The sequence below is a fragment of the Strongylocentrotus purpuratus genome, unplaced genomic scaffold (assembly GCF_000002235.5).
Source record: "Strongylocentrotus purpuratus isolate Spur 01 unplaced genomic scaffold, Spur_5.0 spur5_scaffold_16, whole genome shotgun sequence".
Classification (NCBI taxonomy): Eukaryota; Metazoa; Echinodermata; class Echinoidea; order Camarodonta; family Strongylocentrotidae; genus Strongylocentrotus; species Strongylocentrotus purpuratus.
This window is the reverse complement of record NW_022145601.1, coordinates 19,295,589-19,363,883: the sequence shown is the minus strand read 5'-3', so window position 1 is coordinate 19,363,883 and position 68,295 is coordinate 19,295,589. Positions and strand designations below refer to the sequence as shown.

The 68,295-nt window shown below is 38.7% G+C and overlaps 2 protein-coding genes and 1 pseudogene across 3 annotated transcripts in view; 2 read left to right on the top strand and 1 right to left on the bottom strand.

Annotated features, from left to right (window-relative positions):
- LOC580178 overlaps positions 1 to 6,686 on the top strand; it is an 8,210-nt gene extending 1,524 nt beyond the window's left edge. Inside the window, exons 4-10 of the mRNA XM_011663071.2 lie at positions 326 to 455; positions 967 to 1,005; positions 2,185 to 2,366; positions 3,057 to 3,119; positions 3,945 to 4,014; positions 4,767 to 5,036; positions 5,941 to 6,686. Coding sequence (XP_011661373.2) covers positions 326 to 455; positions 967 to 1,005; positions 2,185 to 2,366; positions 3,057 to 3,119; positions 3,945 to 4,014; positions 4,767 to 5,036; positions 5,941 to 6,332 — 1,146 coding nt within the window. The 3' untranslated portion in view covers positions 6,333 to 6,686. The remainder of the gene's footprint in view (positions 1 to 325; positions 456 to 966; positions 1,006 to 2,184; positions 2,367 to 3,056; positions 3,120 to 3,944; positions 4,015 to 4,766; positions 5,037 to 5,940) is intronic.
- Positions 6,687 to 10,238: 3,552 nt separating this feature from the next.
- LOC585369 (integrin-linked kinase-associated serine/threonine phosphatase 2C) lies at positions 10,239 to 18,631 on the top strand. 2 transcript variants are annotated; one of them, XM_030986986.1, is made up of 8 exons: positions 10,239 to 10,361; positions 11,760 to 11,969; positions 12,759 to 12,876; positions 13,394 to 13,594; positions 14,489 to 14,576; positions 15,589 to 15,710; positions 16,220 to 16,421; positions 17,089 to 18,631. In XM_030986986.1, exons 1-8 carry the CDS (start codon positions 10,331 to 10,333, stop codon positions 17,230 to 17,232), a joined length of 1,116 nt encoding a protein of 371 aa, XP_030842846.1. In that variant the 5' UTR covers positions 10,239 to 10,330; the 3' UTR covers positions 17,233 to 18,631. The 2 variants fall into 2 exon arrangements, with proteins under 2 accessions (XP_030842846.1, XP_011665467.1); XM_011667165.2 differs by lacking the exon at positions 10,239 to 10,361 and having other exon boundaries at positions 11,805 to 11,969; positions 13,417 to 13,594.
- Positions 18,632 to 23,778: 5,147 nt separating this feature from the next.
- On the bottom strand, positions 23,779 to 36,069 carry LOC115924696 (annotated as a pseudogene).
- Positions 36,070 to 68,295: the final 32,226 nt, after the last annotated feature.

The window sequence follows — 68,295 nt, the reverse complement described above, 5'->3', positions numbered from 1 at the left end:
TTTAAGAGATTAACATATACATGTACAAACAAAACTAAAAAAGAAACATACATGACAAAACATGCCAGGAACATCGTTCATGGCAGGTAATACAAATGGAAAAATACATTAAAACATACATATTTGAACTATTAAAAACTAGCACAGTTGGAAGTAAACTATTTTGGTCTTGATCGAACTAAATATGTTGTTAGATTATGCCATTTGTAGCACATGGGCACATTTAAGATTTAGATATCACTGTTCATTGAAATTATGAAACAAGATACGAGGGAATGTTTCAATATACACGTAATCTATGTGTATTTTTTTTTTCTTCTTGCAGTCTAATTTTACGGTGAGTTGTCAGTATGGGAATTTTTCCCAGCCTAGCATGGACTACGTCATCATTATCCGGAGCCTTCCAAGAAGTAATGATGATTCGAACAGAGGGAGTCAGATTGCAGCACTTCCAAGTATGTACTTCACTATTATGGTGTAAATTTGTGATTGCACCCTGACATAGCAAATTGATCCATTTCATTGCAAGGAATACAATAAATGTCTTTTTTTTTAAATCTGAAACAAAACAAGGGTAATTAGTTTTTTTAAACAATATTTTAGCCCCCCCCCCCCCATAGGCTATTTTATTGAGTCAAACAAAACATTTTACAAATCAATAAACTGAAGTCTTTCTTTATATCAAACAAAACAATTAGTTTTAAAAATGGAAAGCACCCCAAAGCACATTCATTTTTGTTCAATTTACTCAAAGTTAGGATCATTATTTTGCGTGCTATGTAATTAATGTTTTCACATATTCGTGCGTTTCGTGCATATGTTTAGATCCATTGGTTGCAATAATTGTTTGAATTTGTATATTTTGAAAGTTGTTTTGCATTTTACGATACGTAAATCTTTTCCAGGTTTTGATTGAACATCAAGAAAATTTGATACTCATATTCAGAGTTGTATTTCTGTTCTCAGGTTGTAAACAAGAACCACAAGTTGCTCTTTGCAATATTGGTAAGTTTGTTTGCTTTTATTTGAGGAATTCATCTATCGTTACTAACTTTGGTGGCAGCGGTAGGATAGTTACGCGTAGGTTTGCTAAAAGTTTTGGTTTCATCTGGTGGCAGGGTTGATAATTTATTACACATACACACAAATCTTTTTCGTACTGAAGTTGTGCGTAGCCTTGGCAGTGGTGGGCTGAGAGACACAAACATGTATTAAAAAAAATGAAATTGGTAATACCGGTTGGATAAATACATTATGTATGTTTCTTAATTCATTTGTAATGGTTTTGAACTCTGCAGCAGCGGGATAAATTCACAAAGCATTGGGTTTCTAAGAAAAATATTTAAATTGGTGACAGCGGTGAATACATAATTATGCATAGGCTAATATATCTTTCCAAAAATAGCAGTTGGATAAATACATGTAGATTTGTTTTATAAAGATGTTAACCTGACAGCGAGTGGGTGAATACATAGATATTTGATTACATCTTTTATTTGAAGAGATTAATAAAAATTAAAAAAAATAATAAATATTAAAAAAAAAAAAAAGTTTTTTTTTATTTTTATTGTTTGAAAACATGGTTTTAAAAATGTATTAAGTTTGTTAACCCCGATTACTTTGAAGAATCTGAAAGATATCGTTATTTCTATAATTTATTTGTTCTACTGTTTAATTTATATATTTCATTTAAATTTATGGATATTTGAGTGGAAAAATAAATAAATTCAAATCTTATCAAATCAAATCAAGGATCTTTAAAAATTGTATTTATTTGTTATTTCACAAGCAGTTTATCAATAAATACATTTATTTTTCATTCTGTTTCACATTCATCTGAAATGGTCGTTTTGCTTTAAAAAAAAAGAAGCTAATAGCATACACTTTAAGGGCTATATTGAAGGGGTCTACTCTCTATTTATAAGGACAGCTATTTATAAAAGACCGCTATTCATTGCGTCCCGAGTTTTGGATAGCGGTCCTTATGAATGGCGGTCCTTATGAATAGCGAAGTAAATTGTCTATGGTTTGCTCGCTATTTATAAGGGCCGCTATTTATTTTGTCACGCGTTATGGTTAGCGGTTCTTATGAAAAATGGTCCTCATGAATTGCAATCATTATGGATAGCGAGCTTGACCCGTATTGAAAGTGAACTCGTTTGTTCATACGTAATTATTTTACAGACTCTCCCGAGGACTGGGTGCCAGATTACAAACCCTTCATTACTCAGATCAGCAATGGTTCTGTATTTGTTTCATTTTGGCCCGGTACCAGTACGAAATATCCCCGGTACCATGTTTTTCTTGATGAAGTTGATGTTAAAAAAGGTAGAATTCCACACCGCTCTGCAGCATACTTTGATTCAGTAAGTATATCAAATTTAATTTAATTTAATTCAATTTATTTTCTTCTGCAACATACAAATCAAATTTTGTATGCAATATGATAATAATAAATGATGACATCGAAACAAAATTGAACTGATGGCACAATACCAAGAATTATTCATAAAGAAAGTTGCAGAAGAAGAAGGGATAAGCGATTGCTTACTTGAGGAAGTAAATATGAAAGAGTAAGGTAGAATTCGAAAATAGAAAATGATGCCATTTCTCTCACTTCCTAACTTCTTTACAAAAAGCTATATGAAGACATAAATTTCCAAAAAAAGGAATGACATTATTTGGAATGTTTGAAATTTCTTTTGAGTTAATCTTATTATTTTATTTTCTACAAGAAAATGGTTTATTTCATTAAGGATTTTGTTAAAACATGGCTCATATAATTCTGAACATATTAATATATAGTTCAAACTTAACCAACCTCTGTCAGTGGTAAATTGAATTAAAATAGTGGCAAAATGCACTTAGTACGCCGATGGCAAAAGATGTAATGAAGAAGACAAATGAAACCTAGTTCATTTAGAAACAACTTAGAACTATAGATGTCTTTGAATATCTATCAATGACGTCTTTTATTTTCACGTTCCTTCAGTTTACGTTATTACTTGCCGGAAGTTGGTCTATTCTTCATGACCTTTTTACGATTACTTTTACAGCAAAGAGATGGTATCCCTTCTGTGTATTTTAACAACGTTCCCGAGGGAATTTATATAGCATCGGTAAGTCAATGGAAAGATATATATATATATATACATATTTTTGTCTCTATCTGTACAATTTCTTCTTCGGGTTGAAAGATTTTTATTGTGGTTTAAGTTTCTTTAATTTCCTTTTTACAGAATTAGAACTTCGTCATATCAATTTAAAGGTAAGGACCAGTATTGGAAACGCCCCAATTTCAAAAAATGAATGGAAGCTCTTATTACCAATCATGTGAAAGAATATGTTTTGACTAATGCATGATGATGATAACAATTTTGCCGGGAAACCGCCTACTAATTAATATGTTTGGTAAATTAGTTTATCTATTGGTATGTGAGAGATAAACGCACGTGTCGCGCACGTGTGCGTAGTCCCATATACATCTTTCTGTGTACAGTGCTTGTAACTTAACGAAGACTGGGCCAAATTTCTTATCATTTTGATGATTCCAGAACCTTGCAGTACACACCAATACTTATATGCTAGATGATCAATCTTTTCTGATCGATTCCACAACGTTTTTGTTCACAATGCAATCGCATGACCATAACTGGTCTTTATCTTTAAATATTTCAAATAGTATATTGATTTAATGTTAACACTTTAATGTAAAAACTTTTTCATTTGATGATTGTTAACCACAATGTTTTATATGTGTTATATTGGGGCTCCTATCTCTGTTATTATCATTATATCTTTTGTTTCCTTGCTTCCAAACATATTGGTTAAATAAAAATGAGTTTTTTTAATAGAGATACAGATCACATTATGCATCATCTTTCTCTTTGAAAGGGAAATTTAGTATTTTAAATGAGATCTTTAAATTTGTTGTCATTTCCTAGGTAGGTATTGATGAAACCGTTTGTCCGGATTGTGCGTATTTCAGATCGAGAAATAACATCACTGTTCGTGGTAAGTTTTCTCTTTGAGTTATCATTATTTTTCACTTGTTTGTTTATTGTATTAAGAGTTTGAGTACCCCTGGCATTTATTTGCAACTTTAAAAGTTGTGTCATGGTCTAATGGATATTTCACTAAACCGTGGATTACTTCTAAATGTGCCACTCTCCATCCATGTGCAGTAAATGGATAACCTACTAAGAAGTCATTTACTGAATGTTCTGAGCATAGGGCAGAGGGGCTAAGTCCAGGGTAATAATAGTACTTTGTAGGCATCTTGATCATCCCATGTGATGTGTACGTGGTCATATAATTTAATTCAATTCAAATTAATTCAATTCAAATTAACATTTATTTTCTTCCATTTAATTTGACAACATATTTGACATAATGTTCAAACAATACAATTTAAACGTTGGAACATAAATATAATCTAAGAACTGTCTTGTATTACAAGGAAGAAGGCGCAAATCCCTGTAAGCATAGCTTGTATTGGGTACGCCCGAATACACAAATACAAAATATACATTATAAATAAAAGAAAGGAAGAAAGGGGTAGGCAATGAGCAGAAGATGATAGAGATCTTGGAGGAAGAGAAAGGAAGAGGCCTACAACATAGTAGCAAGGGAGAGTATGGCATTCATAAACAACATAATGGCAAGATATAGGTGAAGATGTGGAGATATTTGATTGTACCTCATCATTATTGTCATTGTTATCATTATCATAAGTTTTTTTTAAAAAATTATTCTCGTGTATGCAGCTATGCCCACTCCCGCCCCCTCAACAGCACATAGTACCCGTCCTAGAGACCCTGAGGAGACCTCAAATACATCAGGATCCCCACTCCCTTTGGCAGCGCTGACAGGAACTCTGGCTGGAATCCTTGGGGTTATTCTCATCACGGTCCTCATAACCCGCACGCGTAGAAGGAGCTCTTTACCTCCTTCCGAACAAAGTGGTGATGAGAAAGAGACTGGAGGAGATAATTTGGAAAGATCACCCATGCTTCATCGAGATAACATGCCATACGGTTAGTATACAAATAATACACAGCAGTGAGGGCATTAGTAAGAACTACTCACATAAGGCATACCTTTGGAACAGTACACGCCCGAGGCGATAGCCGAGGGTGTTTGGACTGTTTTGAAGGTACCGAGTGCATGGGGGTGATTTTACTGATGCCCGAACGAAATGATGTGTATTATTTGTTTTATAAGATTATATTTCATTTGTTTTATAAAATGATGTTTTATAACATGATTTTACTAATGACCGGTCGTTATCAAAATTTTGTGTTAGGCCAAATAATGCCTGGTCACGTGTTCGCTCTCAACCAATCATTTGATTTAGGATCCACGTCATCACCTTATAAATGGCATTATTCTACCCCGTGTTAGAACTTATGTCTGTACTGATCCCGATTTTCTATAAAGACTGAAAAAAAACACAATTCTCATTCGTAGTCTCCATACAATAAGTGTCATGATAAGCACGTGAGTCGGGAAATTATCAATTACTTCTCTGATGTTATTCAATTAATCTTTGCGATAACTCTTGATACTTTTTCATTGCAAAGTTTGAACCTGAAGATATTTACGAAATACAACCTTGTCTAGGTAGCATACCCCTTCAATTGATTTACCATGGCTTCTTTAAAGCTTATCGATATTTATAAAAAAAATCATTGAGATATTTTTAAAGCACATCAATGTTTACTCCAATATTTGTTATCGTTATTTATATCTTTCTCACGCTAAATATGATTTTGTCACTTAAGGTTGAAATATGAGCTACTCTTTGCTCACTTCTGATTTGATTCCTTAATAAGTTTATTATGTTTAATATCTTCTTCAAACTAGCTAGGCAATTCGTATGGCAAAAGGACAACGTAATTGTCCTGTTGATATGAGCTTACTAAATTCCTATTTTTGCAGATGACTGTGATTCAATAACCGGGACAGGCTACATCAACCAGTGGCCGCCACCGTTGTCTAGCAACAGCGACTACGACAACAATCTCTTTGGCATCTCGAACCCCTCCATGATCCCTCCCATCATCCATAATGAATGGGAAAAGAGCGATGGGAGACTCGCACAGGAGAGTGAGCTCTACGCCGATAAAATTGGATACCAGAGAGGGGATAGCATCAGTAAGGTAGCAGTCGATGTACATTCTTCGATGGACCCCCAAACATCATTTAAAACTGGCCTTCCTTCGATTGAGTCACCGGACTCTGGAGTAGACTCCATCTATTTTGAAGGCACCATGGAAGATGGACAAACGTTGTTCTCGTTAGCTTTGACTAATCTTGGTGAGGAGGTATAATTACGGTCGTAATTCCACAGTGATTGGAAATTATAGACACACGGGAGACTCGCGCAGGAAAGTGAGTTCTACGCCAACACCATTGGATACCAGAGAGGGGATAGCATTAGTAAGGTAGCAGTCGATGTACATTCTTCAATGGGCCCTCAAACATCATTTAAAAGTGGCCTTCCGGCTTCGATGGAGCCACCGGACTCTGGAGTAGACTCCATCTATTCTGCAGGCACCAGGGAAGATGGACCAACATTGTTTTCATTAGCTTTAATTGCTTTTTACTAATTTCGGTGAAGAAGTATATAAGAATTGTTATATTGTGCGCCTTACAACTATTGATGTACGTGGGAAATGACGGGGAGGGGGGGGGGGGGGGGAAGACCCATTTCGCGAGGTGCCTTTCAATTTTGTCTGTTTCAACCACAGTTAATCCGTCTTCTTCTAAATGCTTTTAAGTTCTCATAAGTTTAGCGCAGGTACCTGTCAGTTCCCATAGACAATAGATTTTCCCCATTCAATGAAGGATGGCTTGAGAAACAATTAACATTCAAGACAGATTGACGGTATTTAATTGTTAATATTATTGAATTGGAATATCATACTGAACATCAATTTGCTCGATTGTCTCATTGTTTTCTTTTATTGTTCAGATTGTGTTGTGGAGTACGTGCCTTCAGGGAGAGATATGTAAATATTTCAATCATAGATGACCTTTAATTACCGTTTGTTTATGAGAGGGTTAAAAATGAGTATTTTCGCAGCAATGACCACTTTTCATGCAGGGTTATTTTAGTGTAAGATTTTAAAGGACAACATCAGACTCATATTATTGTAGATCAGTAAAATCGATGTAATATTGGACGAGTTTTCCCAAAGAGCATTATTTTCTTTTTTTTTGTAAAGAAAAATTTTCGTGAACATAGCTGAAGCTTGTTGGAAATTATTTAATACTAGTTAAAGTGACGACTAATAACAACATTAGCGGTAGAGAAATTGGCAAATGTCTTCCTTCATCTTTGTAGATATAGGCTTACCTATTGAATATCTTGCAAGCTGTACTTCTAAATTTCTCGCACTATCTTCAAAACGTTTGATCGCTTCAAATATCATCACAGTAATGGGATATAGCAACGATATAATTTCCCTCGTTAATATGATACATATTGATCATGAGTCATAAAATGCACTATAATTGACAGTGAAACGAAACAGAAAGTATTTTTATTAGTAGATAAGCTTATGACTTGCATGTGTAATTAAAAAAATAAATGAAGTTGTATTGATATTACTCAGGAATAAGTGCAGGAGAGTGATAAATGTGTAATATAATAATCAATTTGTGTATTTCAAATGGAAATGTCTGTATATCATTATGTCTAAATGTTTTGTGTTGTCTGGTAAGATTGCATTTAGTTTATAGGCTATGTGTATTATAGTACAAAATAAACGTTCCCCTGTCTGTGGTTCATTGTGCGGCTCATGTTGCTAAGTAGTAACCAGTCGTGGCGATATAGTGTTTCTAAAAATAATTCACGTTGAATTCATAAACACAAAATTGAATTTGACTCTGTACATTGTATAGCTTAATCAATATTATTTATGTAGGTAACAGGTAAAATCACACGTTATAAGGGACAGCATTAACAACAAAAAATCTTACTATATGAAGCTGAAGTTGACACAAAAAGTCATTAAAAAATAACAATTATGTCATATAATTTCATGATTACTTGTGAATCTAATCATATTTTCATAGTTCTTAATCTCCTCTTCATATAGTTTAAAACTAGATGCTGCATTTAAAGTGAAAGCTAGAGATATTAAATTTGGAAACGGGTATCCATTTAATTTATTTAGTCATTTCATTTGATTTCCTTTTTTGCTACTACAAACGAAAGTTCCATGCAACATGCTTGCAGTTAGAGTGATTAAAGGATCTCCATCATTTCTTACTTTTTGTATGTATGTTTGGCAAACAAAGGGGAGAGACTTTGAGGTAATTACAAGATTAATAATTTGTTAACGATTTGCTAATATCCTAGCAAGCATAATGAATTATTGAAAGAATTATTTTTGCTCTTACTCCGTGTTCTGTTCCATTTGGTACTTGTTGAATGAAATTTCCAGTCTGTTATCTTTATATTTTTGATCTTCTTGCCAATTATCATGATCGCAAATTGTATCAAGACATCGAATTTAATCAGTATTAATTGACTAGGAATCGCAATGGAGATATAGAATGAAATGTTTAACGTAAATATACAATGTACATAATAATGTGGTAGTTATGGTTATGCATTTCCCCACTCTGCTTTTATGTGAATGATTTTATGTAAACTGAAACAATACCCTTGTAAAATGACAAAACGGAACTATTTTATACTTTTTGTCTTGCATGTCTGGCAGTCGGTGTTACAGCTATGTATTTCTATATCTCATGTAAAGTTTTCAACATTTTCATGCAGTGCATGTAAACTATGTTCTGAAATTTAAAAAAAAATTATAATTTCTGTTATACAAAAATGCTCTTGCCAATGTTTCTAATGTTACAGTTTTCATCTTTCTTTATTAATATTCATAAAAGTATATAAAATAACAACACTAACCACCTATCATGCAATAAACAATAACCAAGAAAGAAGGGATCTCTTCTCTGAATGAGTTTAGCATAATTTTACTTCCTTATACGTAGTGGATATTTCCGTCTATATCCTCTGCTATCAAGTCCGAAAAGGATTACAATAGCTATCAATAATGAAACTCATAAAGTACATTAATATTATTCTGTTGAACCAATTAATTTATTGTTTCCTTCTTCCCTTTCCTGCAATCGTGTCAATGGTTTCTGTTTGTTTTGCTCTCACTCTTGTTGATAATATTTTACAGTTGAAAACCCCCACCTAAAATCTATGTATAAATACTGCGTTCTTAATACACACAACATAATTATAGGCCTTGTTTTAATTTCTGCCTCTTCAACTAACACTCAACACATTACTACCTATTATCATATTCAACCTTCTACACAACCTCGTGATTTATTAATCTAAAAAGATCAGATCATTTAAAAAATAATTTGTGTTGGAATAACTTGATGGGAAGGAAATATGATTAGGTTTATAATAGTGAAGAAGAGCTGATTGCATACCATAAGAACTGAACAATGTTAAGACTTAAGAGAGTTGGTTGGGAAAGGAATGTGGTTACGCACGTTAAAAGGATGTTCATTTCCAAATTACAGAAAGATAGACTGACAGGTTGTATTCTGGCATGAATATTGTTCGAATAAACTTCAACAAGGACCACAGCATCAATGGACAGAAGGCCTACTGATATGTATACATGTAGGCCTACAACGTGTGTAGGCGTAATCTTTCAAACAGAAGAAAAAAAACAGGTACTCAAAGTAGTCCTTGCAGGTAAATAAATGCATCATCATTTTGAATACACAACGGAGAACATCAGAGGCGACGGGTCCTGTGGGAATTAGGGGAGACAATGGGGAGGGGCACAGTGCCCCCACACTTTTTCAAGTATCCCTGAAGTACCCCTTTTTACATAGGAAAGGGGCCCCCTTTTACTTCAGATAAGTACACCTATATAGGTGCCCGTTCCTATAAGTGCCTCTTAACCTCTGATAATTAAGTGCCCCCTTCACCTAGGATAATTGCCCCCTATTCAAATATGAGAGGTGCCCATTTAGCTTTAACAAGTGCCCTTTTCACATACAAATAAAAAATTAAAAAGTGCCCTTTTCATTTGTAACAGCTAGTGCGCTTTCCCCTTCTGATAAGTGCCTCTCTTCGTCATTGTTGAGTGCTTCTATATTTCCTGTTGACGTGACCAGCCGTCCTGCCCGCTCGCGAGCTCTAGCTCTGTTCCGAGTTCGCAGTCTGCCTGCCAAAAAAGTAAAACCCATCCATGTCTGCGCGCTGCGGCAAGACTACATTTGTTGTGGTGTCAAAGATCTTATTTCGATTGGGAAGGTCTCCTTCCGAGATAAAATGGATATCTTTGCCGATCTCCCAACACATGGTAAGCATTTCTGGCCATTTTGTATCAATATTTTCTTTTTATGTGTGTAAATCATCTGTAATATGTCTACTTATTTGAACCTGAAGTGAAGGCTGAACATTTTTGCATTTCAGTCCCACACGTTATTTTTAGCGTAGGCCTACTCATGGTTAGCCTGCTGATGTGTTTTTAAATTAATAATAATAGGCCCTATAGACTACATGATGTGTCTTATTGTGAGTATTTGTGGGGTGATATATGTGGAGTTTGTAGACCCAAATAGCTTTTGGAACCTTGACCACAGGGGCATAGCCAGGGGGGGGGATGAGTTGCCCCCCCCCCCCAAAAAAAAAAAAAAAAACGTCGGCCAAAAACTTAAAAGAAGAAAAAAAAGTAAGACTAAGACAGTAAGAGGAGGACGTCTAGAGTCTAGATCTATCTAAGTTCTATGTGGGGGGAAACTGAATTCAGAAAAAGATTATAAGAGTCGAGAACGATACAACGAATTGTCTTCTTTCTCTAATAATTTAATGAAACGTCAAAGCTTCGCGCGGGGGGGGGGGGGGGGGGGGGAACAACTGAATTCAGAATCAGACAAGGATTAAGAGTCGAGAAGGGTACAACGAATCATCTTCTTTCTCTTATAATTTAATGAAACGTCAAAGCTTTGCGTGGGAGGGGGAGGGGGTAATAGAATTCAGACAAGGATTAAGAGTCAAGAACGGTACAATGAATCGTCTTCTTTCTCTAATAATTTAATGAAACATCAGCCTTCCGAGCGGGAGGGGGGAAACTGAATTCAGACGAGAATTAAGAGTCGAGAATGGTACAACGAATTGTCTTCTTTCTCTAATAATTTAATATAACGTGCCCCCTCCCTGCACCCATCCACGCTTCGCTCACTACCGCGCCCACCCTAAAATTGAATCCTAGCTACACGCTTGCTTGACCATGGTCCACTATCACACATTCCCACACCCTGTGAACCATGGAAACTATCTTCACTGACACTGTTCAAACTTCAATTTCATTTTCACTGACGGAATCTTTTTCGATTCATGTAAACAAACAACACATTCTGAAAATGGAATTAGTGGTCAAAATTATGAAAGCTTTGCACATGTATGTATGAATGTATACATGTATGTATGTTGATGTTGAACGGACATGCGATCTACATTACAAAAGGGTTGACCTCTCTGATATAGATGAGGTTAGCAGGGTTAGTGATATTTCGGGGTAGGAAAACGGCAGATTTCGCATTGCTAGTTTGATGTTGACTGTATGAAACTAGTGATGAGTTTCTATACAAATCTGCGGGTATTGTGGAGTGTTGGTGCATCCAAAGTTTAGAAACTGTGTCTGCTGAATTAATGACTTTAAATAATAAAGGTCATTCATTTTCCTTTTCAATTTCAGGTCATAAGGATGAAGCTAATCTAAGTAAACCCAATGTGACAGATGTTAAGGTATCTGCAAATACCCAAGTGGACAAGAAAAAAGAAGATGCTAATTCATTATACCAAGATGAAGTAAGACAAGAAGGAGGAGAAGAAGAGACTGGAAATCTAAAGAGAAAATCTGTCGATGAGCAAGGAGACGAAGTACCTGCAAAACGATTGGCTACAGGTAAACCTTTTCTTTTTATTGTTTTTGTTTTAGTCTAGTAAAAGTGATTCCGGGGGGGGGGGGGGGGGCATTCAGAAACTATCCTGTGATCTGTGTGCTGGTCTGTGCTGGTAAAAAGTTTTGGTACACCTTGGATTCTGAGATCTGAGCTCTTACTTTAATTTTTATTTCCCACAAAATAAGCTTTCCATGGCTATCAAATTCATAGCAACACAATTAGATTTAAAGATAATCTATACAGCTACAGTACAATGTATTTCTTGTCATGCTGTATTCAAATATGAGACCATTTTATTATTATTATTATGATTTATTTGACCAATCGGATAAGTATAACAATATGATAATACATAAAAAATTTCATAATATTAGGAAAGGTAGAGGGGATAGAGAGAAGAGAAGAGAAGAGCAGTCCTTTTCAGGGGCCATGTTTTCTATAAATGTTATTCTTCCAAACCGACACATAAGTATGAGATAATGAGAGAGGTCACAAATTATTTATCTTTATACCTCACTTATACCAATGAGACTGACCCCAGCCTAGATTGTGAGATACAAAATGATGCTAATAATAGTAATGATGATGATGATACTACTACTTCTACTACTTCTACCTCAATTATACCAACCAGACTGATCCCAGCCTGACTATGGACTGAACAGAAAAATACATTATCCATAATTGCGTTTAAAAAATCGGTCGTTGAGGAGTCTGTTTGGTGGTGTGACGGAATTATTACCCGAACTAAACCTTCTATGTAATGTGGTGTCATGTTTAATCGTTTGCAGGAATGTACAGTTTACATGGCTACTATGCAGAAAGAAAAGGAGAGAGGAATGAAATGCAGGATAAGCATGTCATCCTCAATGACTTCACACCACAATTCTCGAACCTTCCTTCTACTGTGTAAGTTGACTACAGAATTCTAGTTCTGGGCCCAATTCACAAAACTTGTCATCAGTGACAATTTATAGTTTTCGTTATGAGCTAGTAAAATCCTTGGTTCTGATTGGTTATTAGCAGATTTGTCACCGATTTTTGTCATTTGTCATTGAAAAAAGACTTGAAGAAAAGTTCTTGGATGACCATGAAATCAGGATATTTTGCTTTCCTAAATACGTCATCTAAAAAGTACTATTGTGCAAATAATTAGATGGTGCATATGTAAATTTATGTCCTTCTACTCTGCATTGATAAGGAAAAATCAATGTTAATTTGATATGAAAGTAATAGAGATTATGGTTGAATGGCTTTTGTTCCCTTGGAAGTCGTGCTGAATCAGCCCGTGGAATATATCCTAGTAATCCACTCAAAGCCGTTCAATATCATATAACCATTGACTGCCAAACATTTTGTTATCCGTGTTAATATCTTTCAGATTCTAATGACAAAGTTTTTGTCCTCAAACAAAATTTCTCAACAGTTCTCGCTTGTCTTTTTACGCAGTCTACGATGGACACAGTGGGGACAAGGCTTCAAAACACGCAGCAAAGATGCTCCACAAGCACATCCTTGACAGATTCCCAAAGACGGAGACCACGAACCGTGACAAAGAGATAAAGAAGTGCCTCATCGAGACGTTCAGGGTCACCGATGAAGAGTTTCTCAAACAAGCTTCAGCCAGGTGAGAGGAGAAGCAACAATATATATATATGAGAGAAGATTTGAGGTTATGCATCAGAGATAATAATTGAAATTGATACTAGACAAAGTAAATAATGCCAAATATATATTTCCTTACTACATAGCCGATTTTAGTCTTTTAGTCATTGGTTATTTTCGACCAGTATAGCCTAATCATGCCCACAAGATTGTGTCCAAAATGAAAATACACAGAATGATCATTTTTAATCTTGAGCCAGTTTAGAGTTGGTTTGGCGTATCAGGTGTGGAACTTGTAACCTAGGAAAAATTATTTTTACAAAACGACTGCTCATACTAGAAAAAAATTGACTTCTTATATGATTTTACAGTTTTTCATACAGCTTAACAATGAATTTTGACAGACTGAATGGGGCGAAAGGCAGTTCATTTGCTTTTGGTATGGATTTAAAGCCACACTGTACTAAAAGCATCCCCTGTAGTGCTATCTCAGGTCAGCTGTAACAGTATGGTACGTAATTTGATGCACTGTTGGGTTTCGCATTGAGTCCTCTGTCTTCAAAGCAGCATGCAGGACATCAGTTATTGGGTTGTGCACTTGTGGCGAGTTGACCTCGAGATGGCGCTGTGCAATAAATAGTATGCTAAGGCAGAGAGTTCATTAGTTCACTATTGCTTTATAGGCACACTGTCCTACTTGTAGCTACTTGCTCCCTCTATATAGAAAACTTCCCCAATCGGTGCCTGTTGGTCCCCCATGATCCTCTTTTTCTTATGTTAAATGAGAGCTGAGTTAATGAGATAGCCACCTGTCACAGTGACATCGCTGGCTCGCTTGGTAGTCTAATCCCTTCTGGCTGAAGTAGTAAAGCCTGCCTTTAAAAAAAAAAATTATATCTTTTTTGGTTTTCCTCAGCAAGCCTGTATGGAAGGATGGATCTACAGCAGTCTGTGTTCTGGTGGTGGATAACACTCTCTACATAGCCAACCTTGGTGATAGTAAGGTTCTCTGACAGATTATATCTGATTATATTCCACATTAAGAATCTTGCTCTACATTTGTTAAAAGTAAATCACGTGCTGAAAGATAGTTCGCCCATCATTGATGGGAGAAGAAAAGTTTTTTACACTGTGTACTATCTTCAGTGAAAGTGCGTTGCACTGTGAAGATAGTTTGTAGATACTATGTAGATACTATCTACACAGTGCAACGCACTTTCACTGAACATTGTATACGTTGCGTATACATAAGTACTGCATGCACTGTACATATCGTACACCGTTTGCTAGCTGTTAATTGATGACTTGTTTCTCTTTAAAATGATGGAAGAAGTGAAATGTTTCCAATGTGGAATATAAAGCAAATAATCACCTTTTGGTTTCAGGCAATGGCAAACTATCACTTCCTCGTCGATCAGAATGTATACGCTATCTTTCCTCAGCTTTGTTTTGTAAAAGATAGCTACATCCAGATTGCCTCGGAAGTGATAGTTTATCCCATCACCTTCACCAACGGTAAATATTTGCTTAATAACACTTGCCATGTAGCCACCTAAGGGATGGTAAGATTCACTGCAAGTTAAAATATGACTAGTCAAATTTAGATGACACTGTGCATAGCAAATTTTATGGATACCGGTAGTATGATCCACTGCAAAATGATTGTGACTACAGGTAGTCAAATATTGATAACGTCTGTACATAGCCAATCTTAGGGATAGTAATATACTCTGCAGCATATTGCAGCTATATGACTAGTGAGATATTGATAACACTCTATACATAACCAAATTTAGGCATAGAAAGATTTACCTCACCATAGTATAGGACTAGTCAAATATTGATAATATACTCTGTACATAGCCAAACTTCAGGACAGGAAAATTCTCTGCAATATGACTAGTCAATATCGACAACACTAACTGGATAGAAGAAACTTAGGGAAAGTAAGATTCACAACATTCCTGTCCATCTTCTTATTCTTCTATTTCAACTTCTTCTTCTCCTTCCGTGTAGGCGTTCCTTTGTCGCTACAACCCTGAGACTCAAAAGCATCAGTTCCTACCACTTTCGAAGGACCACACCCCGACCGATTACGATGAGAGAATGAGGATTCAGAAGGCTGGTAGCAATGTGAGGTACAGTACTTTTATAAGGTGTGGTCAAGATATGAATAGGTGGTGAAGATGCTACTAGGCTGTGGTCATTTACTCAGGATGTAGTCATCACTTTTTTGTTACTCCAAAAATCTTGAACATGCAAATTTATTACCTTTTGGGCCTAATATTTTAAGGGGGTATATCTTGGGGTTACGTATGTTGGTTAGAAGTTAAAAGGATGGGCTCCAACCCATGACCTATGCATCTCCAGTTGAGGGTTAAAGCCTGTCTGTACTAGTTTGGCCAGGAGGGATTATACCTCACTGCATGGTCACTGACGGGTGGTTATCTCATCAAATCAGCTCTCAATTAACATAATAAAAAGGGAACCATGGGGGACCAATGGTCACTGATTAGGCATTGTTTGCTATATAGAGGGCACAAGTAGATAGTAGTGCGGTGGGGCTTTAAAAGGATGTGCATCTCCAGTCAAGGGTATTAAACCATTCAACTATTACACTTCTGTATTTATTTTTATATACTTGCAGGAATGGAAGGGTTATGGGCATCTTGGAGGTCTCACGGTCAATCGGTGATGGACGCTTCAAGCGCTCGGGGGTCATCTGCACGCCGGACATCAAGAAATGCCAACTGGGAGACAACGACCGCTACATCCTCCTCTCCTGTGATGGATTATGGGAAGGCTTCGAAGCCGACGCTGTTATGCAGTTCACAAATGATATTCTAGATGTGAGTTAGAGAATTCATTAGGTTTTCTTGAGTATCATTTTCTTTGACCATGGTATCCAAAGAAGGTAGAGGTATTGGACTGTATCCGTAAAAAATAGCATTTGCTTAGAAGTTTAAGCTCCCTAGCAAAAGCTTATGCCCACCTTAATGCTGAAGCATGCAGTTCACCAACGATATTCTAGATGTGAGTTAGAGAGCTCAATAGTTATTCTCCAATATAATTTCTTTTGATAAATATATCCATAGAAGGCAGAGGTATAGGACTATATCTGTACAAATTGGCATTTGCTTAGAAGCTTAAGCTACCTAACAAAAGCTTATGCCCACCCTTTTGTTCTTAAATTTAAACAGTGTGCATCTTTAAACAATTTTAACCATAATCTAAAACTTCACCTGATGCAATAAATTTGAAATTTGTATGTGTAATTACCATTGTATTATTGTATTTTCTTTGTCCCTCTTTTGTTTTTTGTGTGTACATTTTTAGGATCATCTACCTTTAAGTTTTTGTAATTTTTGTTTAATCCAACCACTTCGTAATTTCGATTTTATTGGTTTATCTGTGTTTGCAATAAATATTTTATTGTATTCTTTGCCTTTGTATGTTTTTATGAAAGTGGTGAATACATTAAATTCAATTCATTCAATTCTTTTCGTTTTTGTGCAGGGAGAAAAGGTCAAGCAGTCAGAAGGAAAGTCTAAGGATGATGTGTTGTTTGAGACAGCATGTAACAGACTGGCTTCGGAGGCTATACGAAGAGGGAGTTCAGACAATATAACAGTCATCTTGGTGAACATTAAGAAAAGCTAGGGGCAAATACAGGAGTTTTATTGACAATGATTTCATTTCCTTATTAAGACGACTAGTGGGAGACTGGCTCCGGAGGCTGTTCAAAGAGCTATAACAGTCATCATGGTGAACATCAAGAAAAGCTAGGGGCAAGCACAGGAGTGTTATTGGCAATTGTTTCATTGCCTCATTAAAACACCTTTGAAGAGACTGGTTCTGAAGGCTATAAGGAGAAGAAGTTCAGAGGACACAACAGTCACCATGGTTAACATTATGAAAAGCAAGGGGCAAGTACAGGAGTATTATCAACAATATTTCATTGCCTTATTAAAGCAACTTTTAAGAGACTGGCTTCGCAGGCTATTAGGAGAGGAAGTTCAGTCAACATAATGGTTATCCATGGGCGGTATTCTGATTACGGTACCATTTTATCTCTAAACTATTTGTATCTTGATAAAATGATTAGTATTCTGAGACCACTTTTTATCTCAGGCTTTAAAATCTTTCATTTTAACTCAATCTCTTGTGTGCCTATTACATTGATATGCGTAATCCGTGCAGTTTATTTTACATGAAAGATGAAAGAAAAGTCAAAATAGGGTAGGAGCTATTTTATCTCTCGGATGGACTTTCGGTGAAACATTTGTTTTAAAGTATGCTGCTTGTCGTGTGATCAAAATGTTTAAAAAACACTGAGTACAGACTATATTTCTCAAGCAACATTCTCATTTCTTGTCATGGGACAAGTCAGATGTCACTACATGTGAGATTTGGAGCCGATTTAACCTTTCCTCTGGCTAGATGGCTTGAAATAAGCCATTTAAAAAATAATAATAACACTACTTAAAGACATGAATATGTTGTATTTGTGAATGTTCAAGTCACATGCTGTTTCCAAATTTTCTCTGATTCCAAGTGGATTGTATAATGTGTGGTGGCCTTTAACTTCATCAGAAAACATGGTCTGAACATCAGACTACAGATATCTGGCACATGTGTCTTTTGATACATGTGGAACAACATGATGATGACATATTTAAAAATTTTCTTCTCTGTTTTACTACCAGCACTTAATAACATCTTTCAATTTTGCCTTTAAAAAGTTCAAGACTTTGCTGTCTTGTTTGATGCAAATTCTTTATGTCATTTCTTTCATGGAATTCTTGTGAAAACATAATTTGGATTTTGAAGCACCCTCTAAAGTCAGTGCCAGTCATTCAAGCCTACCACCTGTGCTTTTTAATCAAAATGGATTATAAATATTAGAAAATAGCATTTTGATTGACAGCCACAGACCCCCCTGTTCTGGATGGAAGAGTCAAAATTTGTTTCATTTGTAAAGAATTCAACCTTACATGACCTGAGATATATGTATATTTGTTTCCCAAGAAAATGTGAATAAACAACAGTTGTTTCTTAAGCTTCGTATATGCCCTTTTTCTATTTGACATACCTTGTTGTATAGATGGGGGTGAAACTGTGTTTGAAGTGAAGAGGGAAACAGAAGTTGCTGGAAAAAACAAAATCATTTGTAAGCTATAAGGATATTTGATTTGAGTTTTTCTCTCTATACCTGAGATATACTCGCAAGTGCAAGACTGAAAGCGTAAGTATGCCTTTATTCCGGGGGGGGGGGGGGGGGGGGGGGGGGATGCTCAGATTTGGTTTGGACTTGCATTGAACAATCAACCCATTATTAGGGGTAATTTGGGGTGATTTTTCTCGAAATAAGACCCATTTTTCACAATTTTCAGGTGTTAATTTTGGAAATTTAGAAAAAAACGGACCCAACTTAATGGTATTTTTGTGGGACCCATGTTTAGGGATTTTTGTGTGAAAAAGTGACCTATTAGAGCGGCACACCCCAATTTGCCGTAATATTTGAGTACCCCCCCCCCCCCCCCCCCCCCATCATTTTTTTTTCTCCCTATGAGGATTTTTAGAAAGATAATCGGGATGGAGTCGTACATTTATTTATGAGCAAGTTTTAGGTATTTGGTTGTTCTGTGTCCACTACATTACAAAAAGTTCTGCAATTTAATTTTGAGCATTAATATCTCTCTTGTTACTAAATTATCATATTTGACAAAGCCTGTTTATTCCACTTTACAAGATTTATCCATTTGTAATGATTATGTAATTGCACAATGCATAGTTATTGTTTCAAAACACCATCCTCCAAACAAATGAAGAATTCACTATTGACAATATATTATATAACACGCTTGGGGCCCATATTTAGGCTTACTGCACATTCCATGATCAAATAGGGTCATCCATTGAAAAAGGAAAAACGGGCTTTTCAACGATACCAACGTAATTATGGTAATATCCTATCAAAAGAGTTATGAACGGTTTAACTTGATTTGCAGAACTTTTTCTGTGGTGTTTATCTTGGAATAGTAAGCATCAAGTAACATTGAAAGTCTCAATTTTTGGTCATTTCTTTTGTCTAATCCAAACTCTGCTAGAGCTGTCTACTTAATTCATCCATCAGGTCTACTAAATTTATTGGTTTTGTCCGTGATGGATGGGACAAAATACCTTCGACTTGCCCTAATAGTGCATGCTAGGTTTGTTTTAATAAGTGGTTGTTTGCTCATGCGTGTGTGCGTGCTTGGGGTGGATGAGTGGGTGGGTACCAAAGACAATCTAAAGAACTTTACCTTCATTTTGTCGACTACATGCAAAACGAGGATCCTGTAAAATTGTCTGAAATTTCCACTCCCTTACTCAAAATTCATGATCACACAATCATTACAAATGGGGGATCATTGTAAATAGGAATAAACGGGCTTTTCAATACCAACACCAAGTACTATGATATACTTACAAGAGAGACATCAACTTTAGAGCCTAGCTGAATTGCAGAACTTTTTCTGAGGATTATATATCTTGGAATACTTAGCAGAAGTAATGTGGAAATTGTATATTTTGTGTTATGTTTGTCTGATCCCAACTCTGCCTAAGCTGTCGACTTCATTCATCTACTACCGGTTAATTTACTGGTGTTGTGGTGGTTGCGACGAAATACCATTGACTTGATTTTATAGTGCATGCATAACTAAGTTTGTCTTTAAAAATGTGGGTGTATGAGTGTTTGTGTGTCGACTACATGTACTTGCAAAACGAGGATCCTGCAAAAATGTTTGAAATTTGAGGCCCTTTCATATAAGGGTACGTTTAGTTAGGCGCCCTATTTACACAGAAAATGAAGGTCCTCGGTTAGGCGGTAAATTTCCAGATCGTCCTCGGGATGTTATATTAAGACTACAATTTAAAAATGTGTCTCTTCGAACTTGTAATAACAAAATGAAGTGTACATATGAGTCCCTTGGTTTACATCGGAAATCCATTAATGTCTGTTTATGAACGTGATTGATTGTTATATTCATTAGAAATGTAATTCATACACATCTGGGCAGCGTTTCACAAAACTGTCGTAAGTACAAAATCACAGACTTCCCGTTGAAAAGTGTGTATTACAATTTACATGTGTTTCAATGGAATGTTTTGGAATTTGTCTTCAGGACGTTTTCGTGAAACGATGCCTTGTTAACAAAGTGAATCCACAGAATCAAGCCGACACCTGATTTGTTTTTTATCATTGTAAAATTTTATTATAACATTTGTACACAATATAAAATTACATCAAAAGAAACACAATGTCATGTGAGCAAAATTAAGATGAAAACTGAACCTTGCCAACTTACTGTCTTGAAAAATCGGCAAGTGTCTTCAAATAATGCAAGTCGGTTGAATTAGTTCACTGATTAATGGAGTGTTAAGTGGCAATGTCTTTATCTTCAACAAATCACTTATTTCTGAAACTAAATATTAAACCTAAATCAGGCCTAAAATAAACAGGTTGAGTTCTGGTCGAGATCAAAAATAATTTGTAAGCTTTCGCATTTTATAATGTCAGTTTGGAAGAACATCATAGAAACATACCTCCTGAAAAAGTATGCATCCATGAAATCGCTTTACCTGGTTTTACCAGATACTCAACTTGATTTGTTATTGTATTTCATAACTATTTTCATTTCAGTTATTCATCTAGCTAAAGTAATTTGTGAAGAATGGATACATTGAAAACTTTGAACTACATGTAGTCTTAATTATCTTGATACAAGATCTTGATCTAGTCGTTCAAGCAATAGGCTTACTGTTATAAATTAAATGTAGAAATGAGAGAGAGAGATTTTGTTTGTCTGCCTTTGAATGAACTATGTATAACCTGAAGTTTTTTTGTTGGAAGATTCCATGATCATCATTATTATGGGGGTAATAACACAATATAAATATGGTTAGTTTCAAATGAATTGCTAACATCTGGAATGATTTCTTATGTCCAATACACATACAAAGGAAGACTAAAGACTCGATTGCTATAATTGTTGTATACACACTTGTACATCCAGTTTACACATCAACCCTTTACCAGCTTTCTGTAACTGATGTAGCAAATAAGGATTACCATAGTCAACTGTTGACACACATACAGTGTATTATGTTTCTAAACATGGCATTCTAGGGTTTTGATCCATAGTGATTAAAGACATGATTTTAAGAAAGGAAGAGTGTTACTTCCTTCTTTCTTTCATACTGGCCAATTCATAGGAAAAAGGTAATCCCATTTTGAAAGCAACATGACATGTGAGTGACTCTTATCCACCATGGTTTCTACTCCTACACTCAAAATTAACCTTGAAAATATATCTCTCTCGGCCATAAATAATATCACACTTTACTATCGCCACACTTAAAAAGTCTAGAATCAAGGAAATCAAAGAGACACTATTCTCTCGGACTTATGTATGCATATAAAAATGTAGACAAGGATTTAAATGACTATAATATCGAAGGCATTGTGGAGATATTTTCAGAGGTATATGACATGTCCAGTATAAATGCGCGTCCTAAAATAGTAAATTACTTACAACTAAGTTCTAAAAATATCCATGAAAATATGTACATACAATATCACTTTAATAACTACATACATGTATACAACAGTAGTACAGCCATATAAAGTCCAACAAGTACTTTGTTCACATAAAAAAAACTATATTATACCCTGCATTGTCTCTGCGTCAATTTTGCAGAGATTTATGTCTGTCGCACCCGAGACGTCGTTCCAATTGTGCTCCATGTATTACCTACATCGAGCTTGTGAGGGCAGTTTGCCCATACACCAGAAGTGTAAAGCAGTACATACGGTGGACTGTTCATTTTTACAGAACACTCTTTGGATAAAAGTGCTCTCGTAAGGAGCGTCAAAGACCACAGCGGTCGCTGACGGAGTCCTACGATAGCACAAGAACGCCTCGTGTGCAACAGGCTTTTAAAACATGGAACCATTTGTAAATTAAAGCTGTTATTATCGCACATTAATTTATTTAAAAAAAAACTATAAACTGCCTCAGTGAAGACGGAGAAGAGATAGAATGAACAGGAATCAAGTCTTAAGGGCCTATAGCTAGCCCCCTCCTACGAGACGCCCACTTCTATAAACAGCTTTTTGAGAAAGAGCGGCATGTTTGGATGGTGATTTTGATTTAACCAAAGAGGCTTGTGGCGAACTCGCCCGGTATCCCTTTGATTTAATGTGAATCCTCACATTCATGTTATTTAGGATCTAGGTCTATTAGAAATTTCATTAGCATTCTCTCTCTGCAGATATGACGCAGCGTATAAATTATCACTAAATTCAACATCTCATCAATTTACTACCTATGTTTAATCCTGGTTTCATGATACCTGTACATTAATAACACAACTAATAGAAATAGATTTTTAAAAATAAAAAACTATCAACATTTCCCAACATGAGTCAATCAGAACTCCTCCAGCAGTGTTCTCACATTAGCCAATCAAAGTTCTCATTAGATTAACCGACAGGTTTTAATTAAAGATAATAGCATGAACCTGATCGGCTAAAACTGGGGACATAATGTGCCTAAGTGTGCGAATAACTTCTGACATCGGGATTTAACTACTTTCAAGATCTTGGTGCTATGGAAGCTGCATTTTTTTTTAAAGGAAACCAAAACCTTCATACTAAGTTACTTTTATTGTAAAGTTTAAAAGATTTGAATAGAATCAGTGAAAATTTGGACAAAATCGGGCAAGGAATAAGAAAGTTAGACCATTTTGAAATGACTAGTCACTAGAGGGCGGTATTCAATTTGATGACATCATCTGTGAACAACTCTCCATGCCTTTTGTACATAAAATTTCACAATTTTTTTGTTTTCTTCGTATTTATTTGTGTTCTTGATCCGACTTCATAACATGTGAAATAGAATATCATTTTGCATTCTATATCTTGCTTTCAGGGGAGTACATTATCTCAATCACAAGAAAGAAGGAAAAACATGAAATTTGATGTACAAAAGGCATGAAGAGTTGTTCACCGCCCTTGAATACCGCCCTCTAGTGACTAATCATTTCAAAAAGCACTTACTTCCTTATTCCTTGCCCGATTTTGTTCAAATTTTCACTGATATTTTTAAAATATCTTAAACTTTACAATAAAAGTAACTTAGTATGAAGGTTTTGGTTTCCTTTAACATTCAACATCCTCCGTTACTTTGCTGTAACCCGTTTATTATGGAATGCGAAACGTGAAGGATCGTTTTCTACTAAATCAGTTAGACCCGACGCTGGGTTTAAGATCACGCAATTATATCTGATACACTTCAGACAACTTCCTTTTACGGTCATTAAACCAGATTTTGAACCAAAGTTAAGCTAGGCGGAGCATCGGGTTTAAATTTTAGTAGAATACTGGCCATCAAAGAGAGTTTAAAACAGGACATTTTTTAAAACTAATAATATTAAAAATATCGCCCACATCATGCAGTCGTTTGCAGCATCCACCTAATACAACTGGCTAAAAACGCGCACGCAATAACTTGGAACATTCCACCGTGCGTCCGCCTTACGGCCGACGTGCCCACGTGGGCCTCAACTTCAGCTTGTTCCTTTGTCTTACTGCTACTGCTCGCGCTCGCAGTACCTCCCTCGCACCAACGGGCCTGCCCGTTGGTGCAGTGCTCGGTCTCGCCCGCAGGCACGCTGCGTAGCGTATCACGTGAGGTATGTAGCTCTGCTCCTGAACGCCGTGGAATAAATGCGCCATGGGGCCCCGAGCGTACACCATGACGTCCTGGCCGCCGTGCGTCTCCTCGTCGAAGGGGACTAGCGCCTGCTGTCGGTGACCAGTTTCCTCTGAAAATGTGAGGGGGGAAAAAAGTGAACATACAAATTAAAGCATGGGCCTAAAATTGGTAATTAGCATATTTGGGGGAAGGGGCACCGGGTGTGCACCCCCCCCCCCCCCTCCCTACACTATTGAAATTGTGTTTTAAGAAAAATAAAAGGAGATTGGGAGAGCAGTGAAAGAAATGGAGGGGGAATTAAAGCCAGCAAAAAAGATAATACGACACCTCCTTTCCTTCCCTCATGCACCCCATATAGCCAAGATTGTTCTCTTGTATTTCATCCTCAAAAGTTAGAAGACCCCCCCCCCCCCCTTCACTCACATATAACCATTTTTTAAATGCATTTTTACCTGTGTCCACTGATGTTAAATTTTCACGAGCGCCATGCTTCTGGAACGAAGATGCCATGTGTCTGGCCCAGGGCCATTGGCGTAGCTGAGAGTAGCGTATGGTAGATCGTCATCAGCAAGGTAATGGTCCTCAAGGCCTAAAAATGAAATATGAACATCAAGAACAGTTACTAGAATTGTAAAAAATATATGTATTTTCACAATATGGTTGATATTTAACAAGACTAAATCGTTCGAAAATGGCTTTTTATTGTCTCTAATCAAATGGGGATTAAAATAGAAAGGATGTACTGTATTCCTTAATTCTGGTCCATTCATTTTTTTTTGCCTTTCCCCATTAAATTCAATTTGAAAAATAGGGATACTGAAGTTATTCGTATTTTACTCAATAGACTACAATTCAATTATGGATAATAATTATGTTGTGAATGGTCCGATATTCTAAAAATCCTGTAACATGATTGGTCAAAGCAACAAGGCCACGTGTCAATTGACAATTCATAGGCGCCTCAGATCACTGCCTGACTCGGGCTGTGGGAAATCCTATTGTCTCTTCGATGATCGCAGGGGCTATAATCTTCGCCGCATTCGGCTCTTATTATGGATAGCAGTTCCCATTATCATCTCGGGCTTCTCGGCGAGTTTAGTTCACCAGCATCGCATTCGGCAACTTTTTTCTCCTTTTTTACCCTTTACCAACCGTGTTGTTTTGTGATTCTTTCGCCCTGGTAAAATAATCATGTGTAAAGCGCACAGAGATACCTCTTGTATCATGCACAATAAAACCATGTCATTATCTTATCGTCACCGTCACCATCGTCATAATCGTCGTCGTCTTACCGAGAATAGGGTTTCCTCTGGATGCATAGCCAGCCATGGTCATGACGTGAGCGTGGTCGGCAGTCGACACGATGAGCGTATCTTCGGCGCTCGTGAGGCGGAGAGAGCGACGCCGATGGCCTCGTCCAAAGCAAGGGTCTCGGTCAGGGCGTCTAGTGCCATCCCGTCGTGATGACCATGGTCGATTCGACCAGCTGTAGAAACAGAGAGGGAGAAAGAGGATAAGATATTAAGTAGAGGGATATAAGAAGATCCACAGAAATTCGAAGTTTTATAGCAACAACGTAGAGAGGTAAGAGAGAGAGAGAGAGAGAGAGGGGGGGGGGAGAGAAAAGAGGGTGTAGAAAGAATAAAGGGAAGAGAGATTCGCATAGGAACAACGGTTGGAGGTGTGTGGGTGTGTGTTGTGCGTGAGAGAGAGAGAGAGAGAGAGATATACATACATGTATATATATATATATCATTATGTATACGAACAACGGAGAGTGATGTGAGAGAGGGAGGGGGATTGTTAAAAGAGGAGAGAGAGGAATGAAAGAGCGAGCGTGGTTAGATGGGAAATAATGGAAGAGATAGGGAGACAGAAAGAGAGAGAAAGGGGAGAAGGAACAAAGAGGGAGAGGGTGGCAAAAGATAGAAGAGGAAAACTGAAGGTTACGACAAATAGAGAGAGACATAAATATAGAAGAGAAAGATAAAGGTCAGAGGAAAAGAGAGAATGAAAGAAATAGAGAGGGTTGAAATTTAAATAGAAAAAGGGGAGAGAAAATTATACAGGAAAAACAGAGCGAAAAAGACAAAGTGAGAGAGAGAGAAGAAGTAATGTTAACAATTACTCTATACAATAGAGTTATGAACCGAAATTTGTCGATCATCATGAATGTTAAAAGCGCCATGTTTGGATTCCAACTCCCTAAAGGGCACCTATTTTAAAGACACCGCGCCGGTGTGCTGTCTCTGGCCCGCCCCTCGCCCCCTCTCTCCATCCATTCCCCTTCAATCGGTCCCTTGTGATGGCGACCCTCGGCGGTCGAAATTCATCTGTCACAAGGCGTGTTGAGAGAGATTTTTCAGAATTAGGCTAAGCACTGTCGCCAACATGCTAAATGACCACAGACATGGATAATGGCGGATTTGTGGTAGAGGAGGAGGGGGGGGGGGGGGGTGCACAACCGGCTCGTGCAACCCTCCTTCTTACGACACAACAGGAACACTAACTCCCTGGAGTTACTGAACACCCACAGTAACTACACATCACAAACAATTGGAGCTTTTTCAATTTTCGACCCATAGGCACCTGGAAATGGACAAGCCTTTTCCTTCTGCCAACATGATAAATGAACGACTAAGACATAGTAAACTGATTTGCTTTATTTAAAAAACAGAACAAAGCAAAGGTAAAGGAGAGGTATGGTCAGGAATTATGGTAAAACCCGAGTTACGCTGAAACAAACTTTTGCTCAACATTTGTTAATATTTAGGTTTCTTGATCTAACTGCCAGAAAGACAAAGTATAAAGACAAGTAATAAACTGACTTTATTTTGTTTTAAAAGGAAAATTATGGTCACAAAATATGGTAAAGCAACAGTAACGCTCGTTGTCTTGACTCACAATTTTGCACAAAATCTTAAAATATCTTAAAAGTTTCTTGTTTTAGCTGGTGGTCTTTACAATATTACTGGAACTGGCGACATGAAACATGAAAAAGGAAATAAGGTCATGACATAATAAACAGAATGGCCTTATTTTTGTTTTAAAAATATAAAAGGTGAAGAGAAGGAGAATAAGTGGAAAAGAAGGTGCAACAACATTTAAGCTTGTTTTTCTGACAAAAATTTTGTTCGAAATCTTTCAAATTTCATGAGAGTTTCTAGGTTTCTTCATCTGGCTGGTGGTCTAGGCAATATTGCTGAAACTGCCAACATGTTCGATACGAAAATAAAGACATTATGCTTGTTTTCATAATCCCTTTTTAGAGCATGGTTTAAGAGTGATGATGACAGAGAGAGAGGTAGAGATAGTCATTTATATTGGGACCGCGGTGGTCAGGCCGTGGAAAAGGTACAGAGATAACCCTAGCTTATCTGAATGATGGGTATGGGGACAATTTGCCCCTTGACAGACTGTCTTCTGGACAAAAGAATGTCCCCTATTATTCGCTCGCTCCCTTTGCTTGCTCGTACAAAATACAATGTTGCTGTGTCTTGTATTCTAAAGCTGTCCGTCCATCCATTCCAGCAGTTCACTTTTTTCGTCTCCTTACAACGAGTGTGTTTGAGAGCCCCCGCCTCCCCCTTCCGTAATACAAACCAGGGCCCCACAAAAAGTATTTTTCTTCGCTGAACCATACAGAACATAGTAAGCTCAGGGACAAAGCCTTTTGTCAATGACAACAATCAGGAACAAATCTGCTGATAACCAATCAGAAGCAAGGATTTTAGAACCTTATAACAAAAACTGTAATTTTCACTGATAACTTTTGTGAAACGGGTCCCTGACGTTGGACCCTGCTGAGACTAGGATCTGGATACGCCACTGGAAGAAGTTTATTTCCACCAATAACATTCAACTGCAGAATGAGATTTTTGGACTTAAAATATGAAGGCCTCTCATCACCGTCCCTTGGGGGTAGTCCATACACTATAACATGGCCATGTGAGGGAGTGAAAGAGTGACATTATGTTAACTCATCCTCTCCTAAAAGTTCTCTTTCTCTCGCAAGAGTGTCCCTAGCTAGATGTGTTGAATTGTGTATAAGGGTGGTGGTAGTGAGGAGCGTGGTAGGGATGTGCGCCAAATTGTCCGACTAATTAAATTGGTTGATCAAGTATTCAAGTCTGCATTTTGACGTGAAATATTGAGGTGTGGTAATTAAGCTTTATATTAGAACCCGCGTAATTTTGTTATTCTGGCATTAGTCCTGCAAACTATTTTACGGGGTACCTTATCATTTCCTTCTTTAAAAAAGGGAGAAAAGCCAAACCAATAGCATAAAATGTACGTACATAGTTAGGCCTATATTGATTAACACTTAAGAATTATAAGAAATGATAAGGGGTGATAACAGCCAAACTCGCAGTGAATTTCGTCTATTCAGCGCGCAGAAGGGCGTTAAATCTTTGTTAAAGGACATGACTTAACGCCCTTATGGCTCTCAGCAATATGTACATGCATCTAAAACTGCATTGAAAGGTATTTTTTCGACACACAAACATGATATTGAAATTGAATTCTCGTCACTTGCAAGGCCCCCGAAGTCAACTCTAGAAGCAAAGTTTGCTAACCTCCCGGCTATGAAACAAAGTTTGGTTCGAAATTCCACTGCCCCGGGCAAACCACCCCTGTGGCTACATCAACACACGATGGGCGGACACTTGTGATAGAATTTCAACTTGATATTTTGCCTTATAATAAGCCTTGTATACCGATAGAATAGAAAATATACATTTCAGAGATGCAGCTTGTAATATTCCTTTCCTCCTCTTCAATTAAATTCACAATTTTACGACGAAAAAGCTAGTCCACAGTTTATTGGATTCTTATGTGTATTCAGCTTTGTTTATTCGTCTTCACTTATGTTTATATATATAATTGATGTATACCCGGTTTTTCATTTTTATTTGGGGGAGGGGAACTTGCCCTTTACCCCTTCTGCCCCCGCCCCAACCCAAAAGAGGAAATATTATCAGCAGTGGGTCAGTACGCCCTGTAACGTTTTATAGAATAAAAGGCATTCCCAAAATGTGATTTACATTTTGTTGTTTCTATCCTTTTCCCTTTTGTGGGGTAAATCGTTAAATGAAATTTTTGAAACTATCTTGTTCGTAAAGCTCTTCTAAAAGTCGTTGCTCATACCACAAGGTCGCGATGCAAACGCACTCTGCCCTGCCCGTTGACCCTTTCAGCATAGCTTGCCTGTCATCAGTACTCGTCCCATGGGCGCGTTCAGGTACACATGTAAGGTAGTTCGATACGGGCCGATAGCAGACTGTGTGTTTACCGATCCGTCTCAAATAAATCTCTTTGACAAGTTGATGACCGATTGCTATGCTTTTAGTGAGTTTGATATTTTACGGGAATCTCACTTTTTTTGCATATCACTGGGAATTCCGGTGTTACTCCGCAGGATAATCTAACAAGATGTATCACATTTTTGCGTCACCTTGTTAATATTTTTGTTAAACACGCTCTGATTCACAGCCCGATTTGATTGGAGACTGAAAAACTATAAGCCTTATACTTTTCTCCTATAATAATAATAATAATAATAGTGGGTTCTTGTATGTATCCCTTTTAAGTTTCATCGCTTCTGTCTCCTCCATCTTCCCTACCTGTACCTAATCAATTATGATGTTTTACTTCGTTTCTACCCTTTTAAATTATTAAAGAGGCATGATAGCCGGGAGGTCCCTGATTCGAAACCAAGGTCAATGCGTTCGTGCCCTCTGGTAAGGCATTGATCATTATACAAAACTTTATTACCAAGTCCCCCGGAGAGGACCTAAAGTCGTCGGTCCCCTGGTTGCTTACTGACAAGCATTATGCTTTCTTAGCAATAAGGTAAAAATAAATCATGAAACCATCGAACTTTAACTTATCCCTCAGGCTCAATGCGAGTTATGCGGGAAACAAAAGAAGGTTAAATTGATACATCAGATCACAACTATTTTCGAAAAATAAACTCAAGGCAATTCCGATATGTATGTCCCATAGAACTCATGTTCAGATTACGTCATCGTCATGTCCGAACATTTAAATAGGTTACGCGCAAGGAAACTGAACATGTTGAAATTGCGTTAGCTTGAATTTTGAAAATAGTCCTATCCTGTTATAATATACCTAGCTGCATTTCTTATGATATAAAACTGGGCCACACGATTACATGTATATTTCCCCCCCCCCCCCCCCACAATGTCAAATGGACTCTATAAGCAAAATGGGTCAAATTCTTTTACATACATCCTTCGGAAAGAGTGGCGAAACTGGAACTCTAGGGCCGGAGATGGGGGGTTGGGGGTTGGAGCATGGACCCAAGCAGTGGCGTAGCACGAGTCAAGCCACTGAAGGTACACTTGCATCATGGGGGCAGAGGATGGGGGCACCGGTCCTATGTGGAAAGTTAAATACAAATTTAAAAGGCCACTGATGATTCGGGATGCGGGACGGTATCTAACCATCGTTTCTCATACTTTACCCCTTCTCCCTTTCTCTCATCCTGTTTCCTCCTTTCCTTTTCTTTCGTTTTAACATTCTATGGGGAGTAGGAAAATGCCCCTGTGCCTCCCTGCATAAGCTACGCCAATACTGGCAAGCAGCAGCAACAACAGAAAAGGTTATCAAAATGACCAGCGGCACATGAGCATGGTGGTTTGTGCACATGCATCCTTTGCTAAAAGTAAGGGCAGATGGCACATTTCATTTGATGGAAGGGAGGGGGTTATGTCATGTGCACCATGCCCCCTGGATCTACTGCTACAGCATCATATTCTCATTCGTCATATTATACCCACCTTCGACGAAGAGGAAGAATCCGTTATCACTGGTCCTCTGCAGAATCTTGATGGCCTTCTCTGTCATCTGAGCAAGGGAAGGTTCCCGGCCCTGTCCCATCGCCGATCCGTCTCGTATTTCATATGAGATGGCTGGAACAGGCCTGGGTATTCATAAACACAAAATGAGAGATCAGGTGAAAAAAAAATCAAAAAGTGAAACTGACCCCATTGTGTCACATCTTAGGTTGTACTGGGCCATGTTGCACAAACTTATCATTGATGGTTACTTTGCTATCAATGGTAAAGTGCCATGGAAACCTTGATTTGATTGGCTGTTGAGCCCTGTTACCATGGTAGATCCCATTGATGGCAAAGTTACCATCAATGGTAAGTTTCATGCAACAGGGCCCTAGTCGAAAATAAGATAGGGTAGCTACCATTTCGGACAGCATAACTTCATCAAGTTTATACTAGGCCTACACTACATGCTTATTGCTTTCTCTGGACTAAAAGCAAAAGCACTCTTTAATCGTACAGAAGTGTAAATGGCTCGAAAATTAGAGGAATCTACTCTAAAAAGAGTAATTCAACTACTTGTATAACTCTTTATATTGTTAGAAGCATAGTTAATATGCTAAAGGATATTGACTCTCACTGAGTCTCAGTGAAGAGGTCCTGCGTTTGACACTGTCTTGTTCGGTCCTTACATTTATAAACTCAGTCACACCAACGAAACGATACCAGGCCGACAACAGACCGAACCAACGATCACATTACCAGGAATGGCCAAAATTGATCGGTTGGATCAGTGTGGAGTCGGTCAGGCGGTGTGACTGAGGTTTTAGCCAAGGTGTATTACCCATAATCATATTGTTGTCTCTTTCAACCCTGGTGAAAATGGGGGAACTGGCAATTATGGGGTAATAATAACCAGGCGCGGATCCAGGATTTCTTAGGGGAGGGGGCCCAACTTTTTTTTTTTGGCTCCCGAAAATTTGAAAATCGCGCCGGCCAAAAGTTCGCTCAGTGGGGGGGGGGGGGGGGGGGGGGGGGGGGGGGGGGGGTAGGGATCACATTTTTTTTTTGATCCTCAAAAAAAAATTCAATTTGCACCCCCCCCCCCTTGAGCGCCAGGGGGGGGGCCAACCCCAAAAAAAGTAAAAATCACGTGATTTACATGATTTTTTTCTCAGGGGGGGGGGGGGCCCGGGCCCCCCCCCCCTGGATCCGCCACTGATAATAACGGTAGGACCCGCAGGAAAAGTGGTTATCATTTATGTGGCTACTGCGGGTAAAAACAGACCCAGTTATATCATCATTATTATGTCGTATTTACCGATAAGATGATCGGTGTTCTCGGCGTTGACTCGGTTAAAGTCCTGAAGATTCCACACGTAATGCGATCGCATGGGATCCTTGTCCTCGAGCCAGTCTTCGATCAGGTTACGACCATCGAGACGCTGCCCGTAGTCGCCGTCGTACTCGGGTCTTCCACGTTGCGCGGCGTCAGCTCGCGACGACCACCGCCCATGATTACCTGAAAGTGCGAGTTGAATTTTAATTCATAAAAGGCCAACAATGACATGATATTTCAATTTGAAAGATACACTCACAGCGGGACACGACATTTGCCTGCGACAATTGCTCCGGGCTTTATTTCGTCTAAGATGTAGGGTTAGGGTTAGGGTTTCATAGGGTTTTATGTTAGGTTAGGGTTAGGTTTAGGGTAGGGTATAGTGTTGAATCCAGGGTTGAAGTTAGCCATTCGATTAGTGTATGAAATTTACAGCGGAGCAATTGTCGCCGGAGCAAATGTCATGGATTCCTCACAGCTAGTTAATTAGGAAATAGTTGCCAGTATAACTATGTGCGTGTCAGAAATATATCTGTCAAGATTATTGTCATCATTAATTCCATTATTATCATTATCAATTTCATTATTATTATTGTTAACATTATTCTAATTATTATCACTAATATTATTATCATCATTATTATTGGTATACTACATCTATTAACATCATTATCTTCATCATCATCAACATCATCTTCTTCATCAAACATTGAAGTGCTTTCATTATTATTACCGCACACCCAAACACACACGCTCACATACGCACAAACCACACACGCACGTACCCACCTACACGCTCACCTACTCAAAGTCAGACAAAAACTTACGTTCATGTTCTTCCAGTGTTCGATGAGTTGGAGGGCGATGTCCTTGCAGCCTTCTCTTTTGTCTCTATCATCGAGATCGTGGTCGTTCTCCCACCGTCTGTCGGGGGTGTGGGCGTAGAGCGCGGCGGGGCGAAGCGTGGGTGACCCTCGCTGTCGAGACCAATCCAGTACTCTTACCTGAAAGGGAAAGAGAAAAATGGGAAATTAGGTTAGGTTGATGGTGATGAGGAGGAAGAGGAGGAGGGAGAGGAGGAGGAAGAGGAGAAATAGGAGGAGGAGGAGGAGGAGGAGGAGGAGAGGAGGAAGAGGTGGAGGAAGGAGGAGGAGGAGGTGGAGGAGACTGAGTATCATAATGATGAGGAGGAGGAGGACGAAGGGGAGGAGTAAATGGAGACTGAGTACCATAAAGATGATGATGATGATGATGATGATGATGATGATGATGATGATGATGATGATGATGATGTTGATGATTGATGATGATGATGACCAGTAGGAGGAGGATGATCAGAACGATGACAAAGATGATGATAATGAAGATAATGTGGATTATGGTGATGAGGAAAAGGAGGAGGGGAAAAGGAGATGTTGATGATAGTCATGGTGATGATGATGATGATGAGGTGGAGGAATATCATGATGATGATCGACGACAATGAGGTTAATGATGATGAGGAGAAAGATTATGATGATGTATTGATAGTCAAGTGTTGGTGTTGATGAAGAGATGACGATGAGGATAAAGGTGAAAAGAAAAAAAAGATGACACTGGAAAACTTTAGAGTTAAGCATGTATGACATATATTTCATCCATCTCACGTTATCATAATCAATACTCATAAACCGATCAAATAACTCACCAGCTTTCATCGAATCTATTAAAATCGAATCGACAGCAGCGCCCTCTATCGATGTACATTTCCCTCTTTCACGCGATCGTCCACACCCAAAGTCCCGAATTTACTTTTCACCCCACACAGGTAGGCGGTGGCTGTTCCCGCCGAATCGGGGACCTGTCGGTCTGTGTTATAAGTCTACAGGGGAGAAAGTGGGCGAAAGAAATCTATTAACTTCTGTTTTCTCAAGGAGTTAGGATTGGTATTCTCTGATAACTTTGTATTCTTCGTTTTAATTTCCTTTCACTATATATTTTCTTATATTACTTGTTTGTTCAGTGCTTTATAAATGCAACTGAACCTTTTACTTGCTTCGGTCAACCAATTGAATCGACAGTGGACTACCACACTCGACTTTTGTCACACCAAGAAGTTAATAGAGCTTTGGCCACGCGTACAATACAAGTAATATAGAATTTAAACAAGGGTCTCGATCCATGGTGAATAAGGAGCTGAATGGTGTAAAATTCCGTAATTTCATTATGCCTTATATTCGATGTTTATCAGTCATACTAATAATTTTATAACTTTAGTATACTATTTACAAATTATGATGTAAATGTTTAGAAACTTATATTAAAGCGCTCTAGAAATTAAATATATTATTCATAATGTTGAAGACATTGCCAGATGATTGTGAAATTGTCTTGCATTTCATAATACCTCGTCCTTTTTTCCAACCTTTAAAATAAGATGAAGAAAGGCACCATCATCATCTCTCCTCCTCCCTCTCTCTCTCTCTCTCTCTATCTCTCTCCTTTGCCTCCCCCCTCCCCGCTGACTCTCTCACTTTCCCTCTCCTTCTTTCCCCATCTCTATCTTACCTTTACAAGCCCAACATGAGGAAAATGTTCAAAGTGCAGCGATGCCTCTTCCCCCATACCGCCGGCGAGTTGGCCCTTTCGTATCCTCGCCGCCGTGGTCGTCGTGACATCGAGCCCGTCACCGAGGAAGAAGATGATATTCTTGGCGATGTTGACGTTGAGCCTCTGTCGCAGTAGCGCCTCTTCCACGGCAGCTCGGCCTTTTAAATTCCAATATGGAGCCTCTGAAATTGGGAGACAAAACGTGGAAAATTAGTGTTATGTCTAGTGATGTTGTGGTCTCGTGGATAAGTAAGCGGACTGTGAATCACAAGGTACGGAGTTCGAATCCCTTCCACAGCACTGAAGTTTCTTTGGTAATACATGAATCTTATTTGACACTCTCAAGTCTCAACCGAGTTGTAATACATGTGTACAGGTATGAAGAAAAAAATCAGCGCTTCATCGGGGCAGTTATTATTATTATCTGAAGTTCGTTCCCTTTTCAAATGAACTATGTATTTGAAATGACTGTAATCATCATTATCACCATCATCATCTTCGTCATAATCGTCATCAATATCATTGTTATTATTGTTATTTTTTATTGATATTGTTATTATCATTATTATTTTTCAAAATAGTTGTTATTCTGATTATTATTTTTGTCACCGTTATCACCATCACCATCATCATTACTACCATCATTATCGCCTCTTAATCCTAATTGCAATCTGAAGCCGAACGTTTGCTAATATATTTGATATTATTGAAATAATTTAAATTTCTTCTTCTGCCACTCACATTATTCAATAACTATCACCCAAATTGTAATGTTATTTCCACCCTCAGGCTACTCCCTGCATTCTTAAATTACGTTATTTTATAAATTACCACCCTAAATTAATCCTTTCACCTTATTCTTTGCATTCATAAGTTACATTATATTTTGGAAAATGTCACCCGAAGTTTATCTTTTTCACTTCTTTCTCTGCATTGATAAATACTCTTTCGTTTTCACACAGCTTAACGCTACTATATACCACTGACCTACATAAACCAGATCCATTTCAAGCACACACACACACAAAAAAAAGAATACATTGCAGAGGAAAAAGAGATAGGCATGTGTTTTTATCGCGAGTCCAGAACCCATAGAATGCATCCCTTGTATTCTTCTCAGCGAGAGAGAGGGGGGAAAAAAATCGGTGTTTCCATTTCAAATTATGGCCCAAATCATCCCCAATTTGACTCCCAGCAATCAGTCCATTCATTATCTAGATAGTTTTACCGTGTGTGCTCAATCAAAAGGTGTCTATTTCAATCCGGCATCCTTTTTACATCCTTTCGATTCTCTAGAAATGTATATTGCCAAAAGCCCCTAACCCTAAGTATGCAGAAATACCACAGAAAGGAATACTGTGTCACAGCGGTAGCGACTGGTATAGCGCTATAGCTAAGTCATAATATTTTAAGGTGTAACAAGTCATGGCATCAGATCAATATGCCTATACTTTCGTTTTCATTAACATAACGGGTCACTGGTTAATAGCAACTTTAAACACCTTTAACGTGTTTTTGGCAATTTCCAGCCCATATGACAATACAGATAATTACGATATATATATATATATATATATATATATATATATATATATATATATATATATATATACATATGCAACAATGGCACCAATGTTTTCACTTCTTTCTTTCGTATTAACAAACAGTTCAACATTAACATAAAAATGTCATGAATATTTTGATACAGTGTATTCAATTCGCGTTTCTTTATTACACTTGAGAGGATCAATCATTCATTTATTTATCTTAAGTAATTATTGCTCAGTACCTTCATTATTTAGATACTTTTAGAAAGATTTATATAATGGTGATTCTGATCATACTTTCGATTAAAGCTTATCTGCCGTAGTTTATAGGAGGGATTAGACTGCCCTGCAAGGTCACTGGACAGGTGGTTATCTCATCAACTCAGCTCTCAGTTAACATAAGAAAAAGAGGATCATGGGGGACCAATGGTCACCGATTAGTCACTGTTTGTTATATAGAGGGCGCAAGTAGCTACAAGTAGTGCAGTGGGCCTTTAAATGAAGCAAATAATGTTTCGCATCATAAAAATGTCTAAAGTCACAGACATGATGTACTACATAATCAACCTTTGCTTCCAGACATTTTTTTTAAATTACATTTTCATAATTCAATTCCATGACCAAATACTCAACTTCGACTCTATACCACAACCACCACCATCACCACATGAGCTCATGTTATAACATATGTAAGAGTCATTTCCATAATGAGCTCGAGATCATGCATAACTTTAGAATTTATTCGCTCAAGCTTTGCTGGTCAAGGCAACTCGACCCAATTTCACCCTCCACAAAGATATCTTTTGTCACATATACCTCAAATATATACATCTCTCGTTGAGAATGATCTGGTAAAGAGTTTCATGCGTCCTTTTTTGTCATTTCATACTGAAAAAAGGGGGTGGGAAATGTGACTAAGGGTTCAATAGCCAATCAAAACGAAGCGTCGACCTTAATTAACGTCACGTGCGTGAATACGTCACAGAGAATTGTGTCGTCATGATTTGATGACCTATGAAGGGTTAGGGTGACGGGTTTTGTTCGATTAGTTCGTATCGTCTCAGTGGTTTTGCCGATTCATTCTATTTCCGTGTGAAAACTATCAAAGTACATACATATGTACATAAACAAATGATTATTATTTAAAGAGAGTACGACTGGATTGCTTTATTCAGATCTATTAATAAATGGATCTGTTATAGAGGCCCGGAAAGAAAGAAAAGAAGAAAGCAAGAAGGAAAAGTCGATTTAAATCAGAGTAAAAATTCCCGAAAGTAGTGATACGAAAGAAAAGTTCACGCCTAACCGTTTTCTGCACATCCATCGATGGGTATCGTGGGAACTTCGCGAAGGGAAAAAAGGCCGAGTCGAATTAGATGAGAAACGACTGACAATCATTTGTAAACTAAATGAGTAATGTGAAAATTAAGGACATAATCTAAAAGACATATGTGGAGTTTGGGGTGAATACTTCCACAGGTATTTTATTTGCAGTAACTTATCTACCGTTTTCCCTTTCAACTAGTATGGCTTACTGTGGCCAATGCGTTTTTTTCCTGCTCAGAAGTAAGTGAAGGGCATGGATTTATTGAAATGGTGAAATAACAGACAACTTAACAAAATTTGAACATCGTTGTTGAGAAAACACCCAACTCCTGGTTTAAATAAAATGACAAATGATTCAGTCGCGATCGACATACATGTATGTCTACAGTCGTACAGTACTCGAGGCACAATGTTGCAGCATAAGTTTTGTAATGACAATAATGTATTTGTATTAAATTCAATAATTTATGAATAATAACCGTGTTCTCTTTCGTTAGTTATTATTTCATGTAAAGTAAAACCTGAATGAATCGTCTTTCCAGAATGCGGTGCTTGGGGGAATTGCGTTGGTCTTTTTCATCAGTTAATTTCGTAGTAAGAATGACACCTTGGTGTATTGGTCAAGGCTCTTGGCTCTCAGAGTAGGCGATAGAGAGGTCCCGGGTTCGACCCTCGCTAGCTGCCTACGTCCTTGGAGAAGGTGTTTTGCCCATACTTGCCTCTCTCGACCCAGGTGTACTAAATATGTACCTGGCAATGTTAGGTAATAATTATTACAGGGGCCGTAGAGAAGTGTGTGGTTACCTTTGATATATAAGACCTAATAATTTTTTCGCATTTTATCACATTCCCCCCCCCCCCCCTCCAATCCTGCATTCGTCATTTTCAAAACCAGATTTAGGCATTTGTTCTTATTTCGATTCCATTTTTGTATGCGAATCCCCGTGGGAGTTTCGTGCGTAGGGACCCGTGTTTACTGAATGGGAATGTCGTTATTAAATATTAAATGATTTAAAATATGTCATAAAAAGAATACAGTTGTCAAAGACGGTACAAAAATATCTTTGACAGGTCACTTTTGATTTCTTTTTAAAATTTTGAATTCTTCTCTCCCTTCCCCCTTCTCTCTTTTGCCATCTCTCTTATTCCCCTCTCTCTCTCTCTCTCTCTCTTCTCTCTGTCTCTCTCTCTCTCTGTTTCTGTCTCTTCTCTCTGTCTCTCTGTCTCTATTTCTCTCTCCCTCCCCTTTTTCTCCCTCTCTTTTTCTGCTCCCCTCTCTCTCTCTCCCTCACTCTCCTTCTAACCATTGTCTCTCTCTCTCTCTCTCTCTCTCTCTCTCTCTCTCTCTCTCTCTCTCTCTCTGTCTCTTCCCACCAAATCGAACAATGATAGAAGTGTATCCAGAGAGAAAACGACAACTGTTTATCAAATCTACCCAATAGTGACGGCAGTTTTAGGAAGAAATTTATCTGGAAAATCGTTCTGGTTTGGTCTATCGTTGCACTACGACTTCATTGCATGTCGTTGAACCCCTCATATATGACAGAGATCATTCCCGTTATCACTGTATGATGATTCTCATTGGCCCCGAAAGATAAAATACCGTCAAAGTTTAATCGAGGAAAGGCTCATTCTGCAACCTGACCGCTCCTGGGCCGAACAAAGTGGTTACCTGTTGAATATACTGAATGGATCTTCGCCCAAAATGATGAGCATCGTTTCGAAACAGAATATAAAATATGATTAACGAATGGAAATTATTGAATCTTTAATGTTACTCTTTTTTGAAGATTTGTTTTCTCCTTGCTTGTAAATTAACAATAAATTTGTTTATCAAGGGAAACCGCATCAGCATCAATCTTGTTCTTCCTAAGAATCCTGCAATTATCATCACCGCACGATATCTTCACTACTTGCACTTAAAATCAAGATTTTTGCTGTTTTATTCTCCAGAATTAGAATGGTTAATCATTATGATTCAATCATCACCAAAGTGAAGTTTGCGCAATACTTGTCATTAGACTTTTAAGAATGGGGGAGGGGGAGAAGGTCGGGCCAATTGCTGACGAGTTTTCCGAAAGATTCCAAGAAGCAAAAGAAAATAACGAACAAAAATACTCCAAGCTGAGCAGGGTACCCATTCGTGACAATTACTGCTCATGACGTCATTCATGTTTCAATTTATGTTTTGCGTTAATATACTGTATCGTAAAGTATTTCGTCACATATGGATCAAAAATGGAGGAAAAGAAAGCAATATTGCACGTTGCCAAACTTCAAGTTCAAGATGTTTTTGTTTGCACACGGGCATCAAACCACACAGCAATAAAAAATAAACTTTGATCGCTAAAGCAGGTTTATTTATGTTTTCGAAAAGAAATAATCCCATATTTTAAGTAAAAGGAGGAAGTTTTCGTCCGCAAAACAGGTGGTTTTTCAGAAGGAGCTCTGTGACAAGTAGCGCCACACAATCTGAGGTGGTGGATTTAGAAATTGATACTTTTTCAAGACTCGAGTTTGGCGACTTGGAGGCGATTTTGACCCAGATATGATGATAAATGAATTGATGATGAGAATATGGACAGGGAGCGAAAGAGGGGAGGACTGGGTGAGGAAGGTGAAAGAAGAAAATAGGGGAGAGGGAGAGAGAAGGGGAGAGAGAGATGAAGAGATAGAGAGAGAGAGAGAGAGAGAGAGAGAGAGAGAGGGAGGGAGGGAGGGGAAGAGGAGAAGTGAAGAGAGGTGGAGAGGGGGTAACGAGAGAGTGAGTTAGAGGGAGGGCGTGGTGGAGAGAGATGAAAAGAAAGACAAGAGAGAGGGAAGGAGACAGGGAGAGAGAAAGTGAGAGGGAGACAGACAGACAGGGAGAGAGAGGGGGAGGGAGGGGGTCGTCACTAAGGGCGCGGGATAGGCAGAGGCAGATATTGAGGTTCCATGGTCGTGAAGCTACATACGACAACAAATCAGTTACCTTCAGTCGTACCGCGCTGTCTTTTCTACTTTTCAATTTAACAAAATTGTTAATTGCTTAAATGTTAGTGGGATTCGAACCCCGTACCTAAATTCATATTCCGGTGGTTTCCAATGGAACACGACACATCTAGAAAGGACGTGAGCAAAGACACTAACAGTATTATCGGAAAATTGGAAGTTGTTAATGCCGAGGGATAATGCAACATAGCTTCGACAGAGATAAAGGCGTACCTGAAGAGAGTACAAGGGCACAATGCCCCCTCCCCCTCAGATGGCGAAAACACAGGGGGAAAGTGGTGAGTGAGGAAGAGAGGCAGACAGAGCCTGGGAGAGAGAGAGAGCGAGGAGAAATCTAGAGAGGGGAGAGGTAGAACGTGAGAAAAGAATGATAGAAACCCTCTCCCTCCCTCCCCTAGCAATGGCCTTGCTAATGTAATTCGTATTCCATCCACCAAGTACTGCTGCTGCTCCCCCCTTCTCCTCACAATGTCGGTACCCCTCAATATCTGGACTCGCGCTCCACCTCTGAACAGAGTTATTAAAAGAAAAGATAACGAGTAAAGACAAGAAGAACCCTTTAAAGAATGGCGCCTGCTGAGATTCGTTAGCTATTTACAGGGGTCCTGACTGCTAAGTCTCACAATAGTCTTGAAGAAAAACATCCATTTACCCAAACTCCTCACTGTGAAGTGTGCTTAATAATTAAACACTAAACCGCAGTCACCAAACAAAGTATAATATACATGCATGCAGTCCATCACAGAGGCGTAGCGCACGAGTTGGGCAAAGGTTGGCAAGGGGCACTTCCCCTCCAGCCATGAATTCCCCCAGATGAACACAACATATTCTAGGGACGTGGATAAACGTTCTATAAAAGTGTTTTACAACGTTATCGTATACGCAATGAAATGTTCTATGAACGTTTTGAAGTCCCCGTGACGTTCTGCAAGTATCTTGAGAGCTTTGAGTGTTTGTTGGAGCTCTGTTTAATTGAGGGGAAAAAGAAGAAAAAAAGAATTAAAAATAAAATATCACTACCCAGATCTTATGAGGGGAATAGAACCTCCAAGACCCTGACGTTTCATCCTTTTATCCTTCTGGCGCAGTGAGACCAGATGCCACCACCAGCCCCTCCGCCCCCTAAATGACTGGAATCATACTACACCACCGCTCACTGAAACAGGAGGAACAACTGTGGGGCTATTTTGGAATAATGGGGGCTAAAGTTCGGACCCCCTCTCAATTCTGTCGGTGATTTCAGCGGAGAAGAATGTTAATTACGTGGGTCAGACGTCCCCATCATTACTGGCCGCTCACCGGGAGCGCAGCGGCCTGCATACCTCTCATCCTCCCGCTCACTTCAGCTACCTAATCATCAATGACCATGACCGCCAAAGCATACGACGTGGGTGTAGCGCCTATATCACAGGTTCTGCACTCGCGGACTCTAAAATTAGCACTCTGTAAATAAAGCTTTCGGAATATCTACCTATCCCTTCAGTAATTCATTTCCCGTAAATTATGCATCACGGTGGGCAGGGGTGTTGGTCCCTGGGACAGAGGTGGCCGGGGTAGTAGCCCCCCCCCCCCCCATCAATAATGACATGATTTAGACCTGCATGTACAGGCCGACTATGACAACGTGATTCTGATAAAATATAATATGACTGCAACCTTAGCTCCTCCCCCCCCCCCCCACCTCTTCCCTCCCTGCGAAAACGAACCTCTCCATACGGCTACAAATTTGCTTTTGTCTTCGCTCTTCTTTCGATGCCCTAACGGATCATACCGATAGAGATATCGACATGGGGCGGGGGTTATGGGCGTCAAGAAATTGTAAACTAACGATTAGGCCTATATCTGTATTTTTGTTCGATCATAATCATAAATCATAATATTTTGATTTTTAAAGCGCTTTTTTGCATACGGTCCCAAAGATGAGATAAAGCAAAAGCTAGCGCTCAGAGATTCAACGGGTTTTCTTCAAACCGGCAACCCATTTACTTCACCTGGGTGAAAGTGAATAAAATTACGGCATGCCTCTATTTCCATTACTCGTAATGATGATTATGATGATGCTACAATGAGATTGGTATCCGATATTAGATGTTACTGATGGGGCGGAACTAATTGATGAGGTAAACTGGTTTTACAGTAGGGCTACTTCCAGTGGCGTAGATATAGGAAGCACGAAGGGGGGGGGGAGGCACGTGCTCCTCTATCGAGTGGTGAAGAAAAAAACAATAAAAATAAGAAAAAGGGAAAGATCGATAACAGGAAGGGAGAAGGGGGAAGGAAGACACCCGGACCCTCATTATTAGACTTGTAATTTAACATTTCATTAATTTCCCAAATAACACCGATAATATTATTATTATCGGTGTTATTTGGGAAATTAATGAAATTATATATAATAGTCACATTATTCTGTTTTTCGCTCAGTACTACGTTTTTAAGGACTTTACGTTGAAATTATTATTACCCCGGTCATTGGATTAAATTGCTAATCGCTCATGATATTACACACGCCCCGCTCCCTGGGGAGTATTCCGGCCAGGCGCCATTTTACAAGTGTACACATGGAAATCCAACCACAACAAATTGTCCCTTGATTGTGTAATTTATTTGAATTATGCCGCCTTTTAGAAACCAATATATAGGCACACGTTAAAGATAATCGCTCGATTGTGTTTTTTTTTCTTGCAATCTACCCCGCCCCTTTTTGGGTAAACAATATCCTGGATCCACCCCTGTTCGGAATAATCACTTTATAATCCAAAATGAAGAAGGCCGATCAACCATAGACGTAATAGACGTAATTTCTGTTACGTCTATGGATCAACTAACCAAACAAAATTGACAGAATGCCATCACCAGGCCAAACCCCATTCCCTAACCTATATGAGAAAGAAAAAAATCTATAATTTATTCGTTTACCACAACGAAAATTAGGTCTGTCTTACATTTCAACTAAACGACAGGTGAATGGGAGATATACACGAGGCCATAATTATGACTGGTCCGAGCAGATAGAATTATTTATATTTTCACGACCAGTGGTGGATTAAAGGGGGCACAACCGACCCGAACCCCCTTTAAAACTAAAAGCTGCCTATCACAAAAAGTACACACAAAAAAACTTTGCAATTTCATTGTGTTCTTGTATTCCTTTTCAACTTTTAGACGCTAAAACGCTCCTGAAAAGAGTGTGTGGGTGTGGGGGGGGGGGGGGTTAATGGCACATTACTAACTTAACTTTCAAACATTAATGACTTGATGGCGACAAAAGAAAATTAAAAAGAATCGAAAATAATAGAAAATCATTGCCAATTGTAATATGATACATAGGTCCAGTGGTATTAAGATCTTTGGAGTAATTATAAAAGACAATAGATTCTCTACAATGACAACATCAACAATAAATACCGTGACATATCGGCTAAACTTATAGCATTCTTTCTGAACTTGAAAATGTCATTGTTTCAAGAATCGTCTATGAAAATGACCAACGTCGCGCAGAAGCGAAACATCTGTTCGGCATTAATGAAAATAAAATAATCCTTACATTACTCAATCAAGTCTGTTTAACCCTTCTCGCTCATTTGCAGACGGAGTTTTGTTGAGGGGCGACCACTTGAACGAATCTTTCAAGGATTAACGTCATATCGTATTTCGACGTCCCTAACCCTAATATGGATGTATTGTACTGACTGCGGTTTGAGAATTGTTTCACGAAACAAAAAGGAACATGAGTTCTGAGGGGAACATGATTGTAAATGTTGCACAAATTGCCCGACAACACGCGACACATGTTAGTAGTCCTCGGTTTAAATGTACCATCCCTCCCCCTTCCTCCAAACACACTCCCAAATCAAGCAAGAGTACCCTTTGTAGTGTAGTTCAGCTTGCATGTTCTATGATAGTTTACGTATAGTCAGAAAGTGAATATTATAGTTTACATCATGAAAAGTTTGCATTATAAATTATTCTTTACTAATTCTTTTGGAAAGGAATAGCCTACCTTTGAAAACTGTTACCCCATCATCGTTGATGATGTACAAGAAACAGAATGGGCTATAAACCAGGACAATAATGGTCAAGTTTTTTTCAGCAGACACGAAATATATATCATTATGTTTATCCAAGACATTATTTCAAGATCATCAACATGAAAATATGCATAGGAACAAGGCGATCAAAATAATTTCGGAGTGTCCGGAGGGTGGGGATCGTATCATCTTTATTTCATTTCGCCGTTCCCCATGTCCTTTCTTTCTTCTTCACACTTTCCACCCCTTTTTTGTTGGGGGGGGGGGGGGTGGGCGGGGTAGCACATATAGCTACGCCGCTGTAATTAATTAAAGATATTCGGAAACAGATAACTAAGGATACAATCGTAAAGACCTTCGAGAAAAAAAGATCATCTTCAGGCATTTTCAAAGCCTTGTGAAAGGTGGGAATAACATATTACGTAATATCATAACATGCTTTCCATAGGCATACAATCATGACAATGTGGTATGGATATTGCCCTCAAAGTCATTTCTTGAAACTCTTTCCGACCGTTTTTGGCACTTTGACGTCAATCAGTTTGCAATTGCACATTCCAATCGTTTCTATGCCCTTCATACTTCGATGATCAAGCTCTACAGCCAAGAAGATATTAATAAAATGGGGCGGGTCTGAGCTTAAAGACCGCGACCGCAACCGCTACGCTCGAAGGCTCTCTTTTTTAAAGCCGCCGTCGAAAAATAAAAATGATAAGTGGGGAGAATCACTCAAAAATGAGAAAACAACGATGCACTGTCGAAGGATAAATACCGTAATTGTTACTTGTCTGTTACACATGGGCGAAAATCCCGATGGGAAATGTGGCTGGGGGGGGGGGGGGCGTCCCTCATGATTTGAAAAGGGGGACATACTATAAATTTGTAAATAGGCCCTCTAAAAATGCGATGACCTTCTTATTTATCATCAAGGAAAAATAATGTGTCCCCCGAGTTTTCAGAGCGACTTCCCCCCCCCCCCCCTCCAAAGCTTGTAAATGAATGTCCATTCTTCAATGAGAATAGGCGAATTAATGTAGGAAAAAGACTCAACCGCCCATCTTTACCCATCGCCCCCCCCCCCCCGAAAAAAAACAAACTTGTAGTAGAAATATCATTCTAACGAGCCACATGCATATACCTCATATCATATCATATAATAATTATTTATTCCCGCAAGAAGGCCGTAACTGTCATTTACAATACATATAAAGCTTCAATTGGCCTTCTTGTGGGTAGCTGACGATATATTTATTGGAATTTATCAGAGAATACTACAATCCCTGAATCCCTATGACTGTAAATCAATGCTTTACACCGCAATGGACGAGGATAGTACATTGCCATGGATTAGGCAGTGCGACAGATATCTTCATGATGACAAGTGTAGTCGGTTGATGGCAAAGCCATACAGATCTTAGCACTCTTTGTGCTCGGTAAACCGTTAACTTGGGCTTCAAGTTCAACCAACTATTTACCCCAAATATCATCCATGGTTTTCTCTCCTCTTACGAGCATTACAAAAAAGAGTTCATAGATGATTATAATGAGCAGTTATGGATTATACAAGGACCTGATGAAACGATTGATAAGATGAGAAGAATGGCCCAATAAACATAACTCAAGAACTTTAATTTTCAAAGAATAAAAATAAATTAATCTACAACAATTGCAAAGGCTTTCAGTAAATCGACTAAAGGGCAAAGTTCAATACCTTTTTGTATTGCCTTCAAAATCACTTTGGGATTCATTATTATGTCACTGTACTCGTAATCGTTGTAGTCAGCATCTCTACAGACCTGGCAAACCTATTTTAAAGAATTGCCAGAAAACATTATTCGTGTACCGGATTGTTGAATTCTATTTTCACAAATCACGAATAACACCAGGCATTTCTGCGTATCCATACGAACACACAATGATTGAACACAAAGTATTTATGATGCAAGTGATTTTATTAATATTATTATAAAATGATGTCAGTCAGTAGAAAATAAAATACGATATCAGGTGAATACGAACACACAATGATCACAAAGTATTTATGATGCAAGTGATTGTATTAATATTATTATAAAATTATGTCAGTCAATAGAAAATAAAATATGATATCAGGTGAATTCATATAGCAATCGACATCTTGCACCTGGAGAAGAAAATCTGAAGAGGCATCATGCGGCTTTCAAAAATGAGCCCCCGACACTTCAGCGCCTGCAGACGTCGCCAGCAATCTGCGGTTGAGGGGCGTGATGGAAAAAGTTGAAAACTGTGGCATTTTTCCCCGCTGTGTTTGATGATTTTGGCAATTTGCTTTTTCTGCTGGGTATTTCCACGTAAAGAGCAACACGAGCCTTGGAGTGGCCGGCTCGTGAAAGAAAGAAGAATTGTAGGCATGGCCTGGTCGTCACTCCCTTTTGGTCAGGTTAGTTGGAATTTAAAAAAAATATACATCTATACTGCGATTCAGAGGCAATGGCGTAGCTCCTGGGGTAGTGGGCACGCCCCCATCTAATGCCCCCCTCCAAAAAGAAAAAAGGATAATAATAAAAAGAAAGAGTAATGGAGAAGAGGCAACGTCGAAAGAAGATAGTATGACCCCACCCTGCCTCTCCCCTCGCATAATGGCTTTGATCTCTCGCATTTTATCCACCTAGTGAGACCGCCCCCTCATGACATAAGCGCCCCTTTGATGGCTGGCCCCGCGCTACGCCACCGTTCATTCGACGCATTCTCTTCTCTCCCACACCTCCGCCCAAACCCTAAATTGATAACATTTTAAGTAATAACGCCAACTGCTAGGATCAAAATGTTTTTAATTTCAATATATTTCAACTTGAGAATTTGATTAATAGAATAACTAGTTTATCTAATTTTTATGTTCTATTGTAATAATATCTTCCATAATTATATATATACCACACACTCATAGAATAAATGTAGTCCCAGCCCCCCCCCCCATCCCCATCTCTCTCTCTTTCTCTCTCTCTCTCTCTCTCTCTCTTTCTCTTATTCTGTCTCATTCTCCCTCTTCTCATCCCTTTCTATTTCGTTCAATCTTCTTTCTCTTTCAAACGCTATAACTGCCTCCTCGTTTTTAAAATGAATTTCTGACGTTTCCTTCTTTAATTATTTCTCGCCCTTCTCCTCAAAAACCAGCAGTGAAAAAGTTCAAAAGTAGCTACAATAGATTTTAATCAATGATTGCATTCCACATTTTCAGAGTTAAAAAGACAAACCATTTGCAGCCCTATATGTTCCGACCATCCACCCCCTCCCCCCGAACTACTGCAATACCTAACTACAGTAGCTTACCTATCGATCACGTGTGAAGGTCAAAGGTCATATAGATAAACCCAACCCTGCACAAAAACATCGTCCTATTAGGGTCTTGTTTCCAGAAAATCCATTCAAGTCTATTAATCTTTCACGTTGACGATTAAGAAAGGACTTAAGAAATCGTTAGTCGCGAAGAAAACAAAAATAGAAAATAGTTTATCATACTGTCAAATTATGGTATTGTCGATGGACATGCGCTCCTCTTACCAGTAGGAAAAATGTTCCCCCACGAATCTGGCGGTCGTTGCCCATTGAAAAACATACTCCTGGCCCGGCACATTGTGACTGCCCAACCCCAAAGGCCCTACGCCCCCCCCCCCCCCACTTTTCACCAGCACCATCGATTGGACCTCAATGCTAGTCTTATAAGGATTTAAACCCAATTGACTTTTTCTAATTGATTTGGAATATATTTGACCCCCCCCCCCCGCCCCGAAAAAAGAAAAGAAAAAATGTTCTTCGGTATTCAGATTCATGAATTGACAGGCATCTTGTCCCCTCTATATATTTGTTTAGTTGAATCATGGTGAAACAATAAAACAATTCTGTGGATTGAAATCTCTTGGTGGTGATGAATGACGGCGCCATTTGGAAACCTTCACATTTCTAAACATTGGAAACGATCGAGAACAAAAAACTCAAAGTTCATCTCCAGGACGATTCAAACACTCAATACTCAATATCTCATAGAAATCATGTTCAGATTACGTAATACGTCAATATATAATGTTCGCACTTCCAACAGGTGATGGCTAATGTAATTTCCTTTGGTTTATTTTTCGAAAATCCTTGCGACCATGCTATTCGTAGAATACCATATACTATATATACGAGCGTTAATGATGACGACGATGACATTTCTTATATAAATATTTGTCCAAAAACATGCAAAGAATTGTGCTGCCTCATGTTAAACTTAGAGCTTGATTAGGCAGCCCTAAGTCAAGAGTAGAAGCATCATGAGAGAAAAAAAAATCATGTTTAAATGAAAATAAATAGCAAAGCGTGAATAATTAGCTCTGACAGGCCCGCCGACGTGTGCTTACATGACCTACGCCCTCTGACCTCATCTGAGGTCAAGTAGTCGCCCTGGGTCACGACGAGTGATTGTGGCTAATTTCTCCCCTATTAAGAACTCCCATCACTTTGAACTTCAAACAAGTACAGGTGTTACTCATAATAATCTTGTCGTGTTTTGTTGACGGTAGCCATTGGCGCACCCGATGGCTTATTGACGCAATATTAATTTGTGTTTTATTCTCTTGTTTGTTATGACTGTTTGGGGTGGAAGTTTCGGGTATGTATTGGATGAATCTGGAGGCATTTTGAGTCGAAGAAAGTCCCGAAGTTTGTGAAAGTGCTGGGAATGGCTGGGGAAGGCACAGTTTCGTTTCCGCTCCGCCAGAGGGTTGATATGAGTAAATTTCATTTTGGTTTGATTTCATATTATATCCACTGACTCTTTGCTTTAATATCGTAATTGTGTAGGATGGGATATGTATGAGGAGTATGATGATGTGTATAGTATAAGATCGGTGCTGTCAAAGGTGTATAAGTACCCTCTTTCGTCCGTTGGGTTGACATTAGTCTGCACTCTTCATGCACAGGCTCTGCTATGACACTTTAGCACAATTCCTAAAGCCTTAAGCAGAGCCTAGCTCTGTCAGTCTCTGGCTGTTTCACATTATTGTCTGGAGCAGCTAAAATAAACAGAGCCTACAGTGTAAGTACAAACTATGGTATGATGTCAGCCTAGTCTCATCGTGCAGACGTACTGTTACTTACAGTGACTGACAAGGGTCTGTGTATGTAAACTAGGCTCACTTATCTTGCCCGAGTATCTACTTAGGAGTTTCAAAATTTTGCGACACATTTCATTCATTATTCATTATCTAAATATCATTCATTATCTGACAATCATATTTCACCCTGTGCTTGGCTTTTCTTTTGTTTATTGTATCAATACCCACCCATCCAAATTATGTACTGATTCTGTTCGCATAGACCCCCCCCCCCCCCCTCCCCAACAGAGAAAACTATTAAAGGGATCCGGTAACTTTGTCTCAGATTCTGAAACAAAATTCTGGATGTAGCTCATGATGCAATCATAATTATAAACCTTTAGTTCAGTCAGGAACTCCATGACTTTTACAAGCCGATCGTCTGTCTGATTATCAAGACATTTATGATTGGAATTACAAATTTTGAAAACCGTTCGCCTGACGGTTTTCATAACACTACAGTCTATTGGGGAAAACGAGTATGGTAAAATCGGTCACTCAAAGATTTTTACTTTTTTGAGGCACTTCTTGATAATTTTGAAGCGCATTTTTTTTAGGGCTTCATTATTACACCATATCACAGTCACTGATAACACGTAGGGCCGTGCATCTCAGATTTAACATAATTGTTAAACGATCCCTTTAAACTGTAGGCCTTTTTCCTAAAGAGGTATGTACCGCCATGTCCATCAATTTGTTTTCAATCTGATACCATAGGTCCTCGCATTTTGGAAAAGTTGAAAGATCTCGCAAGATAAAACATACAATTCTGCCACGAGCATTTCTACCACAAACACCCCAATGTTAACATTACCTCGATCCCGACACCGCGTATAAATAATTTTCCGTTGAAGTGCCAACAAAAGCTGCGATAGAATGACCCTTGATGGTCATCATTTTCAACAATTTAGAGACAAATTAAAAGTGACCACCATGTTTATACACCTAAGGGGATTATACAATCGGCACATCGCAATGTTGTATGGGATAACATGAGTGCATGAGTTATGTGTGTGTGGTCAAATCAAGGCATCTCTTTGGTCAAATCAAATAAGATCTTTAAAATTGTGTTCTCATGGAAATGTTCTTGTATTTGTACCCCTGTACTAAAGATTTGTCATACTCTCATTGCATTCATCTTTCAAGAAGTGTCTGAAAGCACATTTTTTTCTAATTTGTATTACTAATCCTCTTTGTTTGTAATTAATGTAAGCTTCGTATATGACAATATTCTCTTCCTATGTTTGTAAGAATGTCTTATTTATGCGCTTTGTAATTTATGGAAAAGGGCTTTATAAATGTGATATTAAATGTATTAGCATTATATTGTCTAACTTCCCTTTTCAGATCATGTTTCACGACAACCCCCCCCCCCCCCCACTGCACCCTCTGTAACGTTGTCGTTGTCGTTTTTGTTTTTGTCGTTATTGTTGTTATTAATGTTCTTGAACTGAGGTTGTTGTTGTAAGTTATGACATATTTCAATGATTATTGTTTTCCATTCAATATTAACATTTAAACATGCTTTTACTGTTTTCGTCATCAGGCCATGTACATAGTATTACATGTATATGGTCGTGAAATGCGCTAACTTCTTTATATTTGTTTTTTAGTTAAAATAATCAAAAACTTTTAAAAAATAACTATAAATGGGCGGTGTAGATTCAAGAAGATTGATAGTTTGTATTGCTTGTCAACGAACAAACACAATAAAATTGTCTTTATGGCCCTTTCTCAGATATGCCTCGAAATTAAAGAAGCGGTGCTACTTACGATAATAAAATCACTATTTTATGTTTAAAGACTGGCATTTCTGAAACGGATAAATCAATAAGATAATCAAACCCTTTAAAAACAAATACAGACATTCATTTGTAAATAAAATCAAGTGCCCGTGAAATAGTGACAATTATTATCAGTAAAGTAAACGTCTTTATGATAATGGGAAAGCCATAAATTACATCTAAACAATCTGTTTGGACGTCTCCTTTAAACCATCGTTTGGAGAGCCATGAAGATGTCGTCTGTATTTTGTTACACTTAGGCGTAAAACCCGTGATGATAACAAATATACAATTGGAGCAATATTTATTTGGGTGACCTTTGCACAGGTTCTGCAAGGACCCGATTGGGTGGGATGCTCTCTTTCAGGAGGAGAGACGATTCAAGAAGATGCATTCCACTGTATTCCAGTAATGTGGTGGGATGGAGATGGCGGAGGAGGGGGAGGGGTATTATTGGTGTTCATTCCTATTCGAAGGTTCATTTTCCGAAGGGTCATAATTCCGAAAGATGATCAGAGATTCAGAATTCCGAAAAAGAAATGAATGGGTTCATTATCGATTCCGGAGGTGCGTAATTCGGAACACGTCAGAGGGTTTTATTTTATTTTCGGAAGTACGAACCATATATATAATTTGAAATAAACATTTTCATAATAAGTTTTATATAAATTTGTATATATGAGATGAAATGAGATTTGGGATTGGAGGTGGACAGAGAGAGAGATAGAGAGAGAGAGAGAGAGAAAGAAGATGAATGTGTTGCAGTGAAAAAGAATGAAAGAGAAAGAAAGAGGGAGAGTGAGACTGGGATAATAACAAAATCCTTTATTTATTACCGTCTTGCGTCTTGCCATTCATAAATCATTTTCCATAAACACAAAATTATTAATTTCGTGGTTACATTCATATGCTAAATCGCGTGGAAATGATTAGGCAATCGACCATTCCAATAGTTAACCAATTATGTCACTTTTATAATATTTATCTAAATAAAAGCCAATATGGAACCGTTGCAACGCATTATCGTGCATTAAATACTGAATATATAAACCGTCCTTCTGAAACACGAACCCTCTTTCATTTTCGGAATCATAAACCTTAGGATAAACGAACCATCGGACTAATACAACAAATGTTCTATATATTATCAACATTACTTCCCTTCCGGAATCGTAAACCCTCGTATGTGAAATTTATGTTTCGCAATCATTACGAACCTTAGGAATTATGAATCTTCTGGAGAAAAAAAACGTACAGCCTCAGAAACGTTGCCCGTTTGTCAGAATGGGATTTAAATCATGGATTGACTGCGCTAAGAAGCTGCATTGTTTGCTTATTGATGAAATAAATCATCCCCATCAATCAATTTAGTGAGCAGACTTTCAAACACCAGAAAGTTGAAATAGCTTTAATGACCTCCATTGCTCCGTATAACGACGCAACAAATATGATTAACCTTCCTGCCAATTTTCCACTCAGTTAAATAAAAATCTAAATTGCATCGTCCCGGAAAAAAAATAGACAAATGAGGAAAAGGTTGACCGAAGATTAATGGAATAAATAAATCACTCTACGACAGTCATAAGTTATGAAAAAGAATAGCCGAGTTGCAGAGGAGACCGATCGTCTGCAAAGAAACCCTCTTAAATTATACTGCAAGATTCGGAGACCGGAAAATATATGATTCAAACAAACTAAATAAACATTATAAATTTGTTGGTTTTTGACAGAAAACCGGGATCTGGAAGCCATCAGTTGGTAGTCTCTAAAACCCCTGAAATTCAACCCAAAGGCTCATTATGTGGTCGGGTTATAAATTCTATTATTTCTTGTAGGGTCTCAGAAGCACAATCAAAATTCGCCTATTACGGTCCATTCTGTTGTTCGTAAAAAAGAGTGGGAGTCACCAAAAAGGCACTAACTTCGAAGTGAAAAGCTTCAACACTGCTTTCGGCAAGGAAAGCAACATAAAAAATGGGGGGATACTGTTTCACGAGGGGGAAGGGGGTCCGTACTATTATCATTACACCGACAATCGTTGGATGATGGTCTCGTTCGGTCGGTCGTTCGTTCGTTCGTACGATCCGCAACTTTGGTCAAGATCAATACCATTAGACCGACAGCTCTTTAGACCGACAATCGTCGGTCTCGTTCGTTCGTTTGTTCGTACGATCGGCAACTTGAGTCAAGAGCAGTAATATTAGACCGACAGCTCTTTAGACCGACTATCGTGGACTTTCGGTCTCGTTCGTTCGTTCGTACAATCAGCAACTTGTGTCAAGATCAGTACTAGTACCATTATACCGACAGCTCTTAAGACCGACAATCGTGGGCGGTCGGTCTAGTTCGTTCGTTCGTACGTACAATCGGCAACTTGCGACACCTTGTGTCAATATCAGTTTTACGAGAATGCTAGTTGAAAGCCAGTCGTATTGTCACGATTGTGTTATCATCAAGTGAACCCTCAGATAACTTTTCCGAAGGCTCACGAGAAATTGTTGTGTGTTGTCGTTCTCGTGGCCTGTAGCCATAGCGGATGGAGACTTCTTTCAACTAGCTACCCCTTTAACTAGAAAAGGGGTACGAAATACACCCTACCCCCACCTCCACTTACACTCCTCAACCCTATACCATAACAATCCAAGGAAAATGGGTTGGTCCTACCGGATCTTTCATGATGACTTTTGTCTCGAAATCGCCTGTCAATGATTTGAGAAATATCGCTCAGGAAAAGCGTTTTGTGCCCCTTGATTTCCGCAGTGGGAGCGTAAAAACCATAACTTTTTTGGCATGAACTATTATTCAAAGACAGCAAGCTTCTCCATCTGGTGTACTGTCTTTCCGCTTGTCTGTCTGTCTGGCTCTCTCTCTCTCTCTCTCTCTCTCTCTCTCTCTTTCTATCTTTCTTTCTCTCCCTCCCCTTTTCTCCCTCTCTATTCTTTCTTTCTCTTTCTCTCTCCCTCCTTCTTCCCATCTTTCTTCTATTCTCTTCTCTTCCGCTCCCACCCTCTCACTCCGTCTGCCCGGCCCCTCTCCCCCCCCCCCCCCCATCCCTTTCCCCCACCCCTCTCCCATCTCTTTCTCTCCTACGTTTATAAAATAGGCCTACGTTCAAAGTTTGGATGCCAAACTGTTGGCTCGAATTCTAAGATCGTGTGCCACCCAAAACGTCTCCTTTTTCATCATTATGGCCGAACATTAAAAACAGACTATTCTTCCCTATTTCCCCAAGTCCCCCTCTTCCTCTCCACCGTCTCAGAAATGTCCGATGTCTTCTCGTTCAGCTTGGCAAACACAATTGCAAAACTGTAAATGAAAACAGTCAGTTTTTGGTATTGAAAATATCCTTAAGCTAAACTCAGGTGTTGGAAGTGATTTTGGAGGAGGTGTTTTTTTCTGTGGAAAGTGCATGATTTTGAAAGGGAAAATTTGAATTACAAACATCCCATAACTTTCCTCTCATATTGTGTGTATACAGAAACTGAGCCCTATCATTTTAAGGTGCAGTACATTATATTTCTAAATAATTTGAAAAACATACGGGAAAGTTTTTTTTTTTGCAAAAGTGATCATTTTTTGCTTGTGCTTTCAATCCTTTCCTTTTACAGTTCAAACCCTTTGCAGTAGCTTATATTTCTAAATAATTTGGCAAACATATTGGAAAGTTTGCAGCAAATCTGACAATTCTTTTTTGCTAGTGTTTTCCTTAAAGTTCTTACGCAGGTTTACCAACAGATTTCATGTTTCGTTATATCAAGAGGAGTTGTCAGTCTACTTATATCATCGTTACAAACAGCACTTTGGTGGGTTTTTTTTGTGCCTTGTCGTCCCTCACTAGGACCTTTAATTTGATGTCGGGGGGAGGAAAATCGGTTTATGAATGACATCAAAATGCGACAGGTTGAAGTTTTCAATATTTACTTTACTACCACAAGGCCAAGTTCATTTCCTTTCGTAAGCAGTAAGTGTTTCCAGCAACACAACCCACGTAAAGGACTCTAAACCTGACTACCGTTCAACAGCAGTATACAGGCCCCTATATTACAAAAACGTTACATTTACTGATTGAGCAGTTACCTGCAAGCCCAACTGGCCCTCAAGAAATGAGAATAAAATGGTAGTTCTGTATAATATTTAGGGAGCAGCGTTTGCTCAGTGGTAGAGCAGTGGTCTCGTAACCAGAAGGTCCCGGGTTCGAATTTAAGTCGATGCGCATAGTGCCCTATGGTACAGGCGATACTCCGCATTACCAAGTCCCTCGTAGAGGACCTAGAACCGTCGGTCCCCTAGTTGCTTACTTACAAGCATACACATGTTTTCTTACCAGTCAGGTAAAACAACCAAATCAAATGTAATGAAGATATGGAAAAACTCAAAATAGTTTTAAAACGGAGAGTGAGTTTACGGTAATTAAGCGATTTAGAATGATTACGTCCCTTTACCATTTTCATCTTCGCCCACACTGGATTTTAATAACGTGTGGAAAAAAGAAAACAAAATAGAGTACAGAGTGTATGGTTTTTAATCTGTCTTATCGTTATTTTCCTAATCTTGAAGGTGTATTCTAACGCATTTTGAATTTTTGCTATAATAATAATAATAATAATAATAATAAAAACGTTACTTATAAAGCGCTTACCACCGAAGTCTCTAAGCGCTATACACACAAAATAGACTGATATACAATTACATCTCATACAAAACTAAAAATGCAAATAAACATACAAATTACAATACATATGGAATACACGTCAAAGTGAACAGAGTGAACAAAGTGACGTTACTGATTGCGAAAATACAACAAAGAGATTTTCAAACGAAATGATGAAGATTTTAATCATTATGAGCTATTGGACCAACAAGAGAGGGGACCTAAAAATTATATTTTTCTTGTATGTTACATGTCGTACAACCAAAACTTAGCATATATTCCTTTCCTGCGAGAAAGGCTAGAGCTGTTATAGGTGAGAGTCGACAACTATAATGCCTTCCAAACAACTGGTTGCTAGTGGCAACAAAGTTGTTTTTCTTGTTGATGGTTGTTCAGCTGCCTGCTATTAACTGCACTTTGCACGGGATGGTGTGTGGGATAACAAAGGGAGGATTCCGCCCATCGAAAGTTTGGAAAAGCTTAACTTATTATCTCATTTTCAAGGCTTCTTTTTGTAGTTTTACACGGCTTCCTCTCCGCCTTAATTTAGTGAAAACAAGTTCACGGGCGATTTGAGCAAGTTAAGAGTTCTGTGTCAAAGCGCGGGAGTGTTACAATTTAAAGAAATTAGGACACCTGGTTGCCATGTTTACTACATGGTTTTGCCGAGGGAGATGAGTTTTCCTCACCTCCACCCCTTCCTCCCCCCCCCCCCCATCTCTCCTCTCCCACTCCCAAACGTGGGAGTGTCAATTTGAAGAAGCTTGTAGCGAGGTAACTACACGAGTAAATTGCCGAGCAAGAGGAATTTCTCTACCCCGTACCCCCCCCCCTCCTCTCTCTCTCTCTCTCTCTCTCTCTCGATCCTCTCTCCTCTCGACCCTTTCTACCCCTCTTCCCCCACCCCTCTTCCTCCCCCTCTCTATCTGCCCCTCTCTTTCTCGTTCGTTCTCTTTCTCCTTAACCTTTCCCCTCATTCCTTCTTTTTAATATATCTTCGGCGTATTCTTTTAAATTTGACCCTTACAACGTAAAGAGGAACTTTATTATTTTCACTTTCATACCAACGACTCGATTGTTTGACGTAATCAAGAAATTTAGACGACAATTTACCAGCATAAAGTACTCATTGTCAGCTCGGCGATGGAAGAAATTGGCAATTTTGCTGCGAATGTTTTCGAATTTAAGTTTTCGACTGAATTAATCCGTCACCATAAAATATCGAAAAGTATCACACCTCTAAGCATGCTAAGTGAAACAAAGAAAATTGAGTTTTGGTCATTCGATTTTACAGTGAAAGAAATTGTTCCCAAACGCAATTTGGAAAGGTTGATTATGTATTATAGGACATGAAGTCTGGGAATGACCAAAATGAGAAGAAATTTACTCAATCAAACGATCCCATGCAAAATGTGCACTGCACACAGAAATAAGTTAATGGAACTACACACAAAATGTTTGGTCCAACCTTTTTATTTTTTTTCTTGTCATATTTTGAATAAGATGGTATTTGAAGAGCAATCCTTTTCGGGGGAGTTTAAAAAAAAAAAAAAAAAAAAAAGGTCAAATAGAAACGTCGTACTGAATATTGCACAGAATATCATACGATTATTTATTATCCAGGATTGATTGATAATCCTCCCACCCCCCCCCCAATAATTTCGATTATTCATCAAGATCAGTCACTTGGCTACCACGAATCTTCTTATGCACCCCCTCCAAATAAAACAGGAAAAATTTCTTCTCTACGCATCAAATCTGGCTTAAAACCACTGTACTGTTTAGTTGCAGATGGCAGAGCGATCGCACCCAACCGCCCCCGCCCCCGCCCCCCCCCCACAAAAAATGACGCTACGCCCCTGCACGCAGATGCATGACTGCCCCTATATTAATAGATCTATCCTTGGCATATACTCAACAAAGACACGTTGTCTTCACGGTTCAGGTGAAATGCTCTTGAACTTAAGGTCATCGAACTGTCCCAGGAATACTCACAAACCGTTAATCAAGGAGACAAGACAAGTCTTTGTCTTAACCATTAAAGGAAAACAAACCTCGTAAAATCTATCAAATCTTTTGAGAGCAAGAAGGACGTTAACTCTCTGTAAATGTACAGGAGTTAATACCCTTCTGGCTTTAATTCACCACACATATGAAGCTTTGACGTTCCTAAAATGATTCGGTATCCTTGGCTTTACGTCAAGGGGAAACATACAATTGTAAATCAAATGACATCAAGGGATCTATTTACATTGTAGTACCAAAATCGCGATGTATAAGTGCTTAAAAAAGATCGAAGTGTTAATAGTTTATTGATTCGGTATCCTTGCATTTGCTTGAAGGATAATCAAATTTCGTCAAAAGGCCACTTATATTTAGATAAAATATCGCGATGTAATGGCAGAAGAAGACTACATTGTTTTATTTTTAAGGGTATTATGTTCATTCTTACAGCTATATATATCATTCCCTTATTAATTTGCTTGAAACTTTGATATCAGTTCAAAATATCAGTTCAAAATATTCGTGCGTCACATTAATCTAATCGGTGAACGCTTCAGACTAAACAAACATCATAACGAATGCCCTCTGTCGGCTTCAGATTTTTCCAAAGGCTGATGATCAATTATTTATCGTGACATCATTCTACGATTACAGATATTAAAATAAAGAAAGGTTACTTTGGTTGAATGATGAAGGAGACTCGCTTTACCTGAGATTAAAAATAACTTGTTCAATTATCACAAAACAATCGATCTTTGTTCTCTCAAACTGTTATTTCGACTCATCAAAATGACAATTCAATCTTTGAGCACAAACATGGGCGGTGTGATTTGCGACATGTGTCTATATCGCTTTCTGAAATTAGAATTAAGCATTATTTGATAACCTTCAAAAGAACTGATTGTTCTTTGCAAAAAAGTGCACGTTGCACAAAATTATGATTATTAAGATATTAAGATTATGATTTTAAGTTAAGGAATAATAAATAAAGAATAACTAATAAACAAGCGCCTTGGGACGATTGGGTGGATGCACATTTTTTTGGGGGAAAGAAAGAAACAATTTCAACTTACACATGTTACAGGGAAATTTATCCATATTTACTGTAGGTGTTTGAATAACTCTTTCGAGAGTGGATTCTTTTACTTTTTTTGGCGTGGATCTCCGCCCCAAACGAAGTGATCCAACATACGACTTTCTCGAAAAATGGAATTTCCATTCTATTATTCTTGTACTTTTGGTGAGTATTAATGGCCTTTAAAGTACACTTCATATCGACCTCATGAATTATTACATCAGGCTTTATAGTACTCCAGTGCCATCTTAAATTCGACAAATTTCGTGTAAAATTGTCTTTGTTCTCTATGTTCCTGTGGTAGCAGTACTTCGCTATGGGCGAAACACTAAACCCAGGACAATTAAGGACCTTGAGCGAGATTTATGTTTCTCCGACGATTTCTTTGGTTTTTACTCCATTTGTGTCCTTCACATGGACCTTATTTAGTTCAGAAGTCGAACATTAGAGTTTATTCCAGTTCATAGTAATCAAATATATTGAATAATTGCATTTTGTTCATTGTCGATTGCTCATTGGACGAATAATGTGGTACGACGACTTTTTATCCAAATTAATCAGTAGCGATAACCTTTCCCCCATTATATTCACGCTTTTTCTGGAACTTTTAAGGAATTTTAATATTCACATTGGATTCTAATTAGTCGCTTAATATTGTCAAACAAGGGGGCCGAATCTACATCACAAGAGATAGAGAGAGACACACACACACACACATACACACACACACACAGACATTTAAGGAAAGATAGATATAGAGGCAGAGAATGAGAGAGAAGAAGAAAGATAGAGAGATAATAATTTATGGAAGAAGGGGAGGGGACGGGAGAAAGTGTTCTATTTGTATCAATTTAAGCAATTAAACTTAAACCCAATTTAGACATCGCAAAATGGCTCAAAATGGAACCATGCTCTGACCCGTGGTATTCATGTCTGATATTTGAGATGATCTATACACTCCCGAATATCAAAATGACAAAACTCCCGGAGGTCGAAAGTGAATTAGTGATTGTGCAAATCATACAAGGGAGTCCTCCCGGAAGGTTGATGGAGAGGACAAGAGGCGGTTCCTTGTAATCATCATTCCAATCCGACGAATTATTTAAAGCCCCACTGCACTACTTATAGCTACTTGCGCCCTCTATATAGCAAACAATGCCTAATCGGTGCCTATTGGTCCCCCATGATCATATTTTTATTAGGTTAATTGAGAGCTGATTTGATGAGATAACCACCTGTCAGTGACCTTGCAGGGAGGTCTAATCCCCCTGGCTAAACTAGTACAGTGGGCTTTAAATATACTGTCGCCTGTTGTCATACATTGCATCATAGTTCGCATACACCGGAAAAACTATCATGGAATTACCACAGTATTGCTGGGTGTAGTAATCTCGGACCGAGCAGCAGCGAAACTCGAGGTCCCACTGAGAATGTGCGGTGTGGGACTCGTAATACTTTCTGTCGTGTTCCGGATCGGGAATTTAAAGGCACACTGCCATACTTGTAGCTACTTGTTCCCTCTGTATAGAAAACTTCCCCAATCGGTGCCTGTTGGTCCCCATGATCCTCTTTTTCTTATGTTAAATGAGAGCTGAGTTAATGAGATAGCCACCTGTCACAGTGACCTCGATGGCTCGCTGTGTGGTCTAATCCCTTCTTGCCCAGTAGTGGTGACGGTCTTTAAGATGATGAATTTTCCTTATGGGTCGATTGGTGGAGAGTGCAGAGTATTACATAAGACTTGTTGGAAGTAAAAGTGAAGGCCACACCTGGTGATCGATAACCTCTGCTATCAAGTGAATACCCGAATGGTGTCAATTAATTCTCCATGAGGTAGTTTCCATACACCGGACTCGGTAGAATTACAATTTTGATGGTGTGCTAACCTCACATGCAGTAGCAGCGAAGTCGGTGTCCCACCGAGAATTTTAAGCGAGATACGAGGTCTTTCGGATAAATAATATGATGACGGCATTTCCTTCCGGGCTTTAGTGGACGGAGGGTACCGCGCACTATGAGGATTTTGGATCACTGAGTTCGTGAACAGAGTTAGCAGAAAGAAAATTGGGGGGGGGGGGAGGGGGGCAGGGGAGTGAGAGGAGACGAGCTGAGGGAGTTGAGGTTCATGAGACCGAAGGGCCTACGAGACTGAACATCCATGAGACTGGAGACTTGAGACTGAAGGCCAATAAGACCGACGGCTCATGAGACCAAAAGCCCTGAGACCGAAGGCACAGAATACGAACACATTACAGCCTACGAGACCATACGTCCACGAAACCAAAGACTCATTAAGTCTAGACCGGCCTGACCATGCATGAGACTATAGGTCTGCGACATCGAATGAAAAGGTGACCTAACATTTAGGTATATTGTCTGCCTATACATTTAAGCACTTTCGTGATTTAAGCATTTTCTGTACTTTTTTGTCCATTCAAAACCACTGTGCGTGCGATGCGCCGGTTATATTATCAGATGCGTACAGTCTACAAAGAGAAAACATGGAAGTGGTGAAATCGTAGAAGTCCAGCGAAACAGAGACCAATTAGGGAGAACCGGAGAAGCGCGGTAGTACAGAGAGTGGTTTTAACAACCGACATAACGATACCGAAATCCCCAACATTTCATGACGTCACCTACAGTTGCCATAGTAACCTGTAAGCATCAGCTCGTGTCCATATCCATGTGGATGTACACCGCATGTAATATGACAGTGTATGACGAAATTTGTTTACTTTATTTTATACCCAAGCCACACCGACGAGACCGAGACCGGATCGCCAATAGACCGAACATGAAAATACATCACCTTGAATGGCCGGGAATAGGGTCCATGGTTTGTCGCAGTGACTGAGGTATTGATGACGAAGTTGTAGCTTAGTTTGTATCCAAGCCACACCGACGAGACCGACATCGGATCGACAACATATCGAACAAGAAATTGTATTACTATATAAATAGCCAGGAATCGGTCGGTTTGTCCAAAGATATCTCTTTGGTTTGTCGGAGTGACTGGGGCACTGATGACGCACGGGATGTCGGCTCGACCTGACTGGCTTTTGTCATCCCTTATCCTCTCCCAGGAATGACTCACTTTAGACGTAAATTGTTTTTAAAACCCAAATACACATTTTTAGCCAATGTTCGGAAAAACCAGTGTTATCTTTCACAGGAATATTCTTGGAAGAAACGTACAGTACAAAGAGCCAGAGTATATGAGGTGGGGTCGATGGCCGGCAACCCCCTAGACTTTTACAGTTCGAACATTCGAAAGACGAGGTGGTGACCGTGGTCCGTGTAAAAATTGCTATACCTGTATACGTACTCACCTTCTTTTTTTAATTTTCTTCATTCGATTCTACACGAGTGCAAATGATACTGAATGATAAAATGAAATTCAATTCAAAGATACAATCATCACAACTGAACCATATTTAACAAATATGATATATTAAATATACAAAAATCAAAAGGGGGGCTAATCTAGAAGAAAGATATTTTCAAAGTTCAATCAACCTTCAATCTATTTTCTTCATATCCTAAATGCACGAACATAACAAAGGACATTACCAAATGAAAGTTTGGTGAACTCTCAACAAAAGTCGACCTAAATCTGAAAAACGTACTTCGGTCTCCGGCGCTTGGAACAAAAGAAAAATTACCCACATCATCATCTTTAGATAACATGTGGCGACTGGAAAGTATACTTGATTAAAACGCGTGAAAATCATTTTGACGAACTTGAGCCGACGGATTGCGACCTTGAACCAAGCCGCAAATTTTTGTCATAATTTGATTCGGAAATAAATTTGTGAGATGTCGTCTGAAATACGTTCTTATGTGCGGCTGATCGCAGACGTGTTGGTCAAAAGTGCATTGCCGTCATAGGGATTTACAAGCTATACTGATCTAGTCACGATATTTGGTATGATTCTGGTCATGCAAAATGTGGCTAAAGGGATCTACAAAGTATACTGATTTTCCTGTGATATATGACAGAGAGTTGTCTTTTATTTATCCCAAAGAAATTTGCATTATTTTGTTAGTCACAAATGAAGTTAAAGACTCATATTCGAGTATTCCGGCCACAACTTTACCTGATATTAACTAATTAACAATACCTGGTTCAGCATCCGTATTAATTTAAGCCTACTCTATGAAAGTTCCTAATATAAAGCTAGAGAGATTATTAATTCTATGCCAATAAATCTGACTATTGATTATCATACAAAATTGCTTCAAGAGGCACCTTTAATATCCTACCATCACTCACTGAGAAATGTATACACACATTTAAAGGTAAAGACCAGTATTGGAAACGCCCCAATTTCAAAAAATGAAATGGAAGCTCTCATTACCAATCATGTGAAAGAACATGTTTTGACTAATACATGATGATAAAAAATTTGCCGGGAAACCGCCTACTAATTCATATATTTGGTAAATTTGTTTCTCTCATGGTCTGTGAGAGATATAGGGTAGTCCCATATACATCTTTCTGTGTATAGTTCTTGTAACTTTACGAAGAATGGGCCAAATTTCTTATCATTTTGATGATTCCAGACCCTTGCAGATGCTAGATGCTAGATGATCAACCTTTTGTGATCGATTCCACAACGTTTCTTTCACAATGCAATCGCATGACCATAACTGGTCTTTACCTTTAATTCTTTTGTAGCAATACAGCCAATTTATACCTTTGAAAAGCATCATCGTTACTGGCATAATTATAATTATGACAATTATTCACCACATTTCAGTATTTTAAAACTACTTTGGAAAAGCGCATGGCAGAATAATGACGAAAAGCGACTTAGTTTAGTCTCCTTGAATTTGCAAATTGGCAACAAAGCTCTTTAATTAGCTGACATAATTATTACGGACCATCTGTTTGCATCAAAACAAAAATCTTCGTCAAGAAAATGAGACGTTGGGACACCCACGGACGTCTCCTTGAAAATTATGAATCATCAAGAATGATTTCCTATTTATGGAATAAACAAAAGAAATTATGTCTTTTTAATGACTGAGTTGAGTTAATGTTAAATCATCCTTGAAGATTATGAATCACCAAAACTGGATGACCTATTTAGGGAATACACGAAGATATCTGTTTTTGATGACAGGGTTAGGTTACATTAAAATCCACACTAATTTAAGTCTTGCGTTTGATAAAATAAATGTGGAAATTTTTACTCATTTATGAAATTGACAATCTGTCATGTGCAGTCAATGACAAATAAATGATGTGAGACAATAACACTAATTAACGAAATTGATGAACACGAGGGCCTTCAAAAGATGTCACCCTGTTCAATGACAATATTTGAGTTAGTAAGACAATGCTTAAAGATAAGGTTGAGTTCTGGGAAGAGGTGAAAAATTATTTGTGAGCGTTATCATTCTTATTATGCAAGTGTGGAAGAACATCAGATAAGACATGTTCCCTGAAAAGCATGGCTCTTCAAATGCCTTCATATTCTAAATATGTCATGTAACATCGTAAAACTCCGGGGTAGGATTTTTACGCCACGTGTTCGTGTAGTCCCATATACATCTTTCTGTGTACAGTGTTTGCAACTTTACCAAGACTTGGCCAAATTTCTTATCATTTTGACGATTCCAGAACCTTGCAATACACACAAATTCTTATATGCTAGATGATCAACCTTTTCTGGTCGATTCCACACCGTTTCTTTCACAATGCAATCGCATTACCAGAACTCAACTTAATCTTTAACTTTGCAAGGGATTTTACGACATTTATTTATAAATCTCGGAGATCAAATTTCCTCATATTGATTTTTTTCACATTGTTTCATGCATTTGATACGTTGAGGTCATTACTATTTTTCACATGTCAAGGCATTAAAACAATAGACCTATTCTCATGTCGTATACCAAGGCCACGTACCCTTTACATAAAAAGTTTAAGTAATATAAATACGCAATATCAGTAAAACCTAGAGTCATAGGTACACGGTCGCGGGTAGGAGGGGGCTACACATTTACCCCTCCCCGCGTAAGAGTGCGATTGTAGATTGATTCATTTGCATTTGCACGATTTTAAACAGAAATGTATAAGTCCATCTACATAATGTGAATCATCATCATGTCTTGCAAAGGAAAATTAGTGGCCCGGTGGGACTCGAACCGCGAACCCTGTGATCCACAGTCCGGTAACGTATTCACTTAGGGAAAAAATTACTTTTACTATTTCGGGGGCTACTTTTCAAGCTTGCTTCCATGAAAATAACATTCTTTAATTTTTAATTTGTTTTGCATTGAACTCTATGCAGAATTTGGGGGCTCTTTTATGACTTTCGGGGGCTCTTTTGGGCATTTCGGGGCTAATTCGCCCCGAGCCCCCGTTTATTTTTTTCCTGTATTCACTAGACCACGACAACTCTATGGAAAGTAGTACACGTGACTCATCAAAACCATGTTTCGGAACTCACGTATGTCATATTTTACCAAAGTCCTTCGTATGAACCTGTAATGACTCTACTACTTACTACCACCAATAAAGGTCATGAAACTTTCCCGCATTCCATCCTAATTAATCGTTTGATTACAAAGAGGGCAGCCGTTAAAACAATACACGCTCATTATCGCATAAAGCCCATCATATTTGGTAGTCTTCAGGAACAGACGCTTTTTGACAATTTAACACAATTCCATAAAGCCTTGCGTCTAACCTTGCTGTGTCGGTATCTGAACGTGTCAAGAGCAGCTAGAGTACAGAGCCTATGGTGGGCACTAGGAAGTAAGGTCTACATAGTCTCACATTTCAGACTCTGTTTCGCAAGACCACTTACGAGGGACTGTGCCTGCAGACTAGGTATATTTAGCATGGATTAAAAGCGGAAGTCATACTGGCATGAATGAATTTTCCGGCTGGTGGAAAAAAGGTGAAAGAGATGCGGAGAAAATGCATGTTGATGAAGCATGAGGGCAACTGTGACCCCCCCCCCCCCCACCCCTTACTCCGCAGCTTCAGCAGGGGTAAGAGACCCCCTCCCCGATACTGAAGGGCTATGAGGATCCCTTTTTAGGAGGGGTAAGATAAGTGGCTTGACGAAAAGTAAACTGGGTTTTCTATAAGGTTCAGGAGTCGATCCTCTTCTTGGGGGACCATCATGAGGTAGCAACCAGATTCGATAGATTAACATTGTATACCCTGTTTAGATGCAACTCAAAACATGTAACGCAAGTCCCAAATACGCGTTCCTCATTGGTTGAAAATTGAGTTGCGTTTAATTTCTGAGTTGCATGTAAACGCATTTTTTTAATGAAAAAGGCCTGTGATTAGTTTGTGCCCTTTACTTTTGAAATAGATGGTGTCTTCTCCTGCGGGCGGAGAGATTGAATTTGGGAGGGGGTGTCCGACCTAGTTGGCCCTATAATTTTTCCAACAATCAAAGAAAAAAATGGGGGTGTAATCAAAATTTGCAGTTTGCCTATCACGCCCAAAATTTCAAAAATACCCATAAAAATGGAAGGGGGAGGGTGTAATATCACTAAGCGTCTATGCACCTTAATTAGCACCGCCCCCCCCCCCCCCCTCCACACACACACACACACACACACACACACACGCACACACACACCTCCCTCCTTGCGACAATCGCACACAGTCTTGCAATTCCACAACCCCCGGCGGCCGTTCCCGTAACCACCTCAGAATGTTTCTCTTTCACTGTCGAATGTATCCATCAGTGGCCGGGCAAGAAACGTGCGCCCGCAGGCTTGTGGAATTTCGGTTAGAGTGACGATGGCGTGAACGAGCGACATCATTCACGCGGCCTGTCATCGTCGTTAACGCCGTCGTTCGCGCTCAACTGTTATTACCGATTTCGCGGTGTTACATGACAGAATGTCTGGTCTATTAGAAAGTGATTTACCTTTTCAGTCTGCGGACCGTGGTTACATCAAACTTTTTAATAAGGATAGGAACAGGCCAGGGTAGGAATTCGGAGAATTCTTTATTGGATGACACATGCTTAGGCGATAATTGCTCCGCCGTCATTTCCTAACACTAACCGAATTCCCAGTCATAACTTTGGATTCCAAATCATAGTTAGTCCTAACCCTTACTCTTATCCCTATCCATAACCAAAACTCGAATCCTCAACTAAACCCCAAAACTTAATCGCAAACCTGTTATTGTCTCAGTGGAATGATTCCACTTTATTATGTGTTGCTACGTCGGGCAAACCCATGGCTAATGTTATGGGGTGGAAAGTGGAAACTTATAAAGGCATATACATTAAGTTTTAATAAATTAAGTAAATTTTACTCCGACCCGCCCCCGAAAAGGTACGGAGCATCTTTACCAATGCCCCCCCCCCCCCCCTCCAGCTTTAATCCATTTGCATAAGTTACTTCTTGCTTCGTCGGGAAAACTTAGGGCTAGCTTTACGAGTCGTTCAAATAAAAATTGAGAAAGATGATAAAGATGAATGCATGAAGTTACAATGAAAAACTAAACTGCTAAAATTGTTTCAAACTTTCGATATGTCTCGTGTCAAATGAGCCGGTTTAATCCATTTTAGAGATCAGGCCCCCTTTCCAAAGCCCACGCCTTATACCGGTTTCAATCCAGCTTGGCTTTGCAGAGGATATATCCTAAAGTTTAGGAGTACTAGATGATGTCATCATGACGTCACAAAGTGCAATGACCGCAAGAGCAATTTTGTCCAAAGGAAA

Bases quoted from the DNA above. Each gene is read 5' to 3' on its own strand.
- LOC585369 (XM_030986986.1), top strand. From the start codon at position 10,331: ATGGATATCTTTGCCGATCTCCCAACACATG. The intron at 13,595-14,488 runs GTGAGAGGAGAA...GGTTTTCCTCAG, and splicing joins CTCAAACAAGCTTCAGCCAG to CAAGCCTGTATGGAAGGATG. The intron at 16,422-17,088 runs GTGAGTTAGAGA...GTTTTTGTGCAG, and splicing joins TCACAAATGATATTCTAGAT to GGAGAAAAGGTCAAGCAGTC.